The 52,753-nt window shown below is 52.7% G+C and overlaps 3 protein-coding genes across 3 annotated transcripts; 2 read left to right on the top strand and 1 right to left on the bottom strand.

Moving 5' to 3' along the window:
- Positions 1-5,172: 5,172 nt before the first annotated feature.
- On the top strand, positions 5,173-15,509 carry LOC103758388 (serine/threonine-protein kinase 35). Its single transcript, XM_029960330.1, has 2 exons — positions 5,173-5,920; positions 11,968-15,509. The coding sequence occupies exon 1, from the start codon at positions 5,223-5,225 to the stop codon at positions 5,883-5,885; it is 663 nt and encodes a 220-aa protein (XP_029816190.1). The 5' UTR covers positions 5,173-5,222; the 3' UTR covers positions 5,886-5,920; positions 11,968-15,509.
- A 7,440-nt stretch (positions 15,510-22,949) lies between these two features.
- FNDC11 (fibronectin type III domain containing 11) lies at positions 22,950-26,604 on the top strand. Its single transcript, XM_018073877.2, has 2 exons — positions 22,950-23,079; positions 25,452-26,604. The coding sequence occupies exons 1-2, from the start codon at positions 22,990-22,992 to the stop codon at positions 26,535-26,537; spliced, it is 1,176 nt and encodes a 391-aa protein (XP_017929366.1). The 5' UTR covers positions 22,950-22,989; the 3' UTR covers positions 26,538-26,604.
- A 702-nt stretch (positions 26,605-27,306) lies between these two features.
- On the bottom strand, positions 27,307-47,586 carry HELZ2 (helicase with zinc finger 2). Its single transcript, XM_008924559.4, has 19 exons — positions 47,114-47,586; positions 46,820-47,003; positions 46,373-46,480; positions 45,260-45,783; positions 44,268-44,900; positions 42,333-43,116; positions 41,830-41,905; positions 37,012-40,519; positions 36,087-36,172; positions 35,586-35,717; positions 35,183-35,350; positions 34,817-34,958; positions 34,240-34,356; positions 33,635-33,827; positions 32,604-32,738; positions 32,149-32,367; positions 31,704-31,860; positions 31,036-31,203; positions 27,307-30,558 (listed from the first exon to the last, which is right to left on the bottom strand). The coding sequence occupies exons 1-19, from the start codon at positions 47,383-47,385 to the stop codon at positions 30,437-30,439; spliced, it is 7,728 nt and encodes a 2,575-aa protein (XP_008922807.2). The 5' UTR covers positions 47,386-47,586; the 3' UTR covers positions 27,307-30,436.
- Between the last annotated feature and the right edge of the window lie 5,167 nt (positions 47,587-52,753).

Raw genomic sequence — 52,753 nt, 5'->3', positions numbered from 1 at the left:
ACACCCTTCTCCAGCACCCCCTCCCCAGGCACTGCTGCTGCCCTCCCTTGCTCCCCATCACCCCCTTGCTCAAATCCTTCAATGGCAGTGCCTGCTCTCAGGAGCACCCAGAGGTCCCCTCAGCTCTCATAACACCCCTCCCTCCACTTTAACTCACTGTTTTTCCAGCATAACCACCCCTGGGCTCCCCCCACTGTGCCGTTGGGCACCCCATCAGCCCTGCCAGCCCTGGGGTTCCCCCTGGGGTACCTGCTCCAGGCCTGCTCCCTGCTGTTCCCATCACCCACCTCCATCCTGTCCCTGCAGGCTCCCCTACAAGGTCTCTCTGCTGCCCCTCTTTGGTGCCACCCACCCTGAGCACACCTGGAGGATCCCTGTTCTGGGCCCTGTCCCCCCCTGCCCTGCCCTTAGGTTCTGCCTGTGTATCCTCTCTACCCTTTCCTGTGTGCTGCTCCCAGTGACACCCTTCACTAAGCCCACACCCATGTCTTGCAGCCCCATGCAAGGGGGGGTCCTGCAGCACCCCAGCCCCATCCCCTTCTTCTGAGGGACCCTGTTGCCACCTCCAGGCTCAGACCCAGCCCTGGGGGACATCCTTGTGTGGTGACCCCAGCCTTTCCCTGCACTCTGTGCCAGCACTGACCTCGTCCTCCTCCCTTGCACCCCAAATCCTGGGGTTCCCTCTGCTACCACAGCCCACACACATCCCTTGGGGACCTTCACAGCCTCTGCCCCAGTCACACCAAGGGGACATCTCCCCATCTCTGCCTGATGTCCCATCTCTGAGCACCCCAAGGCTGCAGCCTGTTAGGGTGCCCTGCCTGCTCCCTCGAACTCTCGTGGCTTTGGGACTGTCCCCATTTCCCCTCAGTGCTGGCTCTGTGGGAACAGCCCAGGAGAAGCATCAATGCCTGTAGCCCGGGCTGACACCCCCATTTTCCCCTGGGGTCCCTCAGCAGCATCACGGGGCTGTCAGGGGTCACCTTCTCCTGTCACAGCCGATGGCTGTGATAGTGACATCTCCAAAATGCTCCCTCCCTCTGCTCTCTTGGCTGCTTGTCAGACGCAGCTTTGCCAACGTGCCGTGAAGATGTGGAAAAATACTGGAGCCCTCGATGCCCCCTGGGCCCCCCAGCCTGCTGTGGGCAGAGCCAGCTCACCCCAATCTCTCCGCCCCAAATTTGTGTGCCAGGGCTCCTGTCTGCTCCTCAGGGGCTCAGTCTCTCAGTGCCCCCCAGCTGAACCCCCGGCATCAGCAGCCCCCAAACCCTATGCCAGGCACAGAGTTCATGTGAGGCTGCTGAGACCCATCCTCTGAGCAAACCTGTGGCTCTGACTGCCCCTGCCTTCCCTGTCCCCTCTGTATTTCTGGGGGGGACATGTCCAGACCTGCCTTGCTCTCCCCATGCAGCCCAGCTCCTGGTCTCCCTTCACACAGCCACCCAAGGGAGGCTCCCCGGGAAGGGCAGTGTCCGAATTCCTGTGCAGCCTGGACTCAGGGCTCCCTGGGAAAGGAGCCAACTCTTCCCTTCGAGTGTGTGTCCAGCTGTAGCAGGTCAAGCTCTTTTGGCAGGTACAGGAGTGGGTTCCTACACCCCCTCTGTCATGTTGCACACCCCGAGGAGAGGTAGCTTGGCTTTGGGAAAACTCTTGGGCAGCTGTAGGTGCCTCATCTCCAGGTGGGGAGGGAGCCCCATAGATGCCCCCATCTCTAGGTGGGGATTGAGCTCCCTGAACTCCCAGGGAGGGCTTTGCCTGCCCCAGTCCTGCTGCAGCCGCGGGCTGAACAGGAGCAGTTTGACTCCCCAAACCAGAGCACATTCCCCCCTCCATCTGCCCTCCTCCTGCCTGCCCTGGGGGCTGCGCTGTGCCGGGGCAGCCTGTGCTCGCTGCCTTCCCGAGCCTTGGGTCCAGATAGACACGGATAAATATTTCCAAAGCAAAAGCCAGAGCTGGAGGAGCCCCCCCAGGTCTCCTGCTCCCGTTCCCCGTGCGCAGCAGTGCCGGGGCTGCCGCGGTGGCCGTGGAGCTGTGCTGCCGTGCCATTCTGCACGACCGCAGCTGGGCTATTTACGGGCCAGCGCAGATGCTGTGCCAACGTGCTGGGGCTCAGGGCACGTTGAGGATTAATCCAAGACCTTCTGAATTGGGAGCACAACTGTCGGGACACCCGGGCAATGTTGGGTCTCAGCTACAGCAGGGGAACCTGAACCTTTATCATTTTAACGAGATGTGGAGTAATTAAATTTAAGGGCAGGGTGTAAAAAGGAAACTGAAAGCCCAGCACTGAGCTGGAGGAGAGGCACAGACCAGTGCAATGTGCTCAGAGCCCTGATATAGGAGCACCTCCAGGGCACCATGTGCCCCTCTTGCTCCTAACCTATAGCAGTAACAGAGCTCCCTTAAGTGAACAGGTATAAGGTGTTGCTTCCTAGCGTGTCACCTGTGGGGCCACCAACTTGCCACCAGCACTCAGCCTCACTTGTGGGCTGCCCTGGCATCACCCATGTGTGTTGCCATCATTCCAAGCACCCGGCTCGGTGCTGCCAGCTCCCATCTCTCTGGCACAGCCTCTTTGCACAGAGGGAGTCAGAGGTTACACGTGGTAGGCGCTGTGATGCTGCTTCTGCTCTCCCTAGATTTTTGTTTTCCCTCTGAAGCCAAGCAAGTTAGCATGCTGCTAATGAGCTCCCAGGATAGGTGGGGGGGGGGCTGCTGGAAGGATGGAGGATGAGTGTGTGCCATCCTGGGTTTGGGCAGGGAGCTGGTTTGGTGATGGAGAACAGGTCTGGCCTGTCATCAGCTCTTGGCTGCTTGGCTTCAGCTTGCTAACATCTCATCTTTAGGAAGCAGCTTGCCAGCTCTTTATGTTTAAAGCTGTTTGTTTTGAAAGCAGGAAGATGATTTAACAACTAAAACACTTTTAGATTATAGAAAGAAAATGAGGAAATATTACTTTTGGCTTAAGCCTCTCCTAGCAGCGCTCCACCCAAACTGAAGTGCCTGGTGCTTGCAGTTACTGGTGGGTCGCTGTCCTCCTCACACTTGCTGAGGTTCAGGGGCCAAGTTTTAAATCAGAGCCTTCGTTATGCTAAAAACAAACCTTGGCTTGTCAGAGGCAACAGGTCCTGGCTGCTGCTGAGCCAGTGTTTGAGCCACGTCCTGTGGGAAGGGGCTGTCGGCAGCACTGTGTAGATGCTCCCACCTGGCTGTGTGTGAGGGGAGTGAGGCTCTGCTGTGCTCCCTGTCATGGCTTGATTCCCAGCAGAGAAGAGCCAGACCCTCCTGCTCCCCAGGTTGGGGCTGTATGGATGCAGAGGGGAGCAGGAAAGCCAAACCCTGTGTCCTGCTGTGATGTCACTGGATTTAGCAAAGTGTGGTGGTGGCAGTGGTGTGAGCTGGAGCTGTCCTGGCTGTGCCAAGGGCTCTGCTCCCAGGACAAGCAGCCTCTGATGCAGTTTCCATGCTGTCATGCCAAAGGGTGGCTCACACCAGAGAAGCTGCTTTTCCTAGTCAGCATTTTGGTCTCCAGAGCCAAGCCTGTCCTGTGCTGCTCCCACTTGGCCCTTGGGCTTGCAAGCTGATCCCTCCTCCAGCCAAATGAGACCCCCAAAGTGCACCCAGTGCCTTGAGTATCTCCAGCCTGTTCTTCCATTCCCTAGATTTAACCTTCAGACCTAATCTCAGCAGAAGATTGCTGAGGGCAGAGAGGTGCAGCCAAATCCTTGTGTTGTGCAGCTTTCCATTTCCATAGCAGTAGCCATGGATACAGACTGTTTGTGCAAATAACCGATATTCCCACCCACACCGATCACTGACCAGTGCAGCCCAGAGCTGGGTGTCCCTGGTAGTCCTTGGCTTTACCTGCTGCTGGAAGTTTTTAGCTTTCCCAGATGCTCTCTAGGGCTTTGCTCAAACAAAACTCAACTTTGTCAAATGGGTGGAGTTACTTAACTGCTTTCAAAACACTGGAGTTTGGCTGTGGGATTTGTTAACAGTGGCAGAGGTGGGTGGTGTCCTCCAGCTTCTCCCTCCCTTATGGTGCTTGAGGGTAAAAAAAGCTAGTTTCTAGAGTAAAATGATGCTCTGGTGGTGTGTGCAGGCTCTGCCTGTCGCCTGGGTGCTCTATGGAAGAGACCTGAGGTCTGGCAGTGGGGTTTGCATCTTGGCACCAGCTAGTGGGGCGAGGTCTGCCAGTGCTCCCTGGGGCACCCTGGCATCCCCAGGGAGCACCAGTGGTAGACCTGGCCCCATTAGCTGATATGATTCTGCTGTGTTTTCCACTCATCTAATTTATGTGCAGAAGAGTCCTTTTCTTGGCAGGAGGTTTATGGAGTAAAACCTAGATTTAATGAATCGACCCTGAGATGCTCTGAGCTTGAAGAGCTCACTTTGATGTCTGGTGAAGGGAGAAGCTGCTTGGGGTATAATATTGAGTAGTAGCAACAGTAACAGTCACCAGCGTGGCTGAGATTACACTCAGCAGGCATGGTTTGCTGCTTGGACCTCCAGTTTCATCTCATTAAAGAGTTGTTGGCACTTAATGAAAGCTGGATGAAGTGGCAGAGCTCCCCCAGCACAAATGGAGCTAAACACACAAATTTGACCTGGGAACACCCCGTGGGCTGCAGGGCTTGGACACTGGTGTGACCACTCTTAGTGAGGTTGCACTGGCTCAGTTCAGGGCTGTCGGTTACTCCCCACGTGCAGTTCCAGTAAACTGTGCAGAGTGAGCCAGCCTTTGCCTCCTGCAGCAGAGCTCAGGTGGGAGAGGAGGTGTTCACACAGAACTGACTTTTTTTCCTCCTGTAGACTTGCTGCTAATTGTGCCTTTAGCCTCTGTCCCTTGGCTGTCAGCCTGGGGAGAATGGCCTGATGGTGGGACTGGAGCAGAGGTGTTCTCAGTGCCACTCGCTGCACTTTGCTGGGAAGAGGTCCCTTGAGCTGGCTCCCAGGCAGTGGCTTGGATAAATGGGGTGCTGGTGCGTGGTGCTCAACGGGATCCCAAGGCACTTGAAGCCACAGCAGTGCCACTGATAGTGCCCTGCAGTGTGACAGGTCCCGGTCACGTTCCTGTATCCACATAAACCAGACCCGTGCCTTATCCGCCCTGGGTTAGGATAGACTTTGTAATGTGCCTGAAAAACCCACTCTCTTATCCCTCTTGGTTAGGTGAGAGGATCCTGGGCTATGCAGAGGAGCCTTGCTACCTGTGGTTCGTCATGGAGTTCTGTGAAGGGGGAGACCTCAACCAGTACGTGCTCTCCCGAAGACCCGACCCGGCGACCAACAAGAGCTTCATGCTGCAGCTGACCAGCGCCATTGCCTTCCTGCACAAGAACCACATCGTCCACCGGGACCTGAAACCAGACAACATCCTGATAACAGAGAAGTCTGGCACCCCTGTGCTCAAGGTGGCCGACTTCGGGCTGAGCAAGGTCTGTGCTGGCCTGACTGCTCGGGGCAAGGAGGGTGGGCACGAGAACAAAAATGTGAATGTGAACAAGTACTGGCTGTCCTCGGCCTGTGGCTCTGATTTCTACATGGCGCCCGAGGTCTGGGAAGGACACTACACTGCCAAGGCTGACATCTTCGCCCTCGGCATCATCATCTGGGCCATGATTGAGAGGATCACTTTCATTGACGCCGAGACCAAGAAGGAGCTGCTGGGGACCTACATCAAGCAGGGGACCGAGATTGTGCCCGTTGGGGAAGCGCTGCTAGAAAACCCAAAGATGGAGCTGCACATCCCTCAGAAACGCAGGACTTCCATGTCTGAGGGGATCAAGCAGCTCTTGAAAGACATGTTGGCTGCTAACCCGCAGGATCGACCTGATGCCTTTGAGCTTGAAACCAGAATGGACCAGGTTACATGTGCTGCTTAAATTCAGGGCAGGGCACTGCTGTGCTTTGCAGCTGGGTAAGTGATTCACACTTTTGGTCTTAATCTGTCTGCTATACTGGCCCTATAGTGCACTTTGTAGTGACACAAAGGAGTCTTATGTTCCCGGAGCTATTTCTGTAGTGACTCATCAGAGCAGTGCTTCTGAGGTTGTTTTCACCTATTCTACTGCAAAAATAGCAAAAATAAAGTAGAGGTGGGAAATAGAATTAGCAGCTGTATGTCCTGCCACTGCCCGAAGGCCCAGTGGAGCTGGAAAGGCTGGGCAGGAGTCCTGCTCTTCACAGGCTCTTCACAGGTTCTGAGACAGGCTGGGGTGTGGCAGAGAGACCTGTGAGTACCTGGTATAATATATGGGGGCGTCTGTCTCCCCCAGGGGCAGGGAGGGAGCTGCCAGTTCTGCCTCTGCTATGTGGTGTAATTTCTGTGATCAGTGTTGGGAGCACCTCACTGTCTGGCACCATCCCCCTCCCCTGTGGCACTTGGACAGGGCACCTCGGGGCTCAGCTGGCTCTGTCAGCAGGCACCAAGTGGCACATCTGCCTCGGGACGGGACGAAGCTGTTTCCTTTCACCTACGAGGCACGTGGGTCTGTCTTGTGGCTCTGTTTCATTTCCCTGTTAAGGGCAGGACTTCCCTTTGGTGTGAACTGCAGTGGCTCAAACCCAGGAGATGCTTTGACCTCCAGCATCTGTGTTTGTAGACCTGTGTCTGCTCAGGAAGGAAGTTTACAAAACAGCAGTGCTCAGACTGAGCTCTGCTCTGTTCAAGATTCCCCTCCCTTCTCCCCCCAGCTAAATAGTCTCAAGCTCAGAGGTCCTGATCCTGAGACCTGGGTGGTCACACGTGGTCTGGAAGGATCCCCAGGGACGTGGGGTAACTGGCCCTGTCATTAACCAGTGACACAGAAGGACTGGGAGGTGTTGCCTACATGGCAAAGCTGTCTGTAAACAGGAGCTGTTACTAGGGATTTTCCCAGCCAAGCATTTCAATGGAACTGAGGAATTACAGATTACCAGGGGTGAGGCTGATCTCTTCCTACCCCAGGTCCTTTCTCAGGCTCATGCAGAGCTGCCTGCCTGTCAGTGATCACAGGAGACCTCTTGACAGCCTGCCTGTTAGGTGCTGGCATTGCAGCCTGGCCCCCCAGCACCTACCTCACCCCAAAACCACACAGAGCCAACTGGACTGGAGCAGACCATGGATACAAGAGGGCAAAGAGGGAGGAAATGGCTTCCCTGGCCAGCACTCACCAGCCCTCAGCTGATGGCTGTGTGCCTGATCTGCTCTGAGAGGGAGCCTCCAGCAACAGGTAGTGGGGAAGGTGGGGCTGTTTTGGCAGATTTTGTTAAAACCCCTCATTGCTGCCCACCTGAGTGTTCCTGAGCTTATGGAAAACAATGTGCTGCCTATCCCCCCCTCTACGTGTGCCCAGGTACACTCTGTGCTGTATGTAGAAAAATAAGGATATGGAAATGGAAAGACCCATTGGGTGGGTCTCGTTCTGTCACTGTTAGTTTGTCCAAACTTGTGCACGGACCATCCCCTTTGCACCATCCCACAGCACAAAATATTTAACACCCTTGAGGTCTCAAGTGGAGGTAACTGATTCAAGCACTGCTGCCTGGGGCTTGATACTGGTCCCAGTGCAAGTGTGGGGCTGGGGATTAGTGTGAGAGGAGTGAATCTGCAGAAATGTGAGCCCTTAAGAAGGGTGTGCTCCAGCCCCGGGGCAAGAGCAGACACTCACCCAACCTTGTGCCCTGGGGTGAGGCATGGGAGCCGGTCCGGGGTGGGAGCAGCTCTGCCGAGGGTCAGGCTGGGCTGTGCCATCTGGGCTTGCTCTGTGCTGACATGATGCTGCTGAGTTATGCAACCAGCCCCTGCCCTCCGGGGAAAATTCATCCTGCGCAGATCTGCGGAATAGTACATGAAGGGATAACAAACACCGAGGGGACAGTCCTACCCTGCGGCTGTTTGCTCAGTCCCAGCTGCCTCCTGCAACCACCCCCCCTCCATCCGTGAGGCTGCACCGATCGCTCCGTGGTGACACAGCTGCAACAGCCATGGATGCTCTTACATAACCCAACCTGGCACACGGAGCGTGGTCGCTTGGCCCACATAGAGCCCAGCACCAGCCATATGTTCCCTGCAAGCCCAGAGCGTTCCTCTGCCTCACTCGTGGGGCACCAGAGTATTTGGTGGGCTTTGCTATGGGGATTTTCTAATGCCTGGTGTAGTAGTGCATTCAAATCAACCTTCCTCTGGCTGCTGTTAAATGCTGTTAAATGCAAATCTTAAATTGGAAACCTGCTTGAGAAGCTTAAAATGGGATTTAGAGCAGGGCCTGAATTCTGCTCTCAGGTAATTTTAGTTGACCGAGAAACTCACGTAACCCCTTCCAACTTATTTGTGGCCACTGGCGTGTAGCTTGGTCATGCAGTGAGTTCTTCCCCAGGATAGTTCAGACCTGCTCAGCCTTGGTTCATGTCATAACCTGGAAAACTGTAACCCTCCCTGACCCAGGCAATCGGATTTTTGCTTATTCTTTGCTATGCCACTGACCTCTTCAGATTTCGCTTCGTGTCTCAGCAGCTTTGCCTTTAGTTCTGCCAGGGATGCTGCACGCACCTGCCAGCTCCACGCTCCACTGCTCTTCCAAAATGCAGATAGGAAATGTCAGTTCTCAGAGAGGAAAGTGTTTCTGGCTTGATTTGTGCTGGACGCTGGGGCTACTTGAGGTGGAGATGATTCCTTATCTCCTCGCCCTCCTCCCCAGCACTGCCGGTGGCCCTGGGGCAGTGCTTCCAGCAGAGGTGGGCAACGTTTTCCTGGGGAAAACAAAGGTATTCTCTTTCTCATTTGAATACTGTGCTTCCCCACCTTGGGCAGAAGTTTATAAACAGCCTGAGATCTTCTGCAGAAGTTTATTTAAAGCCAAGTTTATCTACAGATCTCTATAGCTGTTTCCAAAGCCTTTTGGGCAAAGAGGACAAAAGCCTTTCTGGTACAGTTAGGGAGTGGCTGGGTTGTGCTGGGTACCTGCTAATGTATGTCTTGATTGCTAGCCCAACACTGACTGCTATGCTTTTAAGAAACTTTATAGTTTTGATTCACACAGGACATCAAACTGCAATGGTTGTGATCAGTGTAGAAGGCAGCTTGTTTTGGCAGATTGTATTCCATGATATTTTCACTGTGGATGAAACAGTTGGTCTGATGTTGGGGTGGATGCTCAAGATGACTGGCAGGAATCTCTGCAGGCTGCTGCAGCATCTTGGGGGCTGCTGTCAGCAGGAGGGTGTCTGACAACTGAGGGCAGTCTGGTTCTCTCCAGCACTCCTCTGTCACTGGGTTTGGTCATTCCAGTTTCGGCTGAAAGTAGCTGTTTGCATTTGCATTGTTCTGCTCTTTGCATTTCCAACGTGCACCGGGAGGTGATGCTGAACAAGCTCATCTGCTCACCCTGCATGACGGTCTGTCTGGCCAGAGCTCCCTGGTGCTGTGCCCAGCCACTCCCAGCCCTCTGATAAACTGCTGCCCTATGGAATTTCGGAGCTGGAGGACAGAGAGGTACCGGGGTCACAGCAGCAGCTCTGATAGCTGTTGGTGATCAGGGGTGCTGCATCAAGTTACATCTTGTCTGTTAGTACCACTCAGCTCAAGTTTTACCCACTGGCCAGTCTAAGGACAGCAATTTCATTCCTGAAACAATGTTGGTTTTGACTTTGGACTGTTTCCAATGTGGTTTGTGGATCTTGGCAAGGACAAAAGCCATGGGACAGTAGAAGCAAAGTCGGTTCCTGTTCTCGGCCATAGCAGCAGGTGCAGCATCACAAGGCCACCCCAAAGTTTGGTGATACTCTTCTTGGCAGTATTGATTCTACCTGGGGTGAAATGAAGCCCTGCAGGTGAATTGGATCGTGTCACCTGTGGCCAGATGTATTAGTGTTTGTGTTTGTTCACTGTCAGCCCTGCTTTGCCTTCTAGGGGAGACTGCTGCAGTTGGATTTAAATTGCTCCCAAAGAATGCATCACAAATATAGGTACAGAGCGTGAGAAAGGGCTCAGGAGATAAATCAGACTCTCAGCCCCCTTCCCTGGTACTCTGTGTTCCCACACGGGGGCAGATATTGTGGTTAGCACGAGAAGGTGATGGGTTATCTCTCCCTCCCCTGCACTGAGTCCTCTCTGCCGTGCAGACCCCATTGCCAACTCCCCTCTCTGCGAGACCCACGCATTGGTGTCACCTTTGCATGCTGGGTGAGGACTCCATGGGCTGCTGGTTCACGTCCTGCTGATGCTGAATGAACATTCGAGCTGATTAAAACTATAAGTGGCATCAGAGGAGGGATTAAAAGCTCTTGAACAAGCTCCTGCAACAACGTGCGTCAGTGGGGTCTCAGAGCTGTGAACTCAGGGCTACTCAAGCAAGAGCCCTCCCTGAAAATGCTCCTACTCCAGGGAAGCACAAACAGAAACAGTGCCCTACTTGCTAATGAAGCTGCATAACAGGAGAAATCTTCCAGAAAAATCCTTGTGTGTTTGCCCCTGACCTGATGTCTGGGTGCCTCTCGCCTCCTCAAACAGAAGGGGTTTTTTTCTGATGGCAGCCTGCAAAAGTGGCATCTCTTGGTTGACCTCTCCTGAAAAGGAGTGGGCCCATGACCCTGCCTTCTGCTCTGAGCAGCCTGTCCCTTTAGAAATGGTTCCTCAGGCATGGATTTCTTTAATGAGATTTCCTAGGGCTAAGGGATTGGAGTAATTTGCTGGGCAGTGGCATTTTTTCTGCAGTAGGTCTCTCCTGCTGCTCTCTCGGTGTCTCTGCAGAGCCTGTGGTCCTATCCCTGGTGGGGGGGGACCTGCCCCTGATGAAGGGGGGAGCTAAATCCAGCCCCCAATTTTTTTCCATATAACTTGAGCTCGGAGGTCAAGTTTGAGGAAAAATTAAACTGATGTTAACTCCTGGAAAATTACCACCCCTGTGTAGCATGAGGGAGGGGTGACAAAGTGAGACTTTCATGGAACTGCCACCACTGCTTCCCAGCACAACTGCTACCCTTGGCTCTGCTGGTCCCTCCTCTGGAGTTTGGGGCATCCTGAAGGGTGTATTTCCAGTACAGAAGTGACATCATGTGCGTGTGTCCTGTTCCTTTGTTGGGTCCAGCTCTGCATGGGATGTCTGCAGGCAGTTTTCTGGGTTGCAAACGAATTGGATGGAAAATGCTGGTGGCTTATGTGTGGAGTTGAGGATTTCTGCATCCCTAAGCGGAGAGGATGGGTGGGTGCAGTGCCAGGGCTGTGGATGAATGAGTACAGCACCCCTGCTTCTACAAGGACCATGGGGGATGCTGAGTGTCAGGGCTTTGACCAGAACAGGGATTGGGGCAGCAAATACCTGCCTGCTCTTCCCTAAAATTCTTGGTGCTTAGCATCTCTGTGGGCTGAGCTGTGAACCCATCCTGCTCTGCTTCCAGTTGTACCAACCTGGATTTTAGCCACCCCTTGCAGAGCCACTTGAGATGCCCAAGCTGCTGCTGACACACCGGGTGAGCGGTGCAGGGCATCCCAGGATCACAGCTTGTTCCGCCTTTCCTGGTGCAGCACAGGGAGCCAGCGCTCACGGATGCATTACGTGGATGCTCAAGGCCAGGCTCTGCCATGGTAACACTTGTCCTTGTTCCAGCAGGGCTGTTGCTGCAGGGAGCCCTGTGGGATGGGGCGACACTCAGCCCCCAGTCAGCCCACCCCAGCTCAGCCCCTGCACTGGGGCAGCTGGATGTGTGCTGACCTTGAGAGTGTGCTCCATGCACTGCTGAGTCCCTCTGGGAAAGAACTGACTGTAAACTGAGCCCAGTTCCTATCTGGATCGATAGCAAAAGCACTGTGAGGTAGAGAGATGTGGCAGCACCTGTTTTGGACTAACTGGGGTCAGTGGGCAGGCAGTGGGAGTGGTGTCCTACACCCTTTCCATCCAGCAGTGACAATGAAGTTACAGTGTAGTAACTGGAACAAATCACTGACAAACCTGACCTGTCTTTCTCCTCTCTTGTTTTCTCTTACAGATTTATTTACCAGGGACCCATAATCTCCGTTATTTACATGCAACGAGGAAGTCAAAGATAAGGGAAGATGATAATACAGAAGATCTCTGGCAATGTGAAATCTTTGGGTGTTACTTTATTGTGTCGGGAAGGGGTGTTGTGGGGGTGTGGGAGGGGGATGCAGGGGCCTGTGGAAGAGCACAAGCTGGCAGCTGTCACACTGATGAGACCTTTAAACAACATCCAGAGAGTGGAGCTGCCCTTGCCCAGCCCTCCCCACATCCCCTGTGCTGCCATTTGACTCTGTAGATGTTTCTAGAGATGTGGTTCCATAAGGAGGTGGCCTGGCACTGAGGTGTGCTGCCAGGCACCAGCTCTGAGTCCAGCTGGGCACAATTTTGGGTTGAAAGCTATTGATTTAGCCTAGGGAAAATGGAAGCAAAGTGATAGCGAGGTTTGCACTGGGAGTGCAGTGCTTTAGGAAAAAATCTTGAATCACATGTTGCAAGCAGCTAAATAATAATAATTTCATAGCCAGGCAGCTCCTGAATAGGTGGGTGCTGCCCAGGCTGTGAGCAGTTGACATTAGGATAGAGTAGGATAAACAAGCTGGAAGGCCATTTGGCAAGGCATATCTGCTGCTGTGGTGGGCAGACCTCTGCTCTCCCTGAGCTGGATTTCACTATGATGTTTGGTACTCTCTGTACAGAGGTAACTGTGGAGCTGCTGAGTACATTTTCAGGTGGACATCACCTGCATACAAGAGAAACACAAAGCAGTCCATTGCTCTGATCCATTTAAAGCTGAGCTCTAGTTTTTAGGAACAATGCTGGGGAGAGGAGGAGGTTTGGCCTGAGTGGCTCATGGGCTGGATTCTTGCCTCTCATGGGAAAATTTTCCCTGCTAGCTAATGATCTCCAGGAAGCAAAAGGCAGTGCTGCTGTTCAGGGTGGGTTACAGTACAGTACAGCTCAGGTAAGGAGGTTGGAACCTCAGGCTGAGCAGTTAATACTCGATTTCCTTGCCTGTAGTTAAACTCCTATTCTGGGGCTGCCCCCATGTTGATGATCTTTAGACTTTGCTCACTGTAAATGCAATGTAAAGCACCACCTCTTCTCCACCCTGCAGCTTCTGAACCACCTAAAATGTTTCTCACCAGGTTAAATCACCCAGCAGTGATTTGGGGAGAGGGCTGACCTGACCCAGCAATGCTCCCAAGCTGCTGGGGTGCTCAGCCTGGAGCTGGCCATGGCCATGGGCAGGAGGGGATCCCCTTGAGCCCCCTGGCTGTGGGAACTGCTCCTTGCCTGTGTGCAGGCTGCAGCTTTCCTGTGTCATCACTGGAAGGTTCCTAACTGGCAGCACCTCTGTGTATCTCCTCAGCATACTTCGCTGACCTCATGGGAATGAATGGAAATGGAGGAAATTCAGGTGGGCTAAGGCAGGCAGAGCTAGAGCAGAGAAAGGAGGGAGGGGCTTCTTTCTTCTTTTACATCTATTCCAGGACACAAAGCTAAGGCTGTGGCTGCAGGAAGGCCAAGTCCCTCTTAGGAGGACCAGGAGGCTCCAGACCATCTGTCTGTGACTTGTGAAGGTTCAGACAGCACAGATTCAGCGCCAAGCCCTTGTTCTCACACTGCTTTTGTGTTTCTCCCTAGGGATGCTTCTGTAGGGTGCAGCCAGGTGAGACTCTCCTGCAGCTCTCTGTGTTGCACCCCTGAGGAGGTGGAGAGCGAACCCTGTAGCTCACAAGTGCAGTGTTAGTGCCCTGATCACTGGACCCATCCTTCCTCCACCTGGCAGAGCCTTTGCTCCTGACTGTTACAACTGTTCTAACCGAACCCTGGCCTGAACGGGTGCAATAAGAGGGTTTTGTCCTCCCAGCCCTGCTCACAGGGCTTTCCCTGCTGGAATGGCACCTCAGCAGGTGTCTCATTGCCGTTGAAGGGAGCTTCCTAGCAGCAGGAATACCAAACCTGAAAGGCGGGAGGTGAGGATGGAAGGCACTGAGTGGGGTTGCTCCCTGGGACCATTGCCTCCAGCCAGCTGCCAGCTTCCTGCTCCTCTCTGGGGACAGGAATGAGCCCGGCAGGCCCTGGGAGGGTCAGTCCTCTTGGTCCACTGCTGTTTCAGGCCATGTTCAAACCACACGTCTCCACCTCAGCTTTTGAATTGCAGATGTGTTTTTAAAGCAGCTTGATGTTAGTGAGCTAGACCGTAGTGCCTTACTTAGGATTTAGCAAACACTTCCCAGGAGGAGTCCTAGGGCTGCTAGCCTTTGGCCAACGTGGATGTTTCCCTGATTAGTTTGTCCTTTTAAGAGCATTTCTCCCTGATGATTTTGCTGCTGTTTGTGCTCAACTCCCCAGACTATACAGGAACTTGCCTTGTGTTTACAGTTCCCCACATCTCTCCTCCCAGTTACTTTGGTCCAGACCAGCACTCCCTCTAGAACAAGCTGGGAACAGGGAACAGCCAAACATGCATGTGCTGTGGGATAGAGGATGTTTAGGCTTCTCTTGCCAGGTGGGTCTATCTGACCTCACCTGCCTAAACTCCTGCAGGCTGAACTTCACCCTCTGCTGTGGATGTTCTTGGCATTAGGATGCGCCGCTGGGAAAACCTGAGCTTAAGAAAGCAACACCAAGCCTGCAGCCAGCCTGGGCCAGGCTGGCTCTGTCTTTTGTGGCTGCAGTGAAGCTGGGCATCCAGGTAGGGGGTACCTGGTCAGTGTGGGGGGAGCCAAGGCCCCTGTTGCAGAACCCTGTCGCCCTCTGGGCTCATGCGGCCCCAGCCGGTGCCCACGCCAGGGGAGTGATTGTATGAAACTGTTTACTTCTGACTTTGCTGTTTACAAGAGGGATGTGGGGTGGGTGGGGGGAACAAGCCAAGCCTCAGGAGGATTGGGAAACATGTTATCTGCACCAGCCTGCAGCAAGGCTGACACCACCGGCATCATGCAGGTGTCACGGGGATTTCCCGGCCAGCTTTGGTCCATGGGGAGAAAAGCAGAGGTGGCTCTAGCCTAGAGGGGTTAGACTAGCTTCCCCATATCCCCTTGCTGCCGTGTTTGAGGTTCAGCAGTGCTAGTGACAGATAAGAGTTACCCCTGTGGTCTTCCTTTACTCCTCAGGACCCAGCTCCTTCACATATCACAGGCTCCCGGAGCCTTTCTGGAGCAATAAGATGTAAAACGAGCATTACCATCGTCGTGGAAATCCTCCGTTGTGTGCGGTGTCTGTCTCCTCCGTGTGCAGTTCGAGTCTGGGTTTAAGCCTGCCAAGCATCATGGGACAGCTGCTTCAGGGCACAAACTGGGATTCGTTTCCCTGGGCTTTCTGCTGGTCAGGAGAACAGGGAAACCCGTTGCTGCTTTCCTTCCTCGCCACAGGCCTCTGCTGCCTGAGCCTCACACTAGAGCTGCGTGGGGCGAGGGGGCTCCTGTTCCCCTTTTTGGCGATGCTGACATGGGATGGGGGTGTGGTGCTCAGTGCTGTGCCGGCTCGGCCGTGCCGCAGGAGCAGGCTGTGGGCTTTACTCCACTCTTCACAGCCCTCCCCATCCCATCAGCCGGGGCAGCATTTGGAAAGCAGAGCCCCCGGTCCCTTGGCAGCAGGATGCAGCCAACGCTCCTGCCCCTGGCTCCCTCACCCAGGAGCTGTCACTGGCATGGGGAGAGCTGTGCCAGCAGCTCCTGTGCTCCTCTGCTGGTTACAGGCACATCCCACAGTGTGACCCTTCATGTCCAAAAGCGTTTCACACTCCAGGGTGTCTGAGGTGGTGGGTGCAGCTGGGAGGGAAGCACAGAGAGCTGCTCTCTTCCAGCTGTGACCTGCCACATTATTTCTCTGTAGCCTGCCTGTAGTGCTTTTAGCTTTGAGAGTGATGTCTAGGCCGCTGGAAGAGCTCATGGGCCACATAGGAGTGCTTGCTGATCCCCATCCTGTCACCTTTCCCCTTCCCAGCAGCTGCCCAGCCCACCATGGGCCTTCAGCTCATTCACCCAGCAAAGCGCAGCAGCTCTGCAGGGATGAGCAGCTTCACTGCCACACCACTGGGGTGCTGGCTGACCCCCAGGACAGGCACCCTGCCCCAGCCCTGCTGTGGACTCCTGGTCCCCACAGCCCCTGTGCTGAGCTAGCAAGAGCAGAAGGCTTAAACCCAGACTCCAAACTCAAGATAATATTAGTAAATGAATCTGTATTTTTCTTTTTTTTCTTTTTTTTTCTTTTTTTTTTTTTTTTTTTTTTTTTTTTTTTTTTTTTTTTTTTTTTTTTGCACAGAAGCTGGTAATCTAGGACCTATGTGTGAACAACTTTATATAAATATTTTTTGTACTTGGTTTACTCGGGTTTGGTATGAGATGTTCTATTTAAGTTCTTTGAACACTGTGGATCCCCTGATGTGTATGAATGGCAGAGGCTTTGTAAATTAAGGGACGTTTGTGTGAATAAAGCTATTTGATGGGGTTGAAAAGCCACACACAACTTGAAACATGAGCTCTGTGTGTTTGTCCTCTGCTGTGCTGGCAGCAGTGGGGTTGGAAGGGTGTCCCCTGGCAGCAGTGGACAGACCAAGGCCCTGAAGCAGCTCTGACTCTATCCCAAAGGGCAGGTCCAGCTAATCCTGGTCTGGGGTAGCTGGACTGACCCCAGGGCTTAGGGCACTAAACCAAGGCATGGTAGCCAGTGCCAACCAGAACGTGGCTCTCTGGCACGCGGCACTTGTGGCCCTTTATCCTCGCCCTGGATTAGGATTAGCCCCGTTCTTGTTGCAGACACCCAACTAGGCCACAGCGATTAATGGGACAGGGAACCTCTGCCTGCCTGAAAACACCTCCCCATCCTGCCCCTTCTTTCCCGTCTGGCCACTTCCCCAGCAGCCCCGTTTGGGAGCCAGAGAGGATAAGCAGCCCTTCGCCCAGTTGGCTTTCTGTTCTTGTCGTGGCTACAAACCCACCAAGGAAAATGCCCAGCAGAACTGCTGCTTTATTAGCCACACTTTCTCCCTTTGCACAGATACTCTGCCCCAAATCCCAGATGCACAGACCAAATCTGAGCTGGTCACATCAGCTGGGATCCCCCATAGCCCCATTTCCAGCCGGGACTCCCAGTGCCGCAATCGACATCCATGATGGGAAAAGCACCACAAGGCTGAGCTGCATCCTGCAGCTGTTTTCCTGTGGGTGATGTCCACAGGTGTTGAGCAGCTTGGGGCTACCCTGGGTGGGACACACGGTGTCCTGTGGGACACAGGATGTCCCGGCACGCGGGGCCACACGGCCCTGCTCGCCAGCCCTTGCGTAACGGCCCCGCAGCCTCGCGCGACCCGAGGCAGCGGCAGCGCCCGCGCTGGGACGTGCAGGGCAGCCCGTCTCCCCTGCCACCCCCCCTGTGGCAGCCCCAGCAGCCGGCCGCACGGCGCTGGCTGCCCCCCGCGCACTCGTCAGCATTGCTGCTCCGTATCGCCGACCGACAGGCACGAAAGGCGGATGTTCCAGCCCAGTGGGGCGCAGTGAGGCTGGTCAACCCCAGCTGGAGTGATGGCCCCGCTCACCAGCCGGCAAGGGGGGCCCAAGCCGTGTTTCCCCTGGGCCCCCCACCTTCCAGCTGGTTGCTCAAACATCTCCCCCCAGTCCTGCCAAGAGCATCCTGGCTGCAGGCAGAGAAGGGGCCAGGTTAGCTCCAGTCACACTGGCCCCTGGTGTGAACATGCTCCAACACTGTCCCTGTCCTGGCGTCAAATGCAGCTGCAGAGAGCGGCTGTGCTACACTGCTGTGCCCCACCAAATGCAGCCACCCCAAAAATCTCTGTCTCAAATGCTGCTGCACCTCCAAGACTTGTTTAAGCTACACCAGTGACGAGGATCATGTTGCCAATCTCCAGGTTCATGGCATCCCACACTTCTCTGTGAGCAGACACACATGTGAGCGCCATGGCCTCTGGCTCCCAGCTCATCCCTTGCAAATGGGGTGAAACTGAACCCCAGCAGGAGCTTGGGATGGAAGCCTGGGTCGCTTTGCACGTGTGCTGCCGTGCTGCAGGCGAGGAGTTGGTAAGGGCAGGTGACCACACTGCACAGCTGACAACCAAAAAGCGTCATTAGCGAGAGATGTTGGTGTCAGTCACCAGGAGAGATGTTTCACTCTGGATTTGCTCTCTGGAGACCTGCTATTTCGCATGCAAAGAGGTTTGCTGAACTCCACAAAGGTGCTTCAAGTACTTGACAGCTGACAGAAGTACCCTGGCAGCCACCGCCTGCCCTGTGCTCCTCAGGGACCAGGGGGGCACGTGCTGGTGCAGAACTGCACGTGGGAAAGGCCACAGCCAGGCAGCAGGGCCAGGGTGGGAAAGGCAACCACCATGGCCACGAGGCCAATCACAGTCCTGAGCACCAGCACCAATCTCACCCCAGAGGGATTTAACATCAAAGCAGAGGCAAGATGCTGCCGCCATGGCTTCACTCTCCCTCTCCCCTGCTTGCACACAGGAACATTTTTCAAGAGCCTCCTCTCCACAAAGACTGTGTTTTACAGCTGAAGCACTAAGTCATTCAGCACAAAACATAAGTCCATATTTCTTTTAAGATCTCTTGAGCTCCTCAAGCAGCAGCCACTTCAGCAGCCCTCGCTGGGCCAGAGTGACATCCGCTGCTGCCTGAGCTGGTGGGAGGAGAACAAGGTCCATTGTATTGGCACAGGACATTCATCCGCCTCATCCCTGCATTGATGAATTGCTCCACTTTACCCGTGTCAGGCTCCAGCACAGCAGAGGATGAACAGCTAAAGCTGCACTAAGCCCACACACTCCATTGAGCTGGGAGATGACTCAGATGCAGGTGGAGGTGACGGTGAACACAAGGGACGAAGCTGAGCGAGCAGGGGCTCTGCTCTCCCCATGGACCACCGCGCTGAGAGGCAGCAGCCTGGACCCTCCTCACCCTCTGTCCCCCTGTTTGGTGGCAGGACAGTCACAGTGGTCCTTAGTACAGGGACAGCCCAGCCTTGGTGCTCTGCCACACAGTGGACAAGGCCATGGATGGCACCAAGATGTCACTTATTAAATACCTTTTATCCCAATTCACACAGTATCCCAACAGCTCTCCAGCATCAGCTCAAGAGAGCCTGCATGAGGAGCAGTGCAGCCCCCAGTGTGTGCGGGATGGCCCTGGCTACCCCGTCCCTCCTCCTGCAGAGCCCCAGGTGGCCCTTGGGATGCCAGTCCTGCCAGGGGGATCCTGGGGATGGAGCAGGGGGAGCAGCATCGCCCAAACCACCTCCTGATTCCAACCAAGGCTTTGGAAAAGGTAATTTTTTCCTTTTATCTGCCTTGAATGCAGGGTGCCCACTCCACCTGCACCCCACCTGACTCTCCCCACAGCAGGGACCGCACGTGGCAGAGGCAGCAGCTTCACCCAGAGCCACTTCAGGTCAGTCTCAGTTCCATGAACAAAAGCTGCTTCTCCAGCTCGTTTCCTGACAGAGCTAATGGCCTGTGCCCCTCTGGGGACCCAGTACTTGCTGAGAGGCAGTAAGGGAAGGAATTAAAAACTTATTTCCTCTGCCAGAGATAAGATCTTTAAACAAGCTTCTCAGCCAAGAACTTTAATTTTTAAAATTTTTTTTACAGGTTTTGCAAGGGAATCTTATTCTCCAGAATTGCATCCGCCTCCAACCTCACTTAGAGCTGCCAAAGCCTGCACTTCCCCTGGGACCAGCCTGCAAGAGGCAGAGATGGATGGGATGACACGGGCATGATTTTACCCTTCTGTCCTGCTGCCGGAGCCGGGGGCTGTCAGGATTCCCAGAGGACGCCCCTGCTCTGGCCCTACACTGTGGCTCCACCAGCCCCCCTTGATCAGCCCCCCAGACCATAGCCATGGGTGCCACAGCCCCTGCCCCAGCACTGGGGCTGGATGAGGCCCCAGGGTGAGCACCCCTGTGAGCAGCAGAGCCTGGCACATCCCTCCAAGCTCCAACTCTGCTCCCTCCACACGGATCCAGCCCCACAGTCACTCCTGTTTAACCCAAGAAGGGCCAGTGCCTGTGGTCTTACAAAAGGTGCTCATGCCCCCTCTGTAAAGCCTTCTGGGAATCAGTGAGGGCACTAAACTGGCCATGCAGGGTCCACCTCCCCTTCTCACAAACCCAAGAAGGTCGTTGTCTCACCATAAGCCTCAATCCCTTTTTGTGACACAGACTTGTCCCAGTACTGGCCCTGTGTCTGAGGAACATGGATAAATGTTCCCCAGGTCACTGTAGTCTTCAATGGCAAGAAATAAAAGCCATGCTTGTGCCCTGGGGGTTTGCAGCCTCCCCTTCCTTGGAGCCTGTTGTGGGATCAAATGCTTTGGGCTGATTCATCCATGTGAGATGGAGAGCTAACAGACCATGGCTCTGGAGGAGCAGATTGTGTGGGTCTGGGCTCAGACCAGGGAAGATTTTTGCCCCAAAACAGCCTCCAAATCCCCAAATTTATTGGCCTGCTGTATCAAATGGCCACTCCAAACTCTGGCAGGTCCAGGCTTTGGGGCTCCCTCCTTGGGTGCCATTAGTGGGTGTAATGAGCTGGAGATAATTGCTGCCTCAGGGACACAATTAACTCCTTCTTGCCCTGGTCCAGCTGGGGCTTTTGCATCTCAGGAGAGCAATTCCTCCCCTCTCCCCCCCCTCCCCCGTTCCTTAGAAAACTTCCATCCCTCTTTCTTCTCAAAGTGAGCCTCTGAATCACAGTCTGACAAACACCACGAGTTCACTGATGTGTGGTGATGATTTAGATTTGGAATTTATCTGGAATGTATAATTTATTTCAGGTATCTGAGGCACCAGTGAAACTGGGAGCAAGCAGTGAGTAAATCAGTCATACCCTTGTGATGATGGGGATTGCAGCCTTTATATTGCTCTGAGAATCCTGCTCCCACAGAGCCAGGTGAGCATGATGAGGGATGGGTACTTTTTGGGGCTGCAGGGACACAGTCAGGGACCCTGGAGGAGGTGGTGATGGTGGAAGACTTTAAAGACAGTGCTGCTCTGAGGACACAACCTCGCTCAGAAAGGTCAGTGTTGAACAGCCCTTTGCCCTGGGACAGGGATCACTTTGAACCTGGTGCTGCTCAAACAGCTGCTCCAAACCTGGCATCCACCTTCATCCACCAGGAAGTAGCAGAAGAGGAACCAGGCACGGAGTTCACCCCCATCCCTGCCCCTGTTTTGCCTTTGCAGCAAATCACTGTTTCAGAAATGCAGATGTGAAATATGAAGACAGAAATTGCCAGCGACTTTTAATTTGGGTTCTGCCAATTTTTCTGTTCCAGCTATTGATTTTCCATAAAGATTAATCCCTGCTCCCAACCCGCTCTGACAGGCGCTATCTGGGTGTTTTGCTTACCCCAAGTGAGGAAATATATGTTTTATTAAGTGTCAGAGCTCGCTAATGAGAAGAGGGAAGAAAATCAATCGTCTGCTTATATCTTGATCTCAGACAGGACTAACAAGTTATTTTGATGCTGTGGACAGGACAGCCAGAGTGACAAACAGAGTGACAGCAGCTGTCAGCTCTGCCACAGAGGCAGCTCAGCTGATGAGAGGGAAGGCAAAAGGGTACGTGGTGTTCAATGCTTCAGACACATTTGTATGTGTGTTAATTCAAAGAGATTCATTGAATTGATCCCTGATGCAAAATGAAGGAAAACACTAAAATTTCAGCTGCAGACTCTAAGTGGGTTTATGAGGAGGCAAGGTTAGCTGGACCTCCACAGGTCTCTTCTCATACCCTCAGACCACCAAGGCTGAAGGAAAAGGACTCCTCCAGTTCCCAGGACACGCAATCTGAACAACAGGATCGAGATCCATGACATGAGCATGAACATTAATTTCCTGCAGAAATTTGGCATTATCACTGAATACTGATCTCCACTGCCCCCCTCCCCCAAGCAAGGCCATCAACCTGCTTTCAAACATATTTGGTATCTCTCTTGGCTGTTAGCAAATCACACCTGACAATTGTATAGTTAATCTCTTGGCAGCTGTGAAATGAAATGGTAAGCTCTGGTTGCCTTGAGAGGATGCACTGATTTCTTAAAATGACAGATCACCTCCTCCCTTGGTATTCAAGCAGGAGCTTAGGGCTGGCGTTATGGATCCTACCTATCATTCAATTAAAAAAGCTCAGGAGAGATGCACCAGCTAAGCACACCAGACAGCATTAAGGCTAAGCTCTGACCCAAAGATTTAATAGCAGGGAGTACAAGGGCACCTTCAGCCCAGGACGCCTGTCCAGTTTGCTGATGAACTCACCAGTTGTGGCATGGAGCTTGCCATCGTGAATCAGACAAGCCACTCTCTTCTCCACAGTAACACAGCTGACTGGGCGGCTGGGTCCCACAGGAAAACAGAGAAGGAAAATCACTTCATCCCCAGAAGGAAGTTTGCTGCACTTAATGGAGCAGTTTATATCCAATTTCATCATAACCCTTTAATAAGGATTATGTATTTAAGTTAACAAAACTTCTGACAGTGTGAAACAGTCTCAGTCTCGCTGTGGAGAGCAAAGTGTTGGTGTCTGGCCTCAGATGGACTCTGCAAGATTTGCCCTCAAAAAGCAAAAAAAGCCCTTACTCACAACACACCATAAAGCCCAGAAGGTCCTGTTCATACCCCAGAACCATTCCTGCTTTCTGAGACTTGGATTAGATATTAGGGAGAAATTCTTTCCTTTGAGGGTGGTGAGACCCTGGCACAGGTTGCCCAGAGAAGCTGTGGCTGCCCCATCCCTGGAAGTGTTCAAGGCCAGGTTGGACGGGGCTTGGAGCAACCTGGTCTAGTGGAAAGTGTCCCTGCTCATGGCAGAGGGTTGGAACGAGATGAGCTTTAAGGTCCCTTCCAACCCAAACCATTCTATGATTCTACAATTCCATGGTTCCATCGCCCTATGTTTCCAGCTTCCCTGGTTCCACGATGCCATTGTGATGCAGCAGTGGGCACAACTTGTGTCATCGTTTTTGGAGCCACAGCAGACACCTCCTGCTGAACAGGCAGAGCAGACATGCTCTCCTCACGAAGCCCGGTGTCCCCGGTGTCCCCGGTGCCCCCGGTGCCCCCGGTGTCCCCGAGCCAGCAGCCCGCGAAGGAGAAGGTACGAGGGACCAGAACGGGCGGCTGCGAAGGAGGTTACTGGGATTTACTGCCATCGCCGCCTGCGGCGGGGGCGTGGAACGGGGAGGAGCTTTAAGGTTCTTCCAACCCTAAACCATTCTGGGATCCTGTGAATTGCGGAGGGGGAACGTGTGGAGGACTTTTGAGGCTGTCTGGCCGCTCCAGCCGCACTCCCCGGGCTCCGGGGGGTCCCATATGGCAACCGGCGGCGCCTGCCGCGGGCTGCGGGGGGCAGGCCGGGCGCGGGTCATCCGGCGGCCGCACCCGTGGACCGGCGGCACCTGCACATCACCTCCGGGATGACAGGTGGGTCGGGCTCAGGGGGAAACCCCCCTGCGTGCCACTTCGACCCCTCTTGGGTGAACACAGAGCCCCTTCCTTGGGTGACAGCACCACCACTCCCCCCCCCTCCCGCCCCCAGGCTGCAAGCATAGCAATACTGCAGGGAATACAGCCAGCCATTCCTGGCAGGAAAAAAGAAAAATATGTATGTAAAAACAGCAAGGGAAAACAAGCACAATGACAGCTCGATCTGTGGGCAAACAAACTTCTCCGGAGAGCCAAATCCCTCCAAGAGTGGGGAATGTCACCTGGCACATGTGCTGGCACTGCTGCTCCCTACGGGATGCCAGGAGCTGGCACTGCCTTGGTTTAGGTGGAGGTTTTTTTGGGGAAAGAAAAGAAGCGAAAAGGAAATACAGCTTGTTTTGTGGTTTTTTTTAGATGACAGCTCTCTTGGAGAGAAATAGTTGCAAATGAGTGACTTAGTATATAAACCATGGTGCAGCTCGGGGCCAGACAGCTACAAGGTTTACAAACGCTTGGAATTTCTATGAGGAAATGTTATTAGCTCTGTTATGAATTTAGCGAAAATGAGGCTAAAGAAAATGTGTTTGTCAAGCAGGTGTCACCATCTAGCTTTTACAGAGCATGGAAGAATTAAGATCTCACATGTTAGATCTTACTTTCAAAATTCTGTATCAATTTCATTTTCAAATTAAGTGTGTTCAGCCTGTGAAAACCACTTCAGTGTCCAGCTGAGCTCTCATTACAGTATCACTGGCAACAGGGACACAGGCATTTATTTAGCTAATTGTTGTTTGTGGTACATAAACTGTGTGAGCCACAGGTACTTCAGCTAAAGCACAACAGAGAAACACCTTCCACCTTGGCTCAGAGGGCACCACCAGCCAGGGCACATCTTTGCCAATAAATGAAGTATAAAATCATCCCAGACTGTTTTGGGTTGGAAGGGACCTCAAAGATCATCTCATTCCAACCCCCCTGCCATGGGCAGGGACAACTTCCACTAGCCCAGGTTGCTCCAAGTCCCGTCCAACCTGGCCTTGGACACTTCCAGGGATGGGGCAGTCACAGCTTCTCTGGGCAACCTGTGCCAGGGCCTCCCCACCATCACAGGGAAGAATTTCTCCCTAATATCTAATCTAACCCTGCCTCCTGTCAGTGTGAAGCCATTCCCCTTGTCCTGTCACTCCAGGCCCTGGTAAACAGCTAAGATTAAGCCAGCAGATATAGTGCTACAAGAATCCCTGTGTAAACATCCTGACATCAAACTGTTTGCAGGTGCTTTACATGTGTTTCATTCTCTTACTGTACATTGTTCATAGACTGCGGGCATTCTACAGGAAAGCATCATGATCTGGGATAATGCAAAATAAAACCAAAGAAAGGGAAAGCAGTACATCACTGAAAACATAGTCAGGTTATGACTGCCAATCCGCTGTTGAAGGTGGAAGTGCGAGGAAAACGCTGTAATTCCCCTTGGAAGCTGTCATGAGGTGACAGTGTTGCTCTGCCTGCTGCGCACCACCTCGTGTGGGGGCAGAGGGTTAATTTAAATCACCAAGGTGATTATGTAGCTGTAGGAACTGGCTGAGAAGATGGGTCTCAAACCTCAACAGCCTGGCAGATTACAAAGAGAGAAAAATAGACATCTCCAGAGAGGCAGAAGAATGGAAAGAAATTGCTTACAGGAGTACAAAGGCAGCTAATTAGAATGAAACAGAAGATAATAAGATAGGGAGAAATTTTGGCAGAGTGTCTCAGAGAATAGTTCCTGTCAGTGAATATATTAAGGAGAGGTAGAACCTCTCAAAGGGAGGGATAGAAGGATGCCATGGTTGGAATACATATAAGTAGAAAATATAAAATATGAGAAACCACACAACTGTAAAGGAAAATTCCTCTGGAACTACATCTAGTCTAGCAGGTCTTTTCCATCTACATAAGCTAAGCTTTAATTAAGAGAGAAGAGTCACAGCCATGATTATACTCCCTCAGAGCTGCTTTTCTTTCGGTTCTTAATGTTATTATTGCTGCTTTCCTACACAGCACCCGAGCTTTGGAAGCATGGCTAAGGTTTTCAATGAGACTGAAACCCGTTCGGAGAGTACGGCGACCAGAGAAGGGCAAGACAATGCCACCGTGCAGCAGTACATGAGAAATAAAAACCTTGTTCTGGATTTCCTTCGCAATGAGCTGAACCCTCGCCTCCTCCGGTACCACTGGAACAGACTTAATCTTCTGAAGAAGTGTTACTTTTACTTGAAGATTGAGCCCAGACACCTGTGCGTGAGAGACCCGAACAACATGATGATTTGCGCTGACATCTTGCAAATCGCAAACCCCTGCCAACTCCAGAAGATTAAGAAGATAGGAAAAAACCAGACTGAAATCCAGCTGGCACTTTTAACTGGGCTGTTGGAACAGCTGGATCGAGGACGAAAGGAGCTGAGCCATTACGTAGAGACCTGTGACATGGCAACTTTCCTCTCCCAATGGGACTTGACTATAAAGAAAGTGCTCAAGCTCTCTGTGCTTTTCAGTAAACTCATTGCCTTGGAAGAGCCAAGAAAGCTCCATGTCAAGCACAGTTTGGTGTCACAGGTAATTCTTGGAGGTGCTGTACACCCTCACATTAGTCTTTCTCTATATACAAAGAAGCCACCGATTTTTGATCGGAGAGAGTCATTTGCATCCCAGAACTGGGCCCAGCTCAAGTGGATTAATGAAAATCAAGAGTCACACCTCGAACGATGGCAACTGGAGATTAAGTTAATGACAGACGACAGTCAGACAGAACCAGGATACAGTCGGATTCAGGAAGTCATCTCCAACCCATGCGTAATCCATCACCTGCAGCCTGGCAGATCATACGAGTTCAGAGTTAAAAGATCTGACACTCACACACTTGTTTACTCACAGTGGCACGACCGCCTTGTATTGCAGACAAAAACTGTCCCTGTTGAAGACACCAACGGCAGCACCAATGGCAGCACCAACAGCAGCACCAACGGCAGCACCAACGGCAACACCAATGGCAGCACCAACGGCAACACCAACAGCAGCACCACCAGCAGCACCAACGGCAGCTTCGGGTTTACAAGGCGGCTCACCAGAACATCTTCCTCATTGTAATGGTTTGGAAAAGATGAATAATCAAAATAAATTGTTTAAACATTTTGCACAAAATTGAACTCGTTCTGTTTTCAACAGCAATTTTACAAGCGCCTTCCCCAAATCCCTCCAGTCAAACAGTAACCCATTCCAAATTTCTCACACAAAAGAACATCCTTAGGAAGCATTTGGGGCTCGACGCTTGTATCCCACTGCCAGAACCAACAGGTGGGAGCAGCCAGAAGCAGAAAATCTTGCAGGACACCTCTGAGGCAGAGCACAGGAGACAGAAGCACCTCCACCATGCAGTGCTTTCCATACACCACAGGATGCTGGTGCCAGCTCCTTGCAATGATGTTTTGGGTTTTTTACCCCAAGTTATTGTCCTTCTTCCAAAATACCTGAACTGAACCCTACAAAATACCTGAATTGAACCCTGAGCTCTTCAAATCACCCACCCAAACTTATCTCCATCACTGGTTCCTCTCACCCTCTACACCCTGTGCTTTATAGGTACCTAAGCATGAATTCATGCTCATCCCTCTATAACTGCATGAAAAGATCACTCTTATTAAAAGAAACCAGCCAAATCCCAACAATGAATAACCCCAAGCTCCCCAGCAAACAGAGAAGGGTAATACATCCACACAACCAATATGCAGAAAATTATCTTCTCTGCCAAGAACTGCAGGTAATGTTCATTTTCTTTTTTACCATTTGGTTCAGTCCAAACAGAGCTGTTCCCACATAGATTCTAAACAAACCATCACATAAACAGACTTTTTAGTAATAAAATTTATTATTTAAATAAATTCAGATTATTTTTACAATTATGGCTTAAATATCAAAAAAAGGAATGTTGAGGTTCATTCTTATAAACAGCCAAAGCAGGTAAAAATATTTGTATCCAAAAGGTCATTTGAGGTTTGCTGCGAGTCACAGACGTACAAAAGATAAAAACCTGCTGCATTTCAAGTTCCTTAATTCACACTTCATGACACTTGACGTTTCATTTCTATTTTTTTAAAAAACCCCATCAATTTATTGCAGTAAATTGATTGTCCTACATAGATCTGTCCAAGTCCTCAGAAACAGTCCAGCTGGCCAAGGAGAGGATTCCTGGAACCACATGGCCCACCCCAGGCTGACACCAGGCACACCACTGGCTCCCTGCACCCTTGTTCAATTTGTGCTCAAGCTCCACCTAATGCCAAAGAAATTAAGTTAATCCTGATGGATGAACTGACATTTGTGTCCTGCAACCATGTGCTTTTGGCTGTGACTGTGGAGAACACAGAGCCTGTGACTGGACAGATGCCCTGGGCACCATGCTGCCAGGTGTTCCCACTGAGATTCCCAAAGGTTTGGTATTTTAAGAACATTTGCTTGAATGTAAAATTCTTTCAAAAGTTAATTCAGAGCTCTGTGTGCAAATGAAACCAAACCAATTAGGATTTTTTTTCCTCTATTGATTTCTATGATTCTCTCCATGAGCACAAGGACAAAAACATGATATTCAACTGTCACTACAGTCTATAAAAAGTTTAATTGCACTTCCTGATATCCCTGACTATTCCATGTCCAGCTCTCCAGGAACCTGTTCACAGTGCCAGAAGCACAAGGGTCCAGCCTGGCTGTAACTGCTGCTTGGGTGTATTTGCTAAACACCAGTTATAAAATACATCTTCAGAGGAAAAAAATAATATGTATATTGTCTTGCAACACAGAAATGACCAAGCAAAGCATTTTAGTCTAGGCTTTGCCTCTGTGGAGTAGGAATAAACATTTTTTTCCCCACTGAGGACAAAGGGAGTTGCTTTATGAGGTCACTCTCTTGGCCAAACCCCCTCCAAGAGCACAGACTAAGCCACTACACATGGGGTGAGTCTTCTCCCATATGAAATAATGTGTTACATGTATGAAATAACCAGGAAAAAACCCAGGGGAGAAACTCCACACTTTCAGGTGATCATGAAAATGAGGTCCACTGGTTCTAAAGGGACCAAGGTGGCTTTGTTAGAACGATGCTGGCCCCATGTTAAAGTAGCTATCCCAAGAATTCCAGCCTCTCCTGCAATTCTCTGCATCATCTTGGAGCTAGATGATTGCATTTCAGTAGTCTGCTGAATGATTCCCAGGCAATCTTATTTTGGAATTGCAATAATATTTGCAAAACCAGGCTGGTGCAGAATCTTTTAAGGTCCCATCCTGGATTACTTCAAAGAGGAACAATGATTTTAACATCTTACCGGCATCTTTAGAACCAGCAGGATGTACTTCCTATGGGGTTTTATGCCTCATGGAATCACCAGCCATATGCCTGTTACTATGCTTCAGCAGGACAAGAGTGAGCCTGGGTGGTCTTTGGCATGGAGCTCAAACCCCCCAAAGGCAGATGTGCAGGAAGGTAGTTTAAAACTAGGAAGAGAACAACAAAACTTCTCCATGTGTTCTTTAGCCAAGTCTAACAAAGAGTCATGAGAAGAAACACGGCGTTAAATACAGACTTTTCCTGACACAATGCTTCCTTATTGCACATTCCTCCACACTGGAAAGAGCCACACTGCACTTCAGCTGCAAACAGGATGAAATTCATCCTCCCACAGCGCTGTGAAACCACAGGGACTCACACCAAGGAAAACTTGTGTCCCAGCACAGTATAGACTTGGTACTACACCGTGTTTGCATCTCATCTCCGTCCCACACGGACACTTAGAGACAGCCAAGCACGTGGTTTGGGGAGAGCCGAGGCAGGCACTTCATACATTCAGAGTTGAAATGAGATAAAAGACACCCTCCCTCAAAACTATCATGCTTCAGAAAGCAGCTCCATGATTCTCAGAGAGCACCACTTCACCGTGATACATCGCCACCAGCCACACTGGGCAAAAGCAGCCCCTCTGGTGAATCACAGCTTCCAGCTCACAGCAGTTTGGCTACAGAAAATAGAAAAATACATTATACACACATATGCCGTGGTACATTTATCAAATTTCCTTCACCACTCTTAAAATCTCAGGCCATAAGGCTGTGAAACAAATTCACAGAGTTAAAAGTTAATAAATTAGAAGCAGCTTTAAAAAAAAAATATGTGGAGTAGGAAAGAGGGGCTCAACAGGAGATTTCAAATAAATTCTGAACAGTCTAAAACAGGTTGACAAATCCCAGCGTTTCCTGGTAAGAGCAGTCCCCACCTTTCCTTTTTCACCTTTGTGCTGGTGAGGACAACCTCCTTTGTACAAAGAACACGTAAATCTATTTACAAAATCACCTTGGCCTTGGCACTGAAATATTTACATGCTCAGAGAACAACATTTTGGTTGGACAAAGAGTGGTGCATGCATCTCTCTTTGCTTTCTTCCTTCACTTAAAAAAGAAAAAAAAAAATAAAAAATGAGAAGTCTTAAAAATCACCCTGGCCTTGGTTTTAAAATGAGAGGCTTTTTTTACTCAGCAGCTTTGGTCCTCCAGGGTAAACAGCATCTTGCTGAGCAGCTCTGCTGTGTGTGGTTGCTCCACCCCAATGAATAGACTGAGTATTTGATCCCCAAAGCGCAACTCCGATGGCTGGACTAAATATTTGGTCCCCAAAAATTGCAGCTGCAGTGGCAGGTAGGATGGGGGGGTTCTGCTGAGCATCTTACAGTTACAAAAACAGTAATGTCATCAATAAAGTCACACGCCCCTCATCCATCTCCAATGCTTTTTGGTTTGCTAATAGCTGAAAGTTCCTGTCCAAGGTTGCACTGATTAAAAACACCCCAAAATGCTGAAGGAGGTGCTGAAGCTCTGAGCTGTCACGGTGCAGGGGAAGCTCCCAGCTCCCCTGCTGCATTTGGCTCCGTGGGTCATTAAAGAACGGAAAGATCTGGTCCTTCCCAAGGCACAGGTAACGCAGCTCTGGCAGAGAGGGCCCATCCTCATCGGATCGCTGTGGTCTTCCTGACACGAATGTCCTGGGCTGCAGCACAGCAGTTGCGCTGGCGGTAATGCTGGAGCAGTCTCTTCCACAAGGGGTTGCATTCCAGGAGGTACCGGTTCCCTGCGGGCACAGCGATGGGGCCAGCGGGTTAGTGGCCAGAGGAGGCTCGGCTGCTACCATCACACAGAAACTTTTGTCTAACATCTCTAGCTAATGGGGCTGGGTCCCTGGCAGGAGCATTTCCAGCTCCCTTCTCCATGCTGTCATATCTGTGAGCAGCTTCCCCACACACCACAGCCTATGCCTGTGCAATTAGGAGAAAAATAAGCAGCCAGATTTTGTTAGGAGAGAGCTCTAGCATGCGAGGGACAGGAACAACGTGGTCCAAACCAAAGGGTGAGAAAAACTAACTATACGTGCTGCACTCAAGCCATGCATGAGCCCTGCTTTGCCCAGATTGCCCAGTTTCAAAACCACGGACTAAAGAAAGGGCAGAAGAATAAAGCAAGACCATTGGTTGTACTAGTTTGGATCACCACCCCTTTATCCAAGCATCCTGTTCCCCTGCAGGCCTGTGCACCGTCCAAGGAGACCCACCTATGATGCAGAGTCCTTCCTGAGCTCGTGTGATGCCAACATTGACCTGGTTCGGGTCAGTAACAAACCCCAGGTACTTCTTCTGCCAGCTCTTTGTGGGTTTCCTATCAATCTCAGACCGGGGGCAGGAGCGTACAGTCGAGAGGATCACGTATTTCCACTCACTTCCTAGAAAGTGGAATCAAACCAGATTTTTTTAGAAGGAAGCTTTTGGTCATCCCTCCACCCCACAGGACACTCATTTCTCTACTGCATCCACCTTCTGGGTTTCTCTAGCTTCAGAGACCATCGGACTTCTGGTTGTTGCTCTCCAGAGAGAACATGTTTGGGCAGTTCTCCAATACCCCCATCAGACACAGAATCATAGAATCACAGAGTGGTTTGGGTTGGAAGGGACCTTAAAGACCACTTAGTTCTAACCCCCCTGCCATGGGCAGGGGAACCTTCCACTAGAGATCTTCCACCTTCCTGCCTTAAGCAGCCTCACCCTGCCCAAGCACTCCAGAGGCTTCCAAAAGATTTATTATAGTCACAAATCACCCAGAAATCTGATCTTCCATGGTTGAAATGACCCTGGGGTAGGGTTTGCTCAGAGACTCTATTTGCGAGCAGCTCCTGAGGAAGGTGGGAGGAGACAGACACGCCCCTCCCCTCTCCTGCCCCCTCACCTTGACTCTTCATGATGGTGCAGACAGTCACCCCGCGGACACCCTCCCTCAGGAGGCTCTTGTTGATCTCGGACACCTGGGCGTTGTAGGGGCTCAGGATGGCGATGCTCTCTGGCCGGATGGTGCCATCTAGTGCCAGCTGCTTGGCGATCCTCACCTGGAGAGACCAGCGTCCTGCTCACCTGGGAAAGGGGCCTGAGGGAACGGCCCCCCAGCATCCTCTCCACGGGGCAGCGATGGTGCCTGCCTTGGGGTCAGGCTGCCCCAGGCCTTCCTCTGCCCAGGGGTGTCCTGCTGTGCTCCAGACCCGGAAGACACCAGGTAGACACTGCACCCTGCTGATCTTTAACCTTACATCTCTGTTGTCCCTCCACAATCCCAAGAGTCACCCAGCACAACACCCTCCCCTCCTGTGTCCCCAGCAATCCCCCAGGACCCTCCTCACCGCCTGCGCCACTTCCTCAGGGTTGGCTTTGGAGTTCTCGTTTCCTTCCTCAGTGGAAATCATAAGGGACTGCTCCTTGCCTTCCACGTGCCCGAAGATGATGGGGCAGCAGCTGTTATCCCTGTGGTGGAGCACACTGGGTCTCCGATGAAGCTGAGGCCACGTTTTCAGCCGCGTTTCATAGAACTCCTGGGATGGGAACTCGCAAATGCCATTGTGCTGGCAGAGAAAAGGAGAGAAACCGAGGTGAACAAAACCCAAGGAACTTTTCAGCATGCAGCATCTCTTTGGGCTGGCTTCACCCACTGTGACATTGTGCTGTAGCTGGCTCTGGCATATTCCTAGATGTAATCCTATATCTAGGAAAGGGAAAGCACTAATGGAGAATATGTGATGCTTCAGGCAAGCCCACATTTTCTGTGATGGACAAAAGACAACCCCCTCGAGGGCCTCACCATGCGATATTGTGTATCCAGCATCCACGCCTGTTCCCGGTAGCGCTCAAAGAGAGACGTCTCCATGCCAAGACTCTTGCAAACATCATTGTTAACCACCGGCTTCAGCTGCTTGTGATCCCCGAGCAAAACAACCTGGAAGGAAGAGCAGACACCTCAGCTGCGAGGGTGGTGGCACTCATGAAGGAAATCAGCTCTTTGAAAGGCTGCTTGTACACAGACATTTGTTGCTACTTATTTATGTTACGGTTACAGCAACCTCAGTCAAAGACCACAGTGGCCATGATATAAAGATCCTGTCCCAGATAATGTGTTCCCATCTGATGGGAGAAAAACAAAAAAATCAGAGAATTCTACAATAGCTTGGGTTGGAAGGGACCTTAAAGATCATCTCATTTCAACCCCCCTGCCATGGGCAGGGACACTTTCCACTAGCCCAGGTTGCTCCAAGTCCCGTACAACCTGGCCTTGAACACTTCCAGGGATGGGGCAGTCACAGCTTCTCTGGGCAACCTGTGCCAGGGCCTTCCCACCCTCACAGCAAAGAATTTCTCCCTAGTATCTAATCTAACCCTGCCCTCTGTCAGTGTGAAGCCATTCCCCCTGTCCTGTCCCTCCAGGCTCTTGTCTAAAGTCCCTCTCCATCTCTCTTGAAGCCCCTTTAGGCACTGGAATGCACTCTAAGGTCTCCCTAGAGTGCATTCTAGAGCCTTCTCTCCAGGCTGAACAGCTCCAGATCTCTCAGCCTGTCTCCACAGCAGAGCTGCTCTAGCCCTCAGAGCATCTTCAGGCCTCCTCTGGACTTGCTCCATCATGTAGTTGAGTCTACTCAGATCTGCTCTATGCTTCTTGTCATGTTAATACTTTGTACTTGGGCCAGAACAATTTTTTGGTGACAGCAATACCCATCCCATAAGGAAGCACAAACCTTAACATGCGGTAAGACTTGGAAGAGCAGCATGGTAAAGGATGGAAGAGGTTCCAGAGCTCTAAGCTGCTGTCCCAGGGACATGTGTTTGGGAAGGACGTACCTTCTCAGCACGGTGGTGGCCGACCAAGGGGATGAGGGTCTCGGGCTCTGTGGACATGGCACACTCATCAATGATTATCTGCCTGACATTGAGCTGCTCCAGCATGTTGGAAGATGAGGCAGAGCACGTGCACAGGATGACATCGTGACGCTGCAGCTGATACGTGCGACCACTTGACAGCCACTCTTTGTACCTGGTGGTCGATGCAGAAAACATCGGGTTATGCATAAGGGAAACATCTCCAGATTCCTCTTCAGGAACCAGGCAGAGCCTGTACTTTCCCAAATGATTATGGCTCCCTCCCTAGGATGAGCTGGTGTTCCCAGAAAAGGGCTTTGGATGGACACTGTAGGAAATGTACTTTGTCCTGAACTCAGCAGGGCGGGGGCTGCAGGTGGAGGATTCAAGGGTCACAAAGGCATAATAGGACTTCTGGTCCAGATGGACAACAGCACAGAAACGATGCTGAGGCTCTGCACTGTGCCACTAATCTCGAGCTCATCTCTTTTTATCATTATTCTGAACACACAGTTTATTAATCTGTGCTTCAGAGGTGGCACACAGCCAAAGTCAGCCATCTCTCACCAGGGTCTCTTCCTACTCACTTCTGTGTTTCTGCTTCTGTGATCTGGTCTCCATTCCTCATCCGAGCGTCAAAGTGACGGATCTCCTGCCAGAAAGGGCTGGGCGCCCGCCGGATGAGGTGATGCAGGATTATATCGCTGAGTAAAGAGTCAATATGTAAATATTTTCCCCCAACACAGACCCAAGTGATCTATTCTACAGTAAGCAAACCACACCACCTGTCTATGTGGAGAAACCCCACTAGCTAAAAAAGTCACAACCAGATTGTCCCATCATTGTAGATCCAACAGTTCACACTCGAGGACAGAAAATACAACCACTTCCCTTTAGCAGTTGCAAGCAGGAATGAAGTCAGAGACTTTTAGAGCTGTTCCACAAAGAGATGAAAACATCTAGGGACTTTTAAACAACCTGGGTTTCCTGACTAGTGCTACATTAGACTGTACACCTTCACTTGAAAAAATTAATTACAAATTAATTACAACGCAGGTTAGTAGCGCAAAAAAACCTGCATTTGCTCTGGCTTGTTCAGGGCTACTGGTGCAGAAGCCACCTCTCCCCAGCACCCTCATTGCCTGCGGGGCCCTGCCATCCTACCTGAGCTCACGCTTTGGCTTTGTATCCCGCAGGGATTTACGGGAGAGCTGCCGGTTGCTCCCCGGGTACGGGAATTCCATCGCCTCAATGGCCTCCCCATAAACCCTCAGTGGTTTCAGGTTCTTCATCTTCAGCAGCATCTCTGGGGAGGGAGGACAGGTCTGCTCAGACAGCACCAGGTACTGATGGTGCTCATGGCCTGCCTCTCCCCACCCCTCACTCCTCATCCCACCCTCACCGGTCCTCGCCCTGCAGCGCTGGGTCTTCTGTAAGGACCATCCCCACTTTCTGCCCCTCCTGCTCACACCACATGTTCTCCATCCCCCCACCACGAGCCACTTCAGGGGCTTAAAAAACGATAGTTACCAGCAACAACATCAACAGACTTGTTGGATGGGCCACAGTACAAGATGCACTTTCTCTTTTTGGGCTTTTCTTTTTCCAAGCATGGTGTTTCATCCTTCTCAATGCTCTCCTCGTTCAGTTGATGGAACCAGTAGACAATGTGAGTTCCAACAACGGTCTTCCCTGTGCCTAGAAAAACAAGGAGGATGCTGAGAACATTTCAGCAACAACACCCATGCTCTGGATCAGCATCTGCCTCATCAGTCATGAAATAAAATCAAGAACAGAGGGGACTGCCTTGCACAGCTGTGGGTGATGCCAACACACGCTCCCTTCTCCTGGTTCACCGAGGGTCCTATGGAAAGCAGCAGATCAGCTCTCACCTGCCATTCACACCATGGGTTGTCCTGCTGTCCCCCCTTACCTGGTGGGCCTTGGATGAGCGTGAAGGAATCTCTCAGAGCATTCAGGATAGCCTGGTACTGACTCTGGTTAAGCTTCCTGTGGCTGCCAGGGAGATCAAAGGATCTTTGCTTCAGGATTCTGGATTTTGTCACTGTTACAGCAGAGCCAAGAAAACAAATTTAAAGAAGGTTACTGAGGGCAGCACAGAAGTGATTGAACAGGAGGATGCAGCAGGTACTAAGGAGTCACGGTACTAAGGAGCAGGTACTAAGACCACCTAAAAATAATCCTTGTCCCATGCCAAGATACTCTGCCTGTGAACCTTCTCTGTGAGTCCTGGGGATTACAACCTCAGCAGGGCATCCCAAATTATGTAGCAGCTCCTCTCATCCCCTTGTCAGGGTAACCTCCTGGTGTGGGAGCATCAGTCCCACGGCAAGGGCCCACGGAAGCTGCCAGGGCACCTGCCTGGCCAGAAGCAAGTAGCCACAAGGTAAGAAAGATTAATATTTGCACTTACCTTTCTGAGGAGGTTCGTGGCCAAGGGCGATGCTTTTAGCAAGGTCGGAGGCATATTTCAGCCTCCAAAGTGCCTTTTCTTTCCGTCTGACAGACAAGGAAAAGTAAGAATGAATGGAATGCAGCACAGAATAGCAAAAGTTGTAATACAGCTTTGCACAGCTGCCTTGTTTATACTTTCTCTCTGCTTTGGTGTTGCATTAACTCCTTCCACAAAGAACTTAAACCACAAATAACTTAGACTTATTCTGCTCCTCTGCTTCTGGGACTATTTCTTAACTGACTGAAGAGCTGAGCCTGCAAAGATGTTGAGGGCAAGGAGCACAACTTCTGTCCTAACTTCATTTTATTATGGCCCACCCCCTCTTCGTGGATTAGCTTCCAATTTTTCCTAAAATTCACGGCACAAAAGGAAGCACATTCTGCCCTGAGAAAGCTACAACATCATGGGTGTGTAGCAGCCTCTGCTGTGTATGAGGAAGGGCAAACTAGACATCAGCTCTGATTTAATAAGAGCAGATCTTGCTTTGCAGCAACAACAAAGGGGAATGATTTGGAAATCAGGGAGCACTTCTGCTAAACAAACCCCACTCCAGTGCTTCACATATGACATGTATTGCAGCAACTCAGTAACATAAGAAAAGATGCCCAGGGAAATTTCAGCACCCATCTCCCCAGTCTCAGGGACAACCAGAAGAGCATGAAACCCTCTGGAGAACAAACCTTAGGAGTGCTGCCATCCCCCTGAAGATCCACAGCCCAACAGTATGGTCAGTAAGAGCTGGGTAAAGGCAGGTTTTTCAGGGGATCAGCCACAGCAGAGGGTGCAGCAGAGGGGCCCCAGGGGAATGCAGCAGAGGGGCCCTGTGGGAAGCCACTGCTCTGCATGGACAGGTTAACCAGAGCACACTGCTAAGCCCACTTACACATCTGGCAGCATCTTTGGTATGAGCTCCACTGTGAACCTGGCAGAGGGCTGTGAGATCTCCACAGGGATGTTCTCCATAGACATATAGTGGATGTAAAAGTTCATTGTCTGCTGACCAGTCCTGTCTGACTTCTTGTCATCGTCGAACTCCTCAGTGATCCCATGAGCCACCCAGGTGTAGGTATCAGGATCGACCACAAGTTTGTTCTCTGACCTTCCCTTGTCAAGCAAAGTCAGGTTCTGGAGGCCATGGCTAAGGCTTTCCTCATCGCTTTGGAGGCTCCCAAGCTTCAGCCCCTCTAAGCGGATGCACAGGTAACAGTTGAAGAAGTCCACTTCAATGGAGCAATCCTCCAACCACTTTTTGTTCAGGATGAAGTTCCCTTGCAGCTGCCCTTTGCTTGTCCTTTGCCTTGCCCACTTTATTTTAACATCATGGAGGACAATCGAGTCGTTCTCGGCCACGGCACACGACGCAGACTCCATGGCACTCATCGGCATCCACACCTTGTTGTACTCCGTCGTGTTCTTGTACCTGTCCTTGGATTGCAGCGTGGCATAGGCAGAGAAGCACTCAATTGGCTTCTCCGTGTGCTGCAGGCAGACATCAAAACCCGGCGTCACACACCACAGCTGCACGAAGGGCACCAGGAATCCCCGGCGGACGTCGGTGGTGAGCTGGAACCGCAGCGCGTCGCCGGCGCTCAGCTCCAGGGTCAGCTCCATGTAGTGTGAGCACGGGCTCTTCCGCACCCATCCCACGTGCCGCTGGTACAGCTCCTTGCTCTGCTGCAGGAGGGAGGCAGCCCTCTCAAACTGCTCCTTCCTGATGGCCGTAAGCACGTCTTGCCACGTCTTGGTGCGGAAGAGGGTGACACTCTGGTCACGGAGAGGTCCTTCCCGCAGGCTGTGCTCCTTCGTCTCCGCAGAGTATATCCTCCTCTTCCACGTCAGCCTGATGCTGCTCCGCTGCTGGATGAACACGGGCTGCTCTATCAGCTGAAGGGACCTGTAGTTAATTTTCTGTGGATCCGGAAGACTCTCCTTGTTGAGGGGAAACAGGGCTTTAAAAAACCTGCTCATCTCTTCGATATCCACCACGAAGGCAATCTTCTGCAGGACTTGGCCCTTCAGCTGGGTGGCCATCTGTAGGCAGTGGGCTCTCTTCTCATACATCATCGCCTGGGAATTCTTCCTGTTGAAGTCGTGACAGAGAAAGTCAATGTCATCCACAGAATAGATGAGGGGCTTCTTGCGGAGCACGGAATGAAGGTGCCGCTGGACCACGACATCCACGTATCGGCGGATGGGAGAGGAAGCCCAGGTGTACGAGTCAACATGCAGGGAGTAATGGCCTGCTTTCGACTGGGCAGTGGAGTTGGAGCGGCAGAAATAGGAGCGGCTGAGCAGCCTCCTGAACTCCAGGGCCACGGGAGCCAGCTTTGGGTGGATGTCATCAGTGACGACGAGGTCTAGCATCTTCTGGAAGTCACGGGCACTGGCAGCCGACTGCAGGTGCTCCCAGATGGGGGCCAGAAGACTGAACTCCACATTTTTAGAGGTGTCTTGTCCAGGAGGCACTTCTCCCAGGTGATGTGAGAGATGGATGGACAAAGGAACGATGTGGTTGTACTGGTTTTTCATGTGTGACAGCTGTGTAAGACTTGGCTCACACTGACACCGGAGAGGAGTGACATTTCTGGTCACTTCCTTGTCAGTGAGGAACTCAGCCACGAAACTGTTGAACATGATCATTAACTCCTCTATCATCTGATGGGACCCCCTCTTACCTGGGGAACTTTCCTCATCCAGCCGGTCATAGAAACAGTCCTCCTGCAGCCGAAACTTCCTATGGATCCTGGAGAAGTGATAAGCCACAGCAATGCAGTCCTCCAGGGTATCAAAACGAAGGGTGTTTGCTGCTCCCCTGTAGCAGTCCTTAATGCAGAGCTCTGCCTCTTCATAGGACAGCTGCCTGTCTGAGCGGATCACGGAGATGGTGAAGACTTCCTTTAACATCTGATCAGTGTCCTTTTCTACGGTGACAAACAAGGAGATCACCCGACGATCTTTCTGTGGCAGGAGGCTGCAGACGTCCTGGCTAATGTGGGGTGGGAACATGCCCAGAGGCTCCCGCTTGGGAGCATAGTAGGTGATGCCCCGCTTCTTCGCTTCCAGGTCCAGGGCACAGCCTTTGGGAATGATGCCGGCCACGTCTGCAATGTGGATCCCAATCTCATAGTGACGCCCAAGATCCCTGACACTGATAGCGTCGTCCAAATCCCTGGCACCCTGGGGGTCAACAGTGAAGGTCGGGTAACTCCGACAGTCCTTCAGGGGTTCCTTGGTGAGGTTTAGTTTGCTGTTGGAAGTGTATTTGGCTAACTCCCTGTTGACAGCAGCTGGGTATTTATTCTCCAAACCATACTCCAAGGCAAGGATCTTTAAGCCTTCTTCCAAAGTCAATGCTGCATGCAGGATCTCTGTTACTATTCCCAAAGGGTAGTAAAACCCCTCCCGCCAGGAGATAACCTGGACGCAGAAGAACTGGCACCTCCTCGTCTCCTGGTTGATCTTCTCGCAGCTGACCACCCTGTACTTCCCATTGACAAGTTTGCGGATGGGAACGACATTGGGTTTCTCCTTCAGCCCTGGGACAAATATTTTGGTGACAGTGGGATCGATGGGTATCATCACCCGGGGATCAAACTCGTCCATCATGCAGATGAAGCTCCGTTCTCTCTCGGCGCGCTTTAGGATGCCCACGACCTTCCCCTGCGGGCGGTGGCTGCTGCTGTCGGCCGTGCTGCCCTGCAGGATTTCCACCAGCACCTCGTCCCCAGTGAAGGCCGTCCCGCAGTGAACTCTGCCCTTGATCTGAATGTTCATGGCAGGGGAGTCGTTGAGGGTGAAGGCAGAAGCTCTGTCGAACCCCTCTTTGATCAGCTCGCATCTCTTGTACATATTGGGGTGCATGTGCAGATACAGCTGCATCATCTGAGAAGAGAAGCTGGTGTATTCCTGCTTGTCTGCCCACAGGTTTGAAGCCTCAGACTTCACATTCAGTAGCCCTTCTTCAGACACTGTCACCAGCATGTTCTTGCTCTCATCTAAGAGCTCCTGGAGGATGGGATCATCGGGATTCATGCTCTCATCTTCAGAGCTGGAGGAATCTGTGTCGCTGTCCTCCTCATTCCTCTCTGGGCTTCTGCTCCAGCTCTCCTTGTCACACGCAGCCTGTTTGATCTGGGCCATCGTCAGGTTCTCCGGGAAGATGCTCCCCTTGTCGATGCACTGCTGGATGAAGCGCTTCCACACCTTGCTGCACTGGCCGTGGGAGCACAAGGCCACGGCATCCCCCACTGCCACCACCAGCGACTGAGCCCGGGTCATGATGGTGTTGAGCACTCTGGCCTCGTTGAAGAACTCGAGGTGGTGCGAGGCTGAGATGCGCAGGCTCTCGCTGGTGTGGACCGTGCTGATGATGATGACCCGAAACTCCCGCCCTGCACCGGAGGGGACAAGGGAGAAGTCACTCACAGGAATCCAACAGGGAAGACCCTGCCTGGCTCTCACCCATCTATGCTGTGTCACGTGGCCATAGACTGATGTAACCCTGCTTGGCTGAAACACGGGAGTCACCCGATGTGAGTAAAGCAGCTCTTGGGGATGGTGAGATCCTCTGGGCACGAGTCAGGATGGACACCACAGTGCACCACTGCCCACACACCAGGGAGGGAAGGGCAGTGTGGAGACGAGACAAGGGCACTGGGGCAGTGCAGCCATGTGTGCCCATGGAGTAGCCCTGTGTGCTCAGTGCCACCAGCAGCCCCGCCAGCTGCTCCTTGCAAACACGGGTTTGCTGTGAATCCCAAATTCCCTGAGGGACTGAGGGTCTTGCAGGAACTAGAGCAGTGACCACTCACAAGGACACCTCTCCCCTCGAGAAGAGCTCTGCTGATCACACAAAAAATAACAACCAAAAAGAGGCATCCTGGTGACATCAGAGCTGGGAAGACACTGCAAAAAAAGGGTGTGGGGATCAGAAACACCCCCCAGGGTCAGTTATTCTTACCACGAGGAGTCTCAGCTGCACATTAAAAAAAAAGATAATAATAATAATAAAAACATAGATGAGTCATAAACTAAGTCCTTGAGGACAAAACCAGTCCTATCCCTCCCTCATCATCCAGAGCAGCAGATTCCTCCTCTAGTGAGCTGCTCTGTGATTGGTACCCACAGGCCATCCTGGTTTCAATTCCCTTCTATCACTTGCCTCCCCCACTGGTACTCAGGGCTTCACATGATTCACACATGCCCAAGTCTCTGGGATGGCACTTACAGAATTTTCACCCTCCTACAAAGCAAAATCCATATATTTGAAATGAGTTGACAGTTGGGTGCAGATTTAGTTCAGTGTGAAATCTTATTCACTAAGGAAAAGATGAAATCAAAGAATTGCCAACCAGAAGGGGATGGAAATCAGCCAAAAGATTTCCAGACACTCCATCCTAATCAGTGTTAACGTGGGCTGCAGCAGTGGCAAAGACACAGGGAGGGCAGGGGAGCTCTGCCTGGCAGCACCTCCCAGAGAGGTATTTTTCCACTGTGACAGGCAATATTTTGCATTTTAGCAGGGAGGAAAATGCAAATATGTTGAAAACTCCTCTGCTAACACCCCACTGCCTCTTCCCCCAGCCTGTTACACAGTGGCTGTAGTTGCTATGGACTCTCCCGTTCACCAACATGACTGCAAAAGTTGTCCATGACTAGCACGGAGAAGACCCCAAAACGCGGCCAAGCACAAGACACACACCTGGCAAGTTTTCGTAGTTTTCCACCACCACATCTTGTAGCTGCTTTTTCCTCAGCTCTTGTCTTGTTGCAGAAACCTGATAAGAAAGAAAGAGGCACAACTGAACTCAGCTCAGAAACACCTCCCATCCAACACCGAGGTCCCTCACCCTGCACAGCTGCAGGTTCCTCAAGTTACTTGGCAGCAGCCACACGTCCTGGGCTGACTTCAGGCAGGGCTCCCACTGCCTTGTTGTTAACCTGCCTAGAAGATGCTGAAAGCAGTGTTCAATTGAGCCATCCCACCATGAGGCATCTCTGCTCCGACTACCCAGGACACGTTGCCTAAATGGACATTGCCTCAAAAAAACCACTGATGGCATGTGAGACCCCAGATTCCCTATTTTCACTAGCACAAGAGACAGGTTTATCATAAATAGATTAAAAAGCATTTCTTAGGGAATGTTTAGTCATCAGTACAGGTGTAGCCCCCTCAGGTGGGGAACACAGGTTTCTAGCACACACCTGCATTCCATGGGAGACCACACAGATCTTCTTCAGATCCCGGACACCCCACTCATCTGGCCACCTCTGATAGATCTCCTTCACTTTCTCAATCACTTGTATTATCTCGGAGGCATTGTGCCAAGAAATCATGGAGATATCCCTTTCGGCCACACCAGACACGTGGCAGAACACGAGCGGGTAGATTTCGGGATGGGGTGGGATGTTCCCACTGGCTTGGATAGCGTTGCCATTGCCAATGTAGAAGTGCTTGGAGACAAACTCAATGATGCCTGCAGTGGAACGGTAATTCTCGTTGAAGATGATCCTGCTCTTCATGGCCACTTCATGCCTCTCCCTCTGGTAGAACTGAAAGAGCCGGTTCAGGAGGGTGTGATCAGCAGACTGCCCACCCCCAACACAGAACAGCTTGGGGGTTATCTGCATGTGGTCCCCAGCAAGGACAATCCGGGTCTCAAAGGTGGCGAAGGAGAGCGGAACCAAAGCTTCACACTCCAGCATCTGCGCAGCCTCGTCGATCATGATGTGGGTGAAGTAGCCTGGGGGAACCTTCAAGTTCTTGGATAACATGGAGGTGGTGATAATGATGTGGTGCTTGTCGATCTCCTGCTGCGTGGGGTGCCGGAAGGAGCGCTGGTCTGGCGAGAGGCAGCAGTACATCTGGGTGATGGGGTCCGTCAGGTTGACGGGCCGGTCGGTGGATATAATCCTCAGGGGAACAGCCCACGGGTGCCCGTTGATCACGTAGTTGTGGAAATACTCCCGGATGTAGATGTCAGCTGCACTGGAGGGGAACAGAAGGGAAAAGCATCGAGGAATTGTAGGTGCTGTTCCTAAACTCTGTGACTGTCCTCCCAAAGTGCTCTCAGATCATTCCCCACCACGCACCCAAACTCTCCCCCTGCTCTGGTGACACCACTCTTGTCACAGCAGACATTCACGACCACACAAACAAGCCATTGGTGTAGCCACCAATTCCCAGCCTCTTTCGAGAGTATGGTATAAAATAGGAGTTGATACTCAAGACTAGGGCATCTCTCAACACTTATATGGAAAAATGTGATGTGCCCAACAAAATCTGTGGCCCTGCTGCTGCCCAGGGCCAAGTGACATGGAGCTCTCCTCTGACAGCATCCCCATCCCCGGGTGAGACGAGATCTGCTGGAGAAGTTTCCGTGCAAGCAACCAGCCTGGAACAGGCTAAGATTAGCAGTCACCATCTATTATGCATTAAAAACTGAGGCAGCATCAGCCTGCAGGATCAGATGTGGACACTCTTTTCAGTGTAACTGCTCTAATTTTAACAGTCTTGGCCTGGTTTCTCTGAAGGTAGATTCAATGGTATTCAGACCAGATCTGCATTTCCTCTCCCCCAAACTCTCCTTGGAAAAGTCAGTAAATTGGCACGTGCACAAAGCAAAATAGTCTTCAAGGACAACTAGAGCACAATATTATCCCAGCACAGTCAGGCAATGGCTTTCTACTTGTTGCAGTACACAGTAAAGGCTGGAAAGAACTCTCTCCAGCCCCATTCTCATTTTATAATGAGGCAGGAATATGTTAAGTGTTCAAGATCAGGTTGGATGGGGCTTGGAGCAATGTGGCCTAGTGGAAGGTGTCCCTGCCCATGGCAGGGGGTTTGGAACAAGATGAACTGTAAGGTCCCTTCCAAACAAAACCATTCTAGGATTCTATAACTTTATGTTGCCGCTTCCACAAAGACTTCCACCTATGCCTGGTTTCCTCCTAGCAGGAACTGCTAGAGCAGTTTAAGATGTATTCAGTAAAAACTAATCTATTTAAGCAAACAATTGAAGTGCATGCTGAGAAAAGGGCAGCTCAGCTCTGGCTCATACACTTGGGCTCCCCCTCAGTCCCCCAAGGAGAGCAATGGACCAGACTGCCCAAAACTCTGGTTGCCTCTTCCCTGCTAACCTGTTTGTGTGAGTGCAGATCAGCACCCGTGTGTTGGGTTGCCTGAGGATCTCCAAGGTGGCCATGGCCAAGGTGAACGTCTTCCCTGTACCAAAAGGCCCATAGATGAGCAGAGGTGGGACCTGCCGGCTCGTGGTCTTCTGGCCTGTGATGAAGGAGATGGCTTGTTTCTGCTTGCTATTCCCTCTCTGTGGTGATCCAAGAGAGTAGGGGATGGTGCAACTGGCAACATCTGGCAGGACCAACTTCTCATCCAACAGGCGGTCCACAGCCTGGTGCCACTGCCGGAACAGCAGCTGGTCGATTTGGAACTGGATCTCCACCTTGTGGGAGGCGTTTGCCTTGAAGTTCAGCTCCAAGCAGCATCTGTTTGGTATCTGTAGCCAGATGGTCTTCTCCGTGGTGGCTTTGTGCTCCACAATAACTTCATAAACCCGGTTGTCTATAGGTGGGTCAGGTGCCAGGAAAGCGGTGGGCACGGACCTGCTCAGCAGGTACCCCTCGTCCGTGTCCGGCGAGAGGTTGTACGGGGTAGGCACTTCAGCAAACAGCTCCCCAGAGACAGCAAACTTCATCCCCATGGAGAGGCTCTGCAGCATGGGGGTCAGGGAGATGAGGACCCGCAGGTTGAGTCTGAAAGGAGGAAACACCCGAATGAAGAGCAGAGAACAGACCCAGCAGCTCATGAGCCCTCCCCAGTGAAAGGGGGATTGCTACCCACACCCAGAGAGGGTCTGCCAGCCCCCCAAGCACAGAGGGACAGAAATCATGCTTCTCACTAATCCACAGCCACAGGATGAGACCCAGCTCTTCCCCTCCTATCACCACCCACTAAGCCATCCTTCTTGGCAGGTTCCCATTTTTCTGGGAAAGCACCCCAGGACCCAACCCAGATGGGACAGAGACCTCAGGAGCAGCAGGCCCCAAGGGTTAACCATGGGCTCATGGTCCTCATCAAGGAGGAACCATCTGGATCCACACCTGGCACTTACTTGGCAATCAGAGCCTGCTCGGCTTCCTCCTCACGGAAGAGGAAGCTGTGCATCTTGTCCCGATAGTTGAGCCGGGTGATGGGAACCACTGCACCACCCTCACTTTGGTAATCCAGCGCAAGAGCAGGAGGTTTGTACTTCGCCAGCAGAGCCATGTCCTCGGCAGTCCTTGGCACGCTGGGAACGATGATCCGGTTACCTCTATCCCACCGCTCAAAGTTGACGAGTCGGCTGCTCTCCTTGCTGCTGGGGACGTGCTGGGGGGTCTCCCTCCTGCCCACCTTCACCTTGATCTTCTGCATGAGGACGGGGCGTTTGCCGAAGTCAAAGACCACCCACTGCTCGAAGACCCCCAGTGTGCAGCACTCCATGCTGACCTCCACCAGCGCCGTGCGGGGCGAGGAGGACACGATGGCCACGTGCTCCCCCCGGAGGTACTGGAGGTCCTGGGAAAGGCCATTCCCCGAGAAGTAGAATTTGACTCCAGGTTCCCTCTTCAGCAGGGCCACGTGCTGCAGAGACATCTGCCATTGAGGAAAAGACAGGGATACAGTGAGGGCAGCCCACGGGAAGAGCCCAGCATCTGGTGAAGTGCTCCAGCAGCACTTCCTAGAGAAATGCCATGTCAGACCCACCATAGCTTATTCCTCATGCAATCTCACAGCAATTATTTTTGAGGTCTCAGAGAACCTCAGGTTTCAGTTTAATATCAATGGAGCCAGTGTGCTGTAAACGGGAAATCTCCTGCATTGGAGGGGACAGGCTCCTGCCCACAACACCCACAAAATCCTGGGCAGAAAAGCAGTTGAATGTGATGATACCTGGGAGGTGTTAAGAGGAGCCAAGTCTACCCCAGCTCCATTGCAGAAGATGGGAGGCACAGTGGCTGCACCCCTCACACACAGCCCCGGTGCAGGCACTACCTGACCTGCTCCTGAATACCCAACACATGTCCTCACTCTGACATCCCCAAAGCCCTGTCCTTCTGCCCCTTGCAGAAATAATAATTAAAAAAGCCCCAACCAAACAAAACCCTCCAAAGGACAAGGACTGCACCCAGCAGCAGGCACTGCCAGCAGCGAACAGCCTCCCCCTGCACAGGGCTGGGCTTACCTGAGCGTGGACCTTGAACCTCCACTGGTATTTCACCCTCCTGTCCTCCAGCTGCACTTGCAGAGGCTGCTCACACACAACTCTGGCACCCTCGACATGCTCAGACATCTGTGGGAGGCATGAGAGGGACTGAAGGCAGTGTCCCAGAGACACACTGCAGAGCCCTCCACGGGGCTTTACACTATATCCTCCCAAGAGGGACCAACAGTACATCCTCACCCACCGCTGCTCCATGTCCCAGTGGGAAGCAGGAGGACCTACGGCACAGCTCGGGTACCCCGAGCAGGCTCTCAAGTTGCCATCTCAAAAGGGGTGAAGGAAGGGGGATGCCACATCCCCTTCTGCATTCCCATTAGGAAGGTGAGCGGTGGGTTCCATTCCCAAGCTCTCACACCAGAAGATTCCTGCACTGGACCAACGCGCTCCCACCCTGTGCCCGCCACTCACAATTAACACCTCGTTGGAGCACGTCCGATACTCGGCAATGAGCCGGTCCTGGTAGGACAAGAGCCCGTCCTTCAGGGCTTGCTTCTTTTTCTTGTCGGCAACCTTCACCCTCTGGATCCACTCCTGCAGCTCCTCTTTGGAATGAGCCTTGGTGCAGCTATTCCCCATTTCACACACCTCCGCTCTGTCGGGAGAGAGGTGTCCCAGGTGCCACCCGTGTCCGGTGGCATGGGGGTCCTCAGGGAGCCGGCAGCTGCCTGCTGCCCCTGCCCTCTTCCCCGGTGGACGCCTTACCTGCTGCACAGCGAGAACTTGGTCAGCCCGAGCGGCGGCGCGCGGTGCACCCACTGCACAGAGCCGTCGGCCGAGAGCATCTGCACGTGCTCAACGGAGGAGCAGTGGTTCTCAAAGCTCTCCTGCGAGCTGAAGGTCACCAGGCAGATCCGGCAGTAGAAGTGCACTGGTGTGGGCGCCTCTGGCTCGCCGTTGGTGCTGCAGGTGCCCACGGGCGGCAGCAGGTCGGAGCGCAGCAAGCCCTCCTCCCTCTCGGCCTCCCAGACGGCCATCTCCACGTCACTGTGGGCAAACTGGCAGCGGTGCAGGCCGTGCCTGCAGGGCTGGCCCCGGGAAACGAACCGGCAGTAGCTGAGGGTCGAGATGAACTCGGGGCAGGGCCGGATGGCTGTGTACTGCTGCTTCTTCTGGCTGTCCAGCACCACGTGCACCAGGAGCGGGTCCCAGGCGCGGTGGGACTCGCAGAGCCGCCTGTGGCCACCCACCGAGATGCGCTGGGGGCAGCCGAAAAAACAACGCCTGCAGATCTCCTGGAAGTGCCCCCCGAACTCGCTGGTGATCTCACTGGCAGCGCTGGCAGTGTGGGGGTGACTCCCCAGCTGCGCCTGCAGCACTGCCGCCTTCAGCCAGCGGCGCTCCAGCTGGTGTTCCCTCTCAAAGTTCCAGACCATGGCCTCCTCCACGCTCCAGGCAAAGGTGCACTGGTTCTTGTGCCTGGTGCAGCCCATCCCCATCACGTAGTACCTGCAGACGGCGTAGCGCGCCGGGTTGGGGAAGCCGGGCCGCCGGGACACCTTCCTCCAGGCCGTGCTCCGGTGGCTGCGGCAGCGGGCCAGCAGGATCTCGTACATGCACTTGTGCTCCACCTCCCGCGGGTGGTAGGTGATCTCATTCTCCTTCACGCTGCACTTGGAGCAGACCAGGAGCAGCTCCAGATGCTTCTGGAGGCTGCCCAGCGGCACCCCTGGGCCATTGGCTGTCGGCATCTTTGGTGGTGGCTTGAGCGGAGCAAAATGAGTGTCGGGAAGGTCCTACCAGGCGATGCCAGGGAGAGGAGGTGCCATGGAGCGAGTGGATGTGTCCTAGCTCACTATGTACCTGCCAGCCATTGATGCGAGCTCATGAAGCCTGACAAAGGAACAAGGAACAAGCAACTTAGCAGGAAATATCAGACAGTTTCTGACTGGGTGCACACAGAGGTAACAGCACAGCCAGGAACCCCGCCCAGACACTCTCACACTGGGCACCCCAGCACCTGAGGTCTGCCCCCACCCACTCACCCAGCTCTGCTCCCCCACCACCCTGGGTCCCAGGGGACCGTGTCCCACAGGGATCATGCTGCTGAGTGGTGCTGGCTCTCAGCAGGGCTCAGCCTGGTCCCGTGTGCCACAGCCCGTAGACCATCAGCATTTACCACCCAACATGGCAAAGCAGTGGAGGCTGCCCCAGAGGACCCACCCCGGCCCCCACAGTGGCCACAGAGCTCCCCCCAGACCACAGCCACATTATCCAATTTCCTCTTCCTGCTGCCGGCGCCTCCCCCACCTCGGTTCCCTCCTGCCAACTTTCTCTTTCTTTTTCCTGCTCTCTGCTCTGGGCTGGCTGGGCAGCCCCACAACAAGTGGGAGGAACCCAGCTCCAGCCCCTCAGCGCATCTGCCCTCGTGGCACAAAAGATTAATTGGAATTAACTAAGGAAGGAACCACCCTCTTTGCTCCTGGGATGCAGCACCCAAGGCCAGGAGATGGGCATGCGGGAACAGGGACCTGCCAGCATCTCTCCAGCTGGCAGCTCAGTAAACATCCGGCTGGGAGAGCTCAGCCCTGGCGGTGAGGAAAGCAACTGACGGCTCACTGCCCTCTCCGGCCACCAGCTCCGGCATTTGCCATCAGTTTCCTGGGTAACCAGAGGCCAGGAACATCCCTGGGAATGATGCTGCAGGGTTTGGTGGCTGGGCCACGTGGTCAGGGTGAAGGAAACATGCCCAGGCACATCCGTGGGCAGGGTGTGCTGCCAAGCAAAGCCACCAGCCTCATGCCGAGGGCTCCTGACCAGCAGCCACCATGGACCAGCTCTCCAGTGATACTGGGGATGAGACAGATTTACAGCTGAGGTCCAGTGGACAATGGAGGAGGAGGGCAAACCTTGCATTGCTTCTGCAGAAATACTTTTCACTTTTAGTTAAGAATCCTTTTCCCTCCTCTGGGATTAAAGGGGTGCTGGGGGAGGCAGGCAGGGCGTGCTGAAGCTGCCGCTCCAGCTGGAGCTCCAGGTAGCAAACACCAAGCTGGAAGTGGCAGGAGCATCACCCACCCTCCCAGCTCACCCTCAAAGAGGTCCTCACCTCCCATCCCAGTGTCACAGCACCCACCTGCTGCCGAGCCAGGAAGGAACCACCTAATCCTACTTCTCTGTGTGTATCAGGTCGGACACGTGCTCAGTGGATAAACACCAGCCCAGTTTATCTCTCAAGGCCTGGCAGCGAGCCTGGCACTGGGCAGAGCTGCAGGTTTCTGATTTGGAAAGCCGTGGGATTCCATGGTGGACTCCCACGGCAGCGCTGGCTTGATTTGGGTCACTGTGCCACGGCATCAGCTCTGCACCCAGAGCTAAATCACCCCGACTCATCTCTGTGCCTTCACTTCCAAACCTTTACTTGCAGCACTCAGTGCAGGCTGGCAGTGAAAAAGAGCAGCCCTGACCCAGAATGGGCTGAGGCCAGCAGAGAGCCAGGATATCCCATCCTCTGCCTGTAACAAGGTCACGGCCATTGGACTAAAACTGTTTCTGCAGCCCAGGGGTCGGGAGCTCTTTCTTTGCTCTGGTTCTACCACAAAAAAAGAAAGGTTGGAGCCATAGCAGAGGTTCTGGTGCTGCCTGATTGCTGACTGATGCAGAGAAAATGCTTTCCACTGAAATGAAATAATTTGGGAAACAATAAAAATTCAGGAGAGCACCTATGAAGGCAGGACAGGGCATGGGACACTGTGTCTCCTGCCCAAGGGCATCAAGGGATGCTCTGCTGATCCCCAGCAAGACAGCAAAGGCAGCACAGCACTGGCAGGGGCTGCAGACCCCTCTGGAGCTGCTTGGAAGCTGCTCCAGTCAAATTGCTCTACTATCATGAGCTCCTGAAAAACCCACAGACACTGGGAACCCGGGCAGTGGTTTGGGGAGACACAGTTTGCTCCGAGTGCGGCTCCGCAGGACCCTGTGCTGGGCTGCAGGAGGGAAAATCCCTGCACCTGCTCCCTCCTGTGCCAGCCCAGAGAGACCGTTTGCTAAGAGGGAGCATTCCCACTCAGCTTTCCCCAGGAACTGAGTGATGAGCTGAAGCTAAGTGGGACCCCAGGGCAGAGGCAGAGACCCCTGCGGCTGCAGGCTCAGCTTGTCCCGGGAATTTGGCTTGGGCAGGAGGGACACAGGGGGAGATGGTGGCAGCAAGGGGCTGGTGGGGTCAGGCTGTTCCCAAACCTCCACACTGGGAATGCCCGGAGCGGGACCCAGGTCACACTCAGCCTCCAAGAGCCTTTCAGCTCCTCTGAAGCTGGTGGGGGCAGCGCATTCCCAGTGGAATCAGAACTGACATCTGCAGCTTCGGGAACACCTTGGCATCCCTCCGACAGCAGTTTCACCTTCCTTCCTCTGGAAGACTCCTCCTTCAGACCAGCCCTCTGGGAAAGGCACTCACGCTCAGGGTTTGTGCAACATCTGTGCAACATTGAAACTGGTGAAAACTCCAAAATACCTCAGTTACACACACAGGAGAGGATGAAACCCGATCAGTGGCACATGGCTCCGGGGAGAGGGAGCCGAGCTTCCTGGTCCCAGCACGTCCACAGCCACAGAGCCCACAGGAGACACAGTCCCACAGCACTGACAAACCCAGTTAAATGTTTAAGAACTGCCCATAAAAATCTTGCAGGACAGCCAGGCTGCTACCAGAATTCATGCCCAGGCAGGGCATCCCAGCTGTAAAAAACTAAGAGGGAATATTCCACCTTTAAAGGGGTCAATTGCCTTGCTGTTTATTTTTTTAAGAAAGCGTTTGACTTTGAGCAAACTGCCAGAACATGCTCTGGGTCTGGAGGTGGGAGGGAAGCGGAAGGGGAAGTGCAAACCCCGCTCAAATTCTCTGCACAGCAAATTAAAGCATTTTTTCTCTCTACAGTCTTATACAAGGAAGAGAAAAAAAAAAAAGGAAAAAAGAAAAAAGCTAGGGGAACTTTTGCAATCCAGGCTGGGGTGGAGGGAAGACTAAGGGCACGAGGAAGCTCAGGGAGGTGTGCTGTAAGACAGCTGTCCCACCAAGAATAAAACTGATGTCAACTGGTGTCTTGGGGCAAAATCCAAATGCCTCAACAAAGGGCATTTGCTGATGGGGAGCAGTATTTACAAACCAGCCACAGACCATGGTTGACAAGCTGACTTTTGAATATTTTAAGGAAAACAACCTTCTTTACACCGGTCCTGAAAAGCCCAGACCAGTGTTTAAAGCCATTTGCATCCCGCTGATGGGTGACAACTCACACTGGCAGATAGAGAGGCTGGTTTATTGTACCCCCAGGTCATGGAGGTTCATGGCCCCATCAGGGTGAGTATCTGCCTCTCTCCCAGTCGCACGGACCCTCCCTGGGCACCGACACAGCCCCACTGCCAGCACAGGTCCAGCCTTGCCACAAAGCAAATCAGACCACACCATCACTGACAGCATTTCCTCCGCACTCAGGAAGACGCTTTGGGTCAGGGCCGGGCCACGCTGTGTCCGAGCATCGTCCCCGGCAGGCGCCTCGCGGGGCAGCGCCGAGACCAGAGATAATCACATTTCTCCAGTAATGGCGAGTGGAAGCACGGCCGTGGCAGAGAAATGCTCATCGTGTCCCTGCGTTCTGACGCTCCGCACCCATCCCATCCCACCAGGAGGAAGGCGGTTCTTCACCAGAATCAGCACTTGGTTAATTATTGACAGGATATTAGGCAACGCGTTAGGCTGGAGTAAGCCAAATGCCCCTCGATCAGAGCGAGCGACGTTGATCAGAGTGCTGGGACAGCCCTCTGTGGGGATGGGGACAGGGCACCGTGTGCCTTGAGGGGCTGCAGCCCCGCATCCCAGCTATCAGACCCGGCTGAGCACTGGGGAGTTTTTCCTCAACTACAAGCATTCGGAGCAGCAGTGCGAGACCGTCCCAGCATCCCCAGCAGCCCACGGGTGATTGGTGCAGCCGGGCTGGCCGGGAGGGTTTGGCAACGGTGGAAAAGGAGCTGCCTGGCGGATGCTGCCCGGTGCCACCCCATTGCCCACAGTCCCCCTCCTGGCTGCACCGAAGCCGCACCCCGCCGGTATCTCCCTCCAGTGCAAAACCAGCCTCCAAAGTTCTCGGGGCACCCCTCCAGTTTGTGCAGAGCCCCCAGATACCGGCACCCCGAGATGCTGCATTTGCTTTATCCAACTGTAAGAAGTTCACGCGGAGCTCCCAGATGCTCCGAGCTCAGAGGCGGCAGCAGAGGGGGGAGCTTTCGGCGTTCGCCCACCGGAGGCGGCACTGTGCACCCCTGGGGTTCTCCCCATCCTCGATCCAGAGCTTTGCACCCCAAGATCTGCACCCTGGACATGACCCTCCTCTCCCCATGGCGCGCCAG

This window comes from Manacus vitellinus, unplaced genomic scaffold (genome assembly GCF_001715985.3).
Source record: "Manacus vitellinus isolate BGI_N305 unplaced genomic scaffold, ASM171598v3 scaffold_26_pilon, whole genome shotgun sequence".
NCBI lineage: Eukaryota > Metazoa > Chordata > Aves > Passeriformes > Pipridae > Manacus > Manacus vitellinus.
This window is presented reverse-complemented; position numbering and strand designations above follow the sequence as displayed.

What these genes read in the sequence shown, in the direction of transcription:
- HELZ2 (XM_008924559.4), bottom strand. Translation starts at nt 47,385, where the DNA reads ATGGCCGTCTGGGAGGCCGAGAGGGAGGAGGGCTTGCTGCGCTCCGAC. An exon ending in ATCTGCACTCACACAAACAG is followed by an intron (nt 43,117 to 44,267) that starts GTTAGCAGGGAA and finishes GTTCCCCTCCAG; the next exon opens with TGCAGCTGACATCTACATCC. An exon ending in AAGCCAAAGCGTGAGCTCAG is followed by an intron (nt 34,357 to 34,816) that starts GTAGGATGGCAG and finishes CTCTTTACTCAG; the next exon opens with CGATATAATCCTGCATCACC.
- FNDC11 (XM_018073877.2), top strand. Translation starts at nt 22,990, where the DNA reads ATGCTCTCCTCACGAAGCCCGGTGTCCCCGGTGTCCCCGGTGCCCCCG. An exon ending in AGCAGCCCGCGAAGGAGAAG is followed by an intron (nt 23,080 to 25,451) that starts GTACGAGGGACC and finishes TTTCCTACACAG; the next exon opens with CACCCGAGCTTTGGAAGCAT.
- LOC103758388 (XM_029960330.1), top strand. Translation starts at nt 5,223, where the DNA reads ATGGAGTTCTGTGAAGGGGGAGACCTCAACCAGTACGTGCTCTCCCGA.